The sequence below is a fragment of the Python bivittatus genome, unplaced genomic scaffold, assembly GCF_059951505.1.
Source record: "Python bivittatus isolate LINGU-HERP-01145 unplaced genomic scaffold, Pbiv_v1 ctg000480_np1212, whole genome shotgun sequence".
NCBI lineage: Eukaryota > Metazoa > Chordata > Lepidosauria > Squamata > Pythonidae > Python > Python bivittatus.
This window is the reverse complement of record NW_028277075.1, coordinates 69,638,814-69,710,902: the sequence shown is the minus strand read 5'-3', so window position 1 is coordinate 69,710,902 and position 72,089 is coordinate 69,638,814. Positions and strand designations below refer to the sequence as shown.

The 72,089-nt window shown below is 39.5% G+C and overlaps 2 protein-coding genes across 5 annotated transcripts; one reads left to right on the top strand and one right to left on the bottom strand.

Annotated features, from left to right (window-relative positions):
- Nucleotides 1-25,844: 25,844 nt before the first annotated feature.
- CD5 (CD5 molecule) lies at nucleotides 25,845-51,148 on the top strand. Its single transcript, XM_025174083.2, has 9 exons — nucleotides 25,845-25,957; nucleotides 37,057-37,095; nucleotides 38,056-38,352; nucleotides 39,854-39,922; nucleotides 41,018-41,305; nucleotides 42,569-42,694; nucleotides 44,170-44,223; nucleotides 46,106-46,216; nucleotides 49,434-51,148. Exons 1-9 carry the CDS (start codon nucleotides 25,876-25,878, stop codon nucleotides 49,520-49,522), a joined length of 1,155 nt encoding a protein of 384 aa, XP_025029851.1. The 5' UTR covers nucleotides 25,845-25,875; the 3' UTR covers nucleotides 49,523-51,148.
- A 763-nt stretch (nucleotides 51,149-51,911) lies between these two features.
- On the bottom strand, nucleotides 51,912-65,116 carry VPS37C (VPS37C subunit of ESCRT-I). 4 transcript variants are annotated; one of them, XM_007439683.4, is made up of 7 exons: nucleotides 65,017-65,116; nucleotides 64,166-64,241; nucleotides 62,770-62,854; nucleotides 60,135-60,249; nucleotides 59,876-60,047; nucleotides 59,337-59,419; nucleotides 51,912-57,911 (listed from the first exon to the last, which is right to left on the bottom strand). In XM_007439683.4, exons 4-7 carry the CDS (start codon nucleotides 60,225-60,227, stop codon nucleotides 57,162-57,164), a joined length of 1,098 nt encoding a protein of 365 aa, XP_007439745.1. In that variant the 5' UTR covers nucleotides 60,228-60,249; nucleotides 62,770-62,854; nucleotides 64,166-64,241; nucleotides 65,017-65,116; the 3' UTR covers nucleotides 51,912-57,161. The 4 variants fall into 4 exon arrangements, with proteins under 4 accessions (XP_007439745.1, XP_007439744.1, XP_007439746.1 ...); XM_007439682.4 differs by having other exon boundaries at nucleotides 64,953-65,090; XM_007439684.4 differs by lacking the exon at nucleotides 65,017-65,116 and adding an exon at nucleotides 64,758-64,867.
- Nucleotides 65,117-72,089: the final 6,973 nt, after the last annotated feature.

Sequence of the window (72,089 nt, the reverse complement as noted above, 5' to 3'; positions counted from 1 at the left end):
AGCGAAGGAGATACTATTTGAGTATCATCTGCTTGTGATCTTCCATATGAGGATCTTATGGCACAGTAGGAAGCAGGAAGCTACAGTAGGTCAGCCTTTGCCATATCCACTGATCCCACTTTGGATCATGAGAATTACTTTTTTAGATCAGACAAGAGCCTCTGCAGCCCATAAAATGACCTCTAACAGGAAAATGTGAAGTGAGTGTTACTCTTTCTCTTTGGACAATGGATAATTGGTGATATGCTGCCTCTGAATGTGAAGGATCAATAGCAAATTGAAGTTTACAGTCACTGGTCACAGAGTAGGGGCTCTTGTTTCAGTATCTTAAACCAAAACATTTTTTAAATTTATAACATTCCTCCCCAACCCCCACCTCCCGCAACCAGGGCATGGTCTAGCCTCAATTAAAATTAACTATACACTATAATTGCACAACTGCTATAAATTCTATATGCATATACAAATAGTCACCAGCATAATTGCTACACTTAGAAAATTATAAAATCCTAAACCAAAGTGAACCCTGCAAACAACATTTAATTTGTTACTATATTGTGTTGCCTAGAAACAAACTTGAATCCTGAGATTTGGCCCAATGTCAGAATTCCTGGGGAACGTTCTTCTTTGCCCATTGATAGAAAGAGAAGGAGAGGCAGCATGTGAAATTTCCAGAAGATGCTTTTATTTTGCAGTCCTCTATTTAAAACATGAAATCGATAAGGATTCCTGTCTTTCATATATAACCCTTCTATCTGTTCTCCTGATTACCACAAAACAGTTCATGAAAGGGGTAGAAGTTAGAGGAACTGCCTACATCTTTCAGCTGAAAGGTCAAAATGCTTTGAAGGCCCTCAGGAGTCCTTTGTCCCATAAACTGATGTCCTGCAGCTCATTGCCATCTAGTGGTCAAGGTTAAACAAATTTAGAGGTGGATGCTGATTTCACTGTAGTGTAACTTTGCTCTTTGGCTGGCTCCGCACACGGCTAAGGTTGATCTGTAGATGCTGTTGCTATTGCTAGACTTACTTCACTAGTTCCGAGCTGCAGTGGGCGGTAGGAGGAGAGATCACATGATTTGCTGCCAGAAGAATTGTGTTCACAATGGTGTTTGAGAAAATAACGCCGCGGCCAGTTCAGTTGGTTCAGCAGCTTTCTCTATCCCTGCATATCCGATCCTTGCCCGTAGACACCACCCATCTCAGTGCAAACTACTGCATGGACTGTTACATACATACATACATACAAACATGATTTTCAAAAAGGAAGATAAAAACGAATACAAACTAATATAAAGTAAGAAAAAGAAAGAAATCAAAGAGAAAGTTAAACGTGCAAGAAAGGGGGGGGGGAAGTAAAAGAAAAATAGAAAAGAAAAAAGATACAAAGAAGTAGCTTCCAGTCTTCTTTACAGCAGTTCTAAGTACAATTATAAATTTACCTCTTACTTTATGGTTACAGCATGGCTCTTTTCTTTCCATAATCTATCCTGTCTAATCATCAAAACCACAAATCATAAGTACATTTTTTTTCTATTTCATACAAAAAGTCCATAAGGGGTTTCCAGTCAGCAATAAATGTAGATACTGTCTTTTCTCTATCAAAGAAGTCAATTTAGCCATCTCAGCAGACTCCATCCTCTTCACCAGCCATTCCTCCATTGTGGGTACTGCCGAATCTTTCCATTTTTGTGCATACAATAATCTCGCTGCAGGTATCATGTACAAAAATAAAGTTCCATCACTTTTTTCCAACTGTTTGTCCATCAGTCCCAAAAGAAAAACCACTGGTCTCAATTGTATATTAATCTTTAAAATCCTCTGAATCAGTTTGGGTATTTGAAATAAAAAATTTCCAGCTTTTTTACATGTCCACCAGTCATGATAAAATGCCCCTTCTTGTTGTTCATATTTCCAACATAAATTTGAAGTGCCTTTATACATTCTAGACAATTTCTCTGGTGACATATACCAGCAATACATTATTTTATAAAAAAATTCTTTAAGATTATAACATACAGTAGTGTAAATTTCAATCCTTTTGACCACATATTTTCCCATTGTTCCATCTGTATATTATAACCAAACATTTTAGCCTACTTTATCATACATTCTTTCACTGGTTCTTCTTCTGTTTCAAATTTCAATAAAAGTTTATACATTTTAGCAATTACATGTTCATCATTTGCACACAGTTCCATTTCAACATTCATTCATATAATGTTCAAAACCATAAATTCTTTTGTCTACTTTAAATCTTTCTAATAATTGTAAATAAGAGACAACTATATCTCTTTGCCACCAGTTCTTCTCTTGATTTTATTTTACATTCCTCTTGACACAATTTTAGTATCTCGTGATAAGTTAGCCATTTGTGTTTGCCTATTTTTTCTCATCTATAAAATGCCTCTTGTGCCAAGAGCCACACAGTGTTTTCAGGCACAACCTAGGTTTCTATCTATTCCATATTCTCATTATGGCACACCTAACATAATATTTTTTTAAATCTACATAAGCCTTGACTTTGTTGTACCACAAATATCCATGCCACCCAAATCTCAGGTCCTTCTAAGTCCAAAGGTTTCTGTTTCTCAGCAACACCCACTCTTTCATCCAAACCAAACATCAAGTTGCAAATACAATTTCAAATCAGGTAGACCCAATCCTCCTCTTTTCTTTGCATCTTGTAATACCTTATATTTAACTTGTAGTTTTTTCCCTGCCACATAAATTTGGATATATCCTTCTGCCATTGTTTAAATGGTGCATCAGTTGTCAAAATGGGTATTGTCTGAAACAAAAATATCACTCTAAGCAAGACATTCATTTTTATCACAGAAATTCTCCCCAGCAATGACAGTTGTAATTTCTTAACAGGTTTTTTTTAACTTCAATCCATGTCTTAACATAATTATCTTGAAATAACATATAATTCATATTTGTCATAGTGATGCCCAGATATTTTACCTTCTCAATCTTATAATCCTCTGGGGGAAATGGGGTGGCATACAAATTTAATACATACATACATACATACATACATACATACATACATACATACATAAATAACCTGTTTTACTCATCAATCCTGTTTGATCTTCTATTTTCATACTTTTGTTAATATCTTCTTCTTCTGTTTATTAATCCTGAAATCTGCTAATGTACCAAATTCTTTTAATTTGCCCATTAATGTTTCAATTCCCTTTAAAGGATCTTCCAGAACCAACATCAAGTCATATGCAAAAACCCTTAACTTACAAGTTTCTTTTTTAATCTTTACTCCTATAATCCTCTCATCTTGTCTTATATCGCTATTCAGTATTTCAAGAACCAAAATAAACAAGAGGAGACAGTGGACATCCCTGTCTTGTTCCTTTTTGTATCTCACAAGGTTTTGTTAGAACTCCATTAACAATTATTTGTTCTTTCTGTGGAGGGTAAATTGATCTTACCCATTTTATAAAGTTCTCTCTAAAATTCATCTCTTCAAAAACCTTAAACAAGAAAGCCCAGTTCAAATTGTCAAAGGCCTTCTCCACATCTAAGAAGATCAATGCGGCTTGTTTTTCATTACGTTGCTGCAAATATTCCAAAATGTCCCACACATTTCTAACATTGTCCTTTAACTCTCTTTTAGGTAAAAACCCACATTGATCCTCATGAATAAATTCTTGCAAAATTATTTTCAGTCTATCAGCTAGAATCATTGTGAACAACTTGTAGTCATTATTCAATAATATCAGCCTATAGTTTCTAGTTAAAGTCAAATCTTGCCCCTCTTTAGATATTAATGTTATATTGGCCTCTTTCCAACTCTCTGGCCTCTTTCCTCCCTGTAAGATAGAGTTCATCACATTTTGTAAAGGCTGTGAAAGATCATCCTCCAAACATTCATAACAAGAACCTGATAATCCATCTGGTCCAGGCACTTTCCTGGTTTATTCTTTTTTATAGCTTCAGAAACTTTCCTTATTGTTATAGGTCCGTTCATAATCTGTCTCTGTTCCTCTGTAATCCCCGGTAGATTTTTTTTCTTTGGCCATTACTAATTTTGATACTCAGGAAGGAAATACAATATCCTACCCCCCACAGTGATTCTTGTGTCGTGGTGGATATTATATAGAAACAATATTTACCTCAAACCACAATGTTTAGCCTTTAGAAAACTATGGTTCTTTCCCACCCAATACATCCACTGTGACTGAAAATTCTAAAGGAGCTATGCTGAGAGTCAGAGGCTTTAATGAGATACAGTAGTGCCGGCAATCCGCGATGTCATTAGTAATTGGTGGCACATTTCCCAATCATCCCTCCTAAGACTGTTACATGATTGAATTGGATTGCAGCTTTAATGGATGAGAACATTTTTTGCTGTACTCTTCTGGTGCTGAAAATTGCATGTAAATACCCTCCTGCTCCCCTCTGCCACAACATACGAGCTGCCACACCAGTGTAGCTAGTCTCTTCCATCTGAGAAAAAAGCTCCCTTTTTATGCTTTGCAGAAACCGTTCCCTCCCTTTCTTCAATGCCAGGTAGCACAATGCTCTTTTGTCAGACTGTGGAGAGAGCAACTCCCATTCGGCCCAACAAGGTCCCCCTCCGTTCTGTTAGGTGGGACAGGACCTAGTGCCCTCTGCACGGATCTCAATTGGGCTATCTTGCCTAGGATTCTTCTCATGGCAGTTAAAGTGCTGCCCATCAATCCTGGCGCCAGCAGAAAACTCTGCCAGCAAGAAATGTGCTCCTCTCACTAGCAATCCCTATCCCATTCCAACACAGTGCTGGCAAGTGATGCTTTCCTTATTTACAGGATACAGGCTATGCTAAGCGCAGGAACTGGTCGATTCTTCCAGCTTTATTCCCTCCCAGAAACCAGAGGAGAATACCCATCAGTCACTTTCCCTAATATGGATTGGGGAGGAGGCAAGTTTTGACAGATAGCTGTCAATCATCAAATTTAGCCTTCTCTCAAACTTTGCTCTGGTTTTGTACAAGTGTCATGTATGGATGTAGTTAAAGGAAGCTCGAATATTAGCTGACATCAACTGATATTTGGGGGGCTTATTTTGGACATGGGCTTAGCCCTATTCCTGAAGAGCACTAAACCCATGCTCAAAAGCAATCCAAAGAACAGCTGACAGACACGGGGAGTTTTGCTCTGTGAAGCGGCAGAAAGGCAGCCTGTTCTGCGGAGTCCTCGGGGTTCTCTGCGCTTGGTTGTTTTCTCGCACACGTTTCGTTACCCGGCTAGGCGACATCTTCAGTGTTGGGACAGCTTCCTTCTTTAGCTCCTGCTTTATTGCGCCAGCTCCCAGCACCACTGCTGACCATCTGATTATATGTACAGTGGGAGAGCCTTGTTTGAAAGAAGCAGACTCTTGGCTTCCCAAACTAGAATGACCCCAGGGGACAGGCTCGGGGAGCCGAGGGCAGGGAGCCCATCCACGCCGGCCTAAAGTAGCCAATAGACGCTGTGCTGATCCTCTACCCTACGGTTCACCTCACTACGTCAGCAACAGAACAGTCAGTGAAATGTGCCTGATACCTTCATGGCAAAAATGATGTCCAGATAAGAGGGAAAGAACTACTTTAAAACCAGAATAGGTAAGAATGAATGCAAAAAAAGAGGTTGCCAAGGCATGTTTGTGCCATGGTTAGGTACAAGTGAGGAAAGGCTCTAAACCATGATATGATAGCTTCCTGAGTTACTGTGTGCTAGTACAATTCTGCACACACCATGGTGATGACCTACCTTATATGAGAAACTAAGGATGGTCTACTGCATAGGTTCTTTAGTCTTACATTTTTGAGGTCGTCTTTAACACAATGACCCTCTCAGAATTCACAACACGGAATATTACAATGATTACTGCCAAGCCCTGAGATAACAATTTCCAAGGTTATTTTTTATTTCTTTAAGGAAACTCAGTTGAAACTATGCATATCCAAACCATCCCACTCACTAGGTTATGAACCACTGCCAGACTGGTTTAAAAATCTGTGAACTAGCAGTGCTAATATTTGCCTGATCAAGATGTGAGAAGACACATGTTGTGCTTAGAGTAAAGATTGCTCTGTTAACAGTTCAGCAACCTGCATTATGAGGATACTTAATCAAAGGATAACAGTCTAAACCATGACAAACTGGAGTACCAACTAGCTTACTATCCAGATTTCCCCAAGCCTGCTGTACTTTTCTCAGCTCTAACTGTGGGTTGCACTTTGCTTCCTTGGCAGTGCTGTCCCCCATTTGACACTCAGGAAAAGATGGGTTCATTCCTCTTTCATTCTATCTTTAAATCACTGGCATCTATTGGACTGCAACCTATAAGGCATGCGTGTTTGTGTGAATGTGTGAGCATCCACACACATAGCACGAAAGGGCAGGAGCAGAAAGTGGTTGCAAAGAAAGCAGCATGAGTGCAAACCAGCCTTGGTAGAAAATTTCCCCTCTGCCACATCCTTCAGCTATTGATCAGCTCTGATAGGTGCTCATAACAGAAAGAGAGAGAGAGAGAGAGAGAGAAATGTTGCACCAAACCACAGAGTGAAGGCTGTGGCTTCAGGAAGGATTGAAATAGAAACAATGAACACCTGTGGCCTAGAAATGCAAAGAGCAGAAAAGGAGGATAGGAAGCACCCATTCAAAAACTCAGCATATAACCCACAATTGCCAGAAATAAGTTACATTATTCTCATTGCTGGTTTTGTTATATTCAAAAGGCTATTTTTATAGTGCACTTTCCCCCCCTTCTCTTTTACCCAGACACACACACCAAATATATCTATAACACTTGACTTAAATACTTCTGCCTCCCCTCCTATGTTTCTTCAGGGGATTACCTCATGACTTCTTCTAGATGTACAGATGCTTTCCATCAGGGTTGACTTCCCCAATTTAGCAGCCTCCAGAGATGTTGCACTATGGCTCTCATCATCCACAGCCAGCAAGCCTCTTGCTGGATGGGGACAAAGGAGCTGTAGGCCACAGCATCTGGAGGATGTTGGGTTGAGGAAAGCTGGTTCAGTGTATTCGTGATATCTTCCATTGCTAACCGTGGGAACTCTTTTGGAATACTTTGTTTTCCTGCACTGCCTGTTTCTCAGTCATGGATACCTTCCCTGATGAGAGGGCCTTTCATACTAGGCGCACTGGAGGTAAGCAACTGATGGTCCTTGGGTCATAACCAGCCTTGTCCGAATGACATAGAATCATAAAACCAGAAGGGACTATTTACAGTAAGTCCAATCCCTTGGGTGACTTTGGGCCAGTCTCTCTCTCTTTGCCCAACCCACCTAACAGGGTGGTTGTTGTGGGGAAAACAGAAGGCAGGGGCATTATGTATGCCACTTCAAGTTGTACAAAACAAAAGGCAGGATACAAATCTAAATATATATAAGTAAATAAGCAAGCTTGTCAGTCTAATTATGACATCTTTCTGTAAGCACTTAGTTCAGACCCCTTCTCTAACGCAGTCTGCTGAGTGGAGGGGCGGGGGCAGAAAGGCCCTTCAGCCTCTGAACCTAGCCCCTACTTGCTTTGACCCTGTCCACCACTTGGCATGCTTCCTTCCACCCACCCGTGATGCGTAAAGAGATACTCAGATGCTCCCCAAATGTTGGCTCTCTGTGCCAAATACAACTGTAAACCTAATTCCTTTGAATGGCAGATTGCCCCTACTGGATCTCAAACTGCTTCTGAAACTCCCCTGAATTTCTCAAGAGATTTGGCACCTGGCATAAAGGGAACAGATGTTCCAATTGACGTATGGAACAACTTGCATGGTTATTTGGATCCAGGCAAATATCACCAAGCTCTTTACATGTATCAACTTGTACTGAACCACAGTTTGTTCTGTTTGAGGATCAATTTTACAGTTGACGGTCTACTGAAGATTACCAGTCCCTTCTGATCTGTAAACTTCCCTTTTCATCAGTATCATCCAATGTTCTAAAAGAAAAAAGAAAGCTTGGTGCCCCCATCGAAGATATGTTTGAAAGAACACCTCATTAATCTTAAAGAATTTACTGAAAACTTCTTTCTCACCAAATTTTAAAATTATGGGTTTTGCTGTTCGTAAGCCAAACAATGGCAGTCCAAGATCCAGAGCTATGTTGCCACAGACCAGGGAAAATGTTAAGTAAAACTACTGTTTTTGCAATGGAAACAGTGGAAATACCACTGTCACTTGATTAAAATAGTCACATGTGGGGCTGTATGTTACACCGCATAGTTTGTGCACTGAGATATTTTGTTACGACAATTCAAGTACTAAACAAAAAGAGTTGAACCGCTGTCCAGTTAGCACAAACTTGGGGAACAGGTTCCGCTGAGCACAGCCTAGGCCACTATTTTTCAAACTTGGCAACATTAAGATGTGTGAACTTCAACTCCCAGAATTCCCCAGTCAGCACTACCACAGACACTTCCAGTCATTTGCATTTATAATTCATTTCCACCTTTTTAGTTTTGCTTTTTTTCCCCTGAAGCATCTGTGTGTGCTCACCACTCAGATGTTGAGCGTCTACAGTGAGACGACAGAAGAAAAAGGTAGTGGCCCCACACTGGGAATCTTTGGGCTATCCTTGTCTGGAGAGATCTACAGAGAGGTGCATGTCCTTCTGCCAACCTCCTCAGGGATCTCTGTCCTCAGACCCCCAGGAGCTACTTTTTAAGGATAAAAGAAAATAGTAATCAAGGCATGGGAAGTGGTGAGAGGAAACACACAGCATTCAAAGAACCAGAGATGGCCACACTGATGCTGGAGGACATAATTAATATTTGTTATTTCATTTATTTGCCTGATAGCATACCTTTCTGCTCAGACAAGGATGGAAAGCAGGTAACAAAATTTTACAAGGCTGTAATAAAATACTACACATAGTAATGCCAATAATACCATAATCATAGGCATCTTTACAAATGTTCTAATAGGCTATAGGTAGCACTGCCAGGCTTAATGGAGGGCTAGACAAGGTGACATCTGGACATGCTTCTCTTCCTCTTTTCTCCCTCTTTCAGCCTCTGCCTTCCATCTCTCTCTTCCTCTTCTCTTTTTGCTTACCGCTTTCTCCTGCCTCCCTCTATGCTCACATCCCCTTCCTGTGCAGTAGCATCTTTTCTTTATCCTCCTCCCAGTAATTAGACAGATTCAGGCACATTGCAAAGAAAACCTTCAGTCATGTCTGGCATCTTAATTTCCCCAGAGTCCCTCTAGGCTCACCAGGAGCTACCTAGAGGCACTCCAGGTAAACAAAGACCCCAGGAAAATTGCGGCAGGCTTGACCTCTTCTACATCAGGGTTTTTTTAAAGGCTTCAAACGAATACACATGGTGGCTAACCTCGAGGTGGCCTGTTGAAGGATAATCTGCACCCAGTGATCTGGCTGACTGTTAGTGGTACTGCAGATGCCATGCGTGCAAGGGGACTCCATTTTCCTTTGTTGCATCTCCAAATGGCTTAGAAAAAGCTCCTATGGGAAATCTTGGCAAGCCAGTGCTAAATGTTAGAAATGACCCCAAGTAGTTTCCTATGTTTGCCAGTGTAACAAATGTTAAAATCTCTTCAATAAAATAATTAATGAATAAAGAACCGATGTTGTCAAACAACATTCTCCTGTTTGAGCCCCACCTATTCTTGCAGTGACCTGCCTCCGAGTCCTTCTACGGTAATAGATGTGGCTTTATCTTGGATGACAATAAGGCAATCATTATATTCCTAACATGGGCCAGAAATATCTTTGGGACCTTTACAGGTAAGACTCTAACTCGCTGTTATATAACCTGACATCTCAGGTTCACGTGCACCCCCAGAGCCTTGGGTGGGAGCTCCAGAGTTTGTCCAAATGTTACTGCTGAACTGTCTTTCTGCAGGAGTACCAAAGTTGGATTTGGAAATGCAAATCAGCTTTCTGAACAACATGGTTTTTTGCATTAGCATTAGAATGTGTACATTTATTTGCTTATTTAAGCATTTATACCTAACCAGAATACAGGTGTCTTCAGTGGCCTTCACAAATGAAAAGCAACGTACAAATAAAAGCTCAACAATCATATCAAGTATAATAAAATAGGGAATTTAGCAAGCTTAAACACACACAGAACACAACAGAAAATCATAGAAATGGAAAGCATGTATTAAATAGCCAGGGAAATAAAAAGCTTGTTTAAAGGGCAAGAATTCTAAGCAGCAACAGAATACAGGTCAAACAGGAGACAAAGAAACTTGTTGGGGCAAGATGATACATATATTCAATTTATATATGTAGAATAGAAGACGTATCTCCATCAACCATTTTTTCCAACTGTATTATCCATTTATTATTATATTTCCTTGCAAGTTCTCTAATGTGCTCAAGCCAGTATATGTGTTTTTGATCTCTCAGTATATCTTTCCTTTTCTGCCCCCTCCCCCTTTGATCCTCAGTACAACCCTCTGAATTAGATAAGGTTGACAAATAGTGTCACATGGCTCTGCGTAGGATAAAATCAAGCTTCTAAGCAGTATATCTCACTGGCTCTGCACTTACGTTTTAGAATCATTCATCTTTGGTAAGTACAATGTTCTAAGTGTGTGAAGCAGCCCTAAGCAGTAAACAGTCACGAGCATTATTTAGTACTTATTTTTATTGAAAACATTGTAGGAGGAGAGCTGTGTTAGTCTATGGTGGCAAAAAAAATCCAAAGGCCTTTGGTACCACTGTTTTTGACAATGTTTTTGGAAAGGCATCAGCTTTTGTGAGCTGCAGCTCTCTTCAACAGATGAATAGAGTGACCAGACTGATGTGGGATTTAAATGTGTGTGTGTGTGTGTGGGGGGATAGCTGATTATACAGATATAGGTTTCATGTGAGCCAGATTACAAGTATCTTTTCAATCAGCAATTGTAAAGTGTTAGAAACCCAATTGCCCTACATCTTTTGTTGTCCATGAGTTCAGCATTCTCTCACTCAATGGTGGAGTAAAAAACCATTTTTCCCCCCAAAATAGTCACTGTGAAGTCTGCTATATAGTGTCCTGGATAGTTGAAATGCTCTGATACCACTTTGTCTTTTTTATGAGTCCTGATGTTAAATTTGTATCCATTCATTCTTTTTGCAAAGTTTGTCCCTTTTATCCTATGTAGAATCTGGAGGGGCATTGCTGGCAGATGATGGCAGATTTAATATTTTCATTGGAGAAGTCAAAGTGTGAGAGAGAGAAAGAGAAAGAGATGCATCATGATTCAAAAACACTTATTTGAGATTCCTAACTCAAACTGATTTTAAATTAGCTTATCAGAGGAGTTTCTGCAGTTAACAAATATTATTTATTTGTTTGCTGTGCACATGTTATTTTTAGCATAGCATCAAGCCGTTCCCTGTTTATTTTTAAGTAAGCAGGAGCTTTGAGAAACTCAGTAAAGGATCCAGGCCTTAGCTGGGTTCTTAGAATGCTTTCACTTCTGACATTTTCACATTATAAAGGAGAACAAACGAATGCACTTGGAGCATCTCTCTGATATTCTGCTGATCTGACTGGTGAACATCCATATAAACAGGATTGAAAGCGGAACGTGAATATTTAAGTTTCCAAAGTAATCTTTTCACAGAAATATTTGATCAAGTCGCTCAATAACCTGACTAAAAAAGTAGACAGAGACTTTATTTCAGTCATTGATCAGTAAAAATACATTCTATAAAACAAACAAAGCAAAATTATCCCCTAATATCAGTAACTGTTGGCCACCATTTGTGGTCAAAGCTTACGCATAATGTAGCAGAATGTTGCTACTTTTACAGAAACAAATTTATTTATGGTTATTTAATAATGCAAATAAAAATGTTCAGAGTGCCCTGGAAATTTAAATAAAAGGGGGGTAATCACGTGGTGGTGAATGTCCCTGTAGAACTGACAGACTAGAAAAGTATGTCTAAGGTTTGTGTCCTGAAACTCTGGCTGTTTTTGTGTGCGACTTACACATGACAGAATTTATTAACTCCCTACACCCTGACAGAATAAAGCACTGCTGGAATACAGGAAATTAGGTTATGTCTGTGTTGTCATTTCTCCTTACCTTTTTTTATATTATATGCCACCTTACTCAGTGGAAGTAAAGGTAGCATGCTGTACATCTAAAGTCTACCCCAAAGCTTTAGATAGAGCTTGATTAATCATCAGCTACTCAGATCTTGCCTCCCAGAAACACTGAAAATAGCAAATTTCACACTTTACTAGTAGTCGGTTTAGAAGACTGAAGAGTGAATATTGGCAAAAAGTTTCAATCACTCCCCCCTCCCAAAAAAGCTGGCTGTGTTACACTAACTGTTAACTTACTCCCCACGGTGAACTCACTGCTTTAAATACAGATGGTCACAAGTCTGAAAAAATTATTTTACCAGAAAATGAAGAACCATTATTGATCATAGCATGAGCTGCCAACTGATTATAGGCCCAGTTCACGTTCCTGGTTCTTCCCTAAAACTGCCTTCTCTGAGTCTACGGGTTGGTAGGAAATAGAGATGGGCCCTTTTCTCTCACTGCAGCTTTCTTCCTTTAGTTTTAGACTGTCTATTAGAACTTTTTTTGTTCTGCTTGCCTTCAAGTGTTTTTAAATGTTTCAGCTCTATTCTGTTTTCAAGCATTTGTCCTCATGTCCCCATTTTTTCTATTTGTGAGGTTTTAGAATTCTGTCCTATTCTGAAACTTTATATCGTAAATTACATTGGCCTTTCTTCTGATAAAGGCACTGCCAAACATGGTTTCAATCAACATAGGAAGCGAAATGACCCCCCCCACACACACACACACATCCACTTGATGGCTTTGCTGGATGCTTTTCATCCCACCAAGTCATGGCTTCCTCCTGCTGGAAAGACAGGGTCTCAGTTTGCAACAAATCATAGATTCATAGGGTTGGAAGGGACCTTGGAGGTCTAGTCCAATCCCCTGCCCAAGGCAGGAGTCCTCGTATCATCTTGGACAAATGACTGTCCAATCTTTTCTTGAAAATCTCCAGCAATGGAGCACCCACAACTCCGGGAGGCAAGCTGTTCCACTGCTTAAGAGTTCTGTCAGGAAATTCCTCCTTATTTCCAGGTTGGATCTCCCTCTGATGAGCTTCCACCCTTTGCTTCTTGTCCTACCCTCAGGTGCTATGAGAATAAATCGACACTCTCTTCCCTGTGGCAGCCCTTCAAGTATTGGAAGACTGTTATCATGTCTCCCCCCAGTCTTCTCTTTGTTAAGCTAACATAGCTAGTTCCTTTAGCCATTCTTCATAGGATTTAATCTCCAGACCCCTTATAACCTGGGTATTGCTACAAAAGAAAGCTTGCATTGTGCAATGGAAAGCTCCCACCAATACTGATCAAGAAAGGGCGTCTTTTTTTTCTTATGAAGCTGTGGGATACTTCTAGGAATACCCAAGCTCATCCCGGTGATTCACATTGGACTAAAGCATAATATAGTTAGGATCCAACTCATGGGAAGATCCTGACTCCAGCTTAGTCCTTGGCATCTCTAAAAATACCAAACCAATACAACTTACCAGAAGCACAAGATCTGGGATTTTGAAAATCTACTGCTAGCCAAAGTAGAAACAGAGGACTACATTTTTTCATGAATAAAGAGCAGAGATCAGGCTACTATAGCAGCTGAACTGCTGGTTCTGGATTAGAGTTTAGCAAATAGTTCAGCTATGATGTGCTCAGGATGAACCTGGGTGAGTTGCACAGTCTCCACTTTGTCTTTGACTTTGACAGGTTTGACTTAACTGTAATAATAGTGGGTAAATGTCACACCTTCCTCGGGAGCATTCCACCACAGAATCTGATCAGATCACAACTTTGAAATCAATATATTAAACTTGGCAGGGTGCAGAAGCCATCATTGCTTCAAAGAACTCTTCTAAAAGCAGTCAGGGAAACCTGGCTTTTGAGAAAAAAGAGCCTCAGAAGGACAGATAGAAGCAAGTGTCATGTATCCATGAGTGAGGCTATGATGAAATGTAATATTAGTGCAACTGGGAAGGGCTCTACATGTCCAAAAGGAAAAGGCTGGCGTAGCCTAATATGTTACTCAACCCTTGTCCAAATTATATGAGAACTCTCTATTAGAAATTTTTTGGCACTGGATTTTCCTAGAAGTCTAATAGGAAACTAAGAGCTAATGCTGACACTGAGACTAGGCTGAAGCTGCCATAACCTAAAGATGAAGCAGGCACGTAAGCAGAGAGGACAAAAGCCAGGAAACTTGTCTATGAGATCCCTTCGGGGAGGTAGATAAGAAAGAAGCAAGTCGTTAAGGAAACAAAGGACCTGAACCAGACAAAAGAAGTTGGGCCTGAGCACATGGAAACCCTCACTCCACTTGTAAATCAACCAAACAAGGACTTTTGGGGATAAAAGGGGTCCCAAAATCTGCCCACTCTGAGTCATCTGAGCTAAGTCATCTGAGTCATCTTTGGATCCAGACTTGGTGGCTTCCATCCCTCTAGCTAGTGTCTGGCAGCCTAGTTGGGAAGGACGTGGGTAAGTGTGGACAAGTGTGTGTGTGTGTGTATAAGAGCAAATGTACCTTGCAACCAGTAAAGTTTTGCTGTTACTTTAAATTCACTGGGTCTCCGTGTATTCCAAAGAACCTCTTGTGCCTCAGTGTTCGGTTGGAAGTGATTTGTGTGTATCCCTAATTATTTCCCGGCTGTTGACCAGGGCTGTGTGTCTGTCTTCTCCAGCCTCACCTATCTGGAAAACCCAGGTAGAAAGCAAGGGGGACTCACAAGATCCGCGTGCCTCAACAGGCTGTGAGTGTGTGAGTGAGTGCCCATAAGCCGAACCTGGGAGCAGCGTGTGTAACAACACTTACAGTAGCTTTTAAGTGTTTGAACATAGGAGTGAGCTATAGAATTAGACTAGATAAATAATGACATATTTTATATACAAAAAGGCCATTTGTTTCCTTCTAAGGAAGCTGATGACTTGGGAAGAGTTAGATCCCTTGAAATTGTTCACTGCTCAGAGGAGAGGCACAGAGAAGAAAGACCTCACACAAAGTTTCGCCTTTTTATGGCGTTAAAATAATGCCCCATTTTATCTCGTCGCTCCATTCATTCATGCTAAATACATGGAAAGCGATGCCTTGCCATAGATACAGGCTCAGTCTGCTGTTCACGCGGTCTGCCTTTCTTCAGCAAGCTACTTTAGGATATGTCTGTCACACTGATATGGAGACTGTAGTCCCTGCGGTTGCAAATCTCCAGACAGAAATATTGCTTTAGGTGAATTACCCTGGGCAATTTTTCACAAGAAAGCCAGTACCAGGAAGAACAGTTTTAAAATGGCTTCCTAGTGACAGATAGTGGTTTTCTGTGCACCAGCCACCCATTCTAAGTAAACCATTCACTAAACAGATTAACAAGAAAGTCCATATGGAAGGACTGCATTCATTCATCAGCAACAATTGGTGCAAATGTTTTCTGTAACTCTGACCTCAGCCACAGCATATCAAGAAGTAGATGAATTCAAGCCATTGCAGCTGAAAGAAAAGTTTCAGTGGAAAGTTTATAAGATGTTTCAGATTCAGTATAACACAGTCTGGTTCCCACAAAGTACATGCACAAACTGGTGTAATGCAGCAGCTGTAAAAGTGACTTGCAAAATCCCCTTTTCTGTTCTTGCTTCAGACTAATGCTGTACTGAAAATGATCTTGAAAAGTTGGATCAAGGCCAAAGTGCCTTTCATCCTGCATTCTGTGTCATACAGCGGCCAGCCAGAGGCATTCAGGTTCTTCTCAAACATGGATGGGGGGGCAGGGGGGTGGGGTGAGGAGAGCTTCTTCCATTGTCTTGTCCCTTGTTCCCCTTTCTAGCATTGCATATTTAACGTTGGGGGAAAAAAACTCCGACAATTTAGTAATAGAGATAGATGCTTCCTTCTCAATCTCTGAGAATGAGGACTATGAAAAAACTGCATTTGCTCTCCCAGATGTCCTCCCAGATGTGATTGATTATGTAGCTCTACAATAGCACTGTATCCTGGAGATCACAGCACCACAAGGCCATTTCAAGGTTAAACAACTGGTGACAACTGAACAGGAAACAGTAACAGAAAAGACGTGTGGATAAAGGCATAGGGAAGTAGGAGCTGGGGCTCCAGTTCATCCCACCACTCCGGAAAGGCCAGCATTAGACGCACAGCCTTTCTAAAATGTGGCATCGCACGACTACAACCGATTCAGCTGAAGGCTGTACTGAATTACAAGGACCAAGACTGGGGGCCTTTGGATGTGTGCCTTACGTGTGACTTATAGAATTGTACATCAAAATGGCTGCCTCTACCTACAGACACAGAACTGGCCACAACTGTCTGAGCTTCATGGGCAGAATGAATTATAAGGGTTTGTTCCAGCAGCTAATGTTTCCATAAGCTTGTCTGTATTTCACCTGAGTCTTATGGTCCACGTTCTGCCTCTTCCTAAGGAAGTACCCTCTTCGTTCTGGTTTCAATGTCTCTTGTAGGCTTCCCTCTTCACTGACGCCCACCTCTGATAATTAATGTTGTACTGAAGTTTTCTGGTGATTTTATTCATAACCCTTTAATTATATCTTATGCTTTATTCTGTACACTGCTCAACACTTATTTAGCCAGTAGGTAATTTAAAAAACAACAGATAACTAAATAAATAACACATAGCTGGAGAAAATCAGCTACCTAAGAGGATTGCCTCAAGCAAGTGCTTCTAGCTGAGCACATCTTGATCTTTTCACTTCTCGGTACAAGGAAAAAAATATCAACATTGTGTTATAAAAACTCATTAAGAAAAATATCGTAGGTAGCCTGATGCCTTAGAAAGAGATGGACAGTGCAGAAAATCAGGTACTGGAACCAGATGTAGTTTTCCAAAACTGTGGATGCAGCCCCAAAGGATTTCCAAAAAAGGCCCCTAAACTATCATTTTTAATGTGACAGAAGGAGGAAATTATGGAAGATATAGCTCTGTAAAGCATTCCAAAGAGAGAGACTTCATAGCAGGTGTTACCATGAATAAAACTCCTCTCGTCAAATCACTGAAGCAATGGCATTTTTTGCAAGGCTTGTGTAACGCAGCTGCTTTAGAAGCTGTTCCCCATTGTCTCCACGTGGGTGGAGCTCTTTCACATGTTTACACACTTGAATAATTATATTAACTGCCTCAAATTAAATTAACATTTAATCAAATTTAGCTTTTGTCCTGGTCCTGTCAAACATATGGTCCAAAGATCAAGTGCAGCTCTGGGGCCAAAAACAATTGCCTCTCCCTGGCCAACATGAATAAATTCAGATGGTTCTGAACACAATCATCCCTACTGTGTCTGCAACTAGGTGTCTGCAACTACAGTCAGTTTCCTTTTCTTACCTGTAGAAAATGCATTTCTATAATCAAAACCATCAGAGCCCTCTCCACGCCACACCTCTGACCCTGCTGACTTTGCTCCATCAAAACCTTGGGAGCCTTGTGCAGGGTGGATGTCATGAACCCCCCCCCCCCTTCCTCCACCAGAAGAACTAACAGGATCAATAAAGCACACCCAATAAAGCATACCCTAGCCGTGTCTACGCAATTTGGCAATGTGGGAAAAATTCGATGGGGTCAACAGTGTCAGTCATTATGTAGCCTGCCTCTAGGCTGATTACAGGCTATGAGGGAAAGGGTTTGAAATTAGCCCGGTTCCATCTGCCTTCTTCTGGCAACTAAGTGCATATCAGCATGAGAGATTTCTACGCTCCTATGAGGACCAATTTTAAGACCTCTCATTCTCCCACTGTGAAGCAGTGGCTATGAGTCTCATGTTAATGCTAAACTACAAGAACTTTAGTATGCATGCAATTTCTGCAGTGTTAGAAGTGAAAGAATCAGAACTTGTAAGAGAAAAAACAAACGGGTTGTGAATATTATTGCAAAAAAGCCCACCTTTAGGCTTTGGAACAATGTTATGATTATAGTGCATCATGCATTTCCTATGTTTTTCTCTCCATTTATCCAGGACAGTTTACGTACAGTACACGAGTGGGGAATATGAAGCAATTTTGAGAAGAGGTTTCCAGATCTGTCTATTCTGCAAACAGCAAAGGAATCTCTCCAGTACAAGAGCTATGTGTGTTGCAGGCACTGAGCATCAAATAATGAGTGTCAAAACAGGCTATGATCGATTATGAGCCTTTTTTTCTGTTACAGTACATGTACTGTGTTTCTATTTTTGATGTTTCAGGAGTTGCAGTTTAGCATCTGGACATTGCCAAATCTGTCCTGTCCTATCCAAATCAATAGGCAGATTTTATTTATTTATTTATTTATCAAATTTGTCACTGCCCATCTCATTAAAATGAGTCTGGGTGGTTTACAAAGTGGTTAAAATCAATTAAAATTACAGTATACAATAATCCTAAATAAATAGAAGATAAATAAATCCAAGGATAGATGTTAAAATTGGCAGTCACTCGGGGAGCGTCATCAAGGCACCAGCCACTCCCAGGACTGGGTAAGATTCTTGTCGCCCCACGCAAGATGGCAGAGCCAGGTCTTTAATCCTTTCTGGAAAGCCAGGAGGGTAGGGGCCTGCCGCACCTCTGGGGGGGGGGGGGAGAATATGATGAACTATACACAGACTTCTCCATCCTTGCCCTGCCCTCCTCAGTCTTTCTTCCATCCCAGTTGCCTTGTATTTATTCTCTTGAGCAAAGTGTGACAAAAGACAAAAGAGAGATAACTAAACAGTAGCTTATCTGTGTTTGGCATTTGTGTTCCTGATTACTTATTGGAAATGCAGAGACATTTGGGGATAGTCTCTGACTTTATTGTAGTTGAAGGTGTTTTTTTTTTTTTTTAAAGAGTGGTTCTTGCTACAGTGCTGGATCTGTTTTATTAATATCATTTAGAACATTTTAAATTCTGAACGTAATAATATTTTGATGCTGTGTAGATATCAGTGTTTATTACTTCACTTATTTTTAAATGTGGTAAACACATCCTGCTATGGCGAGAAGGTTTTCTCAATCAGCAGTTGGGAGCTGAGCCTTTCCCTGAAATCTTGATGTCCTACCATGGGACTTTTCCCACTGCTCTCAACCCATCCTTGAGTCAACAAAAATTTGGCATAGCATGAAATGTGCTGCCTCCCTAATCTGCCATTATTGCCTTTATTCCAAGCCACCTTCAGGGACCTGATTTCCTTCTGAGATAATGGGTGACAGATTTTACCCACCTTGAGGCTGTCCTTGGATAGAGTGAGAATAAGGGAGAAAATACCATTTTAACATCAGTTCAGCTGATGATAATTTTAGCTTGTCTTGCTCATGGGATGGGGAAGTCATTACTAGGGTACCGTGGTGCTGTGATTAGATGCATGTAGGGAACCTCGGCAAACATCTGGAGAATACCTAAAAGGGTATTAAAGGATTGTGAACTTAATCTTCAGTCCCATTCCATGTAAACTTTGGAATGAGGGGTTGTGTATGGTTTCTGCCAATTCAAATTGTTCCTCAGTTGTGCTGCTATGAAAATGATTTACGATCAACTGTTGCCCTGGCGACCCCACTGGATTTCATTAAAAGCACTGCTGCTGGTGCTAAATTTAGAATCAGCCAAAGAAATGAAAGGAAGGTCTTATTTGAGAATGTCAAGGGACCAAATAAATGCAATGTTAAAAAAAAAAAAATCTTATACATGCTGTGTGTCAGAAAGATTTTTTTTCTAATAGTGTGCAAATACAAGTAAAGCAGAAAAAATGCTTCATCTTTAGAATGGACCAGAAAGGGTTGCATTGAAGGGGATTATAAAATGAATGCAGATCCAAGTGAGATATGCCCATATAGCTCAGAACCACACAGAAGCGAACGTATCATATTTGCAAGTCTGTATACAATTTGCACAGAGAGGGTTTTTTAAAAAAAAAATCCTGAGTAAACAAAGTTAGAGATCCAGTTTGGTGCAGTGGTTAAGACACGGGGCTAGAAACTAGAAGACAAAGTTCTGGTCCTGCCTTAGGCACAAAGCCAGCTGGGTGACCTTGGGCCAGTCCCTCTCTGTCAGCCCAAGGAAGGAGGCAAGGGCAACCCACTTCTAAAATCTTGCCTCCCAAAAATGCAGGGACATGTCCAGGCAATTGCCAGGAGTCACCACTGATTTGAAGGCACAATATACTGTATATAAACAAATTTACAGTTATTTTAGCAGGGAAGATCTAGAAGACTTAGTACATTAACAGGTTCCACAATACATAGTAATGACCTTGGTGTATGTATGAGTTATATGTGTACGTGTGAGTTTTGAGGTGTATGTGTGGGGGGGAGGGATCTTGTGATATTTGGAGTTGTTTCCTTGAAACTGCTGTCCGGAATACCTGATTAGCACTGTGATAAACAAGTCAGAGGAAAAGCTGTTGTATGCCCACAACCTAATTTGGTTTGATGAAGCCACCTCCAGCTTTTCCAAAAAGGAAACATGAATTCAGTTTGCCAGTTGCAAATCCAAATACAATTTCCGTCTTTGCAATCTGTTTGAGATGCAATTGCCCATCTGCTCAAGCACTGGCAAGCAGAGGTAGTTTTGAGCCCCTGCATATCAGCACACCCCTGGCTGACAGACGCCCAGGAAACTCTCCCTTTAGGTCTCTCTCTTTGTCTGAGGGATCATTAGCTCATGACCTTGTGGTCTATGCTGTATGTAACACATGTAAAGCCCATAACAAATGGCCTTTTCTGTCATGGGAAATAATGAAATAATCAATAACTCAGACTGGAGTGTGGCTGGCTGGGGAATTCTGGGAGTTGAAGTGCACCCATCTTAAAGTTGCCAAGGCTGAGAAACACTGTTCTAGCTTATAAGTGGGTCAGAGGTTCTCACCACCCAGAAAGTGGGGGGTGGGGGAAATTAAGCAATTATTACCTCACAGAAATCAGCGTAGAGGAGTGATGGACAATAAAAGAACAAAACACAAAAACAATTTCGGTATTCCGAAATTCTACAAGTCAGGTTTTTCCTAGAAGGCCGGCAGGCCTTAAATTCAAGCCACTGCTATTCTGGATACATGCATAACATAATCCATCCTACTGAGACAAGGCTGACTGGAGTGTACCCCAGCTGGGTGAGTGATTTAGTGCTTTAAACTGGAAAAAGATGGAACAGTCAAGTGTTTTCTTCTCTGCATCCAATTGCTGAAATTTGCTAATCTTTACCATCAAATAAGTGGATTAGATAAAATATAGATGTGGGGGAGGCTGACGTTTTGTCTAACTACGGATATGTACAATTGCATTTTAAAGTTAAAAACAATCAGATGAATATCCATAACTACATCCATTATTACCAACCTAATTCCTCGCTATAAATGCTTTTTGAAGAATAACAAGAAAGAAAGGACACACAAGCAGTGGGAGCTCCACAAATGAGGCCCTGATGAGATTTGTTTGGCACCTCCACTTGCTCCTTCAGTGGCCAAATGGGGGGCTTTGCCTAGATAGCCTCATCCTGACACATAGGCAAGCCTTCCTGTAATTGATGTTACTTTAGGGGAGACACAGGAAATTTGGAAATATGTCTAAAACAAAATTGGAACGATATTTTTGTAAAAGTTGGGCAAACAGGTAAGCCTGTTCAAAACCTAAAAAATATAACATTGTAAATAGGTGTCTGATATGAATACCAGTGAATTAGTGCACGGGCATATATTATCAACACTACCACCAATCTTTTAGGCTTTTAGGTACCACAAGAATTTCAGCAGTTTAAAACAATAAATGCCTTGTGGCCTATTGAAGAGAAAATATCTGAGAATGCTGCTGCTATATTGTTATCCCTTTTTAATTAGTCATTAAATCTTGCTTTTAAGCAGAGGGACAATTAAGTCAGGAAGCGATACTAGATCTTGACAGCACAAACGATTTGTGGTATCTAGTACATGGCGAATTAGTTGCTTCTAAGATATCCTTCCTAAACCAAAAAATGTTGCAACAATCCAGTGCCCTGCCTTATTTGGACCCATGTCCTTTCTGCATCCATGCAACTGATGTGCAATCTATTTAAATGTGAACATTTGGGATAACAGCTGCAAATCGGTTAATCGGCATTGACTCTATTGCTGGTTTTGGCAGCCATTTGTTTTGAAAGCGGCATTTTGAGAGCTATTCATTTATTTATTCTGCAGAGAGGTGAAGGTCTAGAGATAACCAAAGTCAAAGGTGTTTACACTGATAACAATATCAAGAAGACATAGAGCTTACAAACAAAACAAGACCTAAACCAAAGAGCAGATGAGCAAGCTTTCTAAACGTCCCCAAAAGACTAGGAGGATATGCAAACATTACTTCCGAATTGCACCTTTTCAGGCTGCAGGTTCCTAGCCTTTCTACCTTAGGAAGTGAATTCTGAGCAGGATGAGGGAGGGAGGGAGAGAGGAGTATCAATTGGCGGGGGGGGGGGGGGAAGCATGACTTTACAGGCTATTATCAGTCTCCTGGGACAATAAAAGAGGCATCTCACATCTAAGATGGCATCAAATCTGTATGCAAGCTTCAGTGTTAACTAAAAAAAGAAGGGGCCTGGAGTGTTTACTCTGATCTTCAAGCATCTCCTTGATCTCTCACTGAGGCTCGCTGTCTTTGTGAGAGTCTCTGAAGGGAGATGAGCTTTGATTGCATTAAAGCAGCCTGAACTTGAAAGAACAGCCCGGCAGCACGGCCCTGATGACCTTTCAGGAGCTGAGTGGCAGGGCTTAGTGTCTTACGATCAAGATGAAGCTAAGCCAGCTGGCGTGCCCCAGTTTAGCAATGGCCTCTGTGCCTCAGTAGTAGCTCTGCCCTGATTACAGTGTTGATTTTCCCGCTTGCCTCTGCAACTGTACCCTCCTGAGGAGCGAGACTGCCGGGCGATAAGGCTGAAGTCAGTTCTGCACAGTTGGACTGGAAGGGTAGCTGCCCCTACAGTGTTGCCTGCGAATTTCCTGTCATTCTGAGCAAAAACCTTCCTTGCCTCAAACAGCGACCACAGACTGAGATAATCAGAAGTAAATATAGAAGGAACCAAACATATACACACCCAACACATAGGCAGGCACAGGAAGTATGAGTCTATTTATTGAAACAAAGGCAGTTATTTTTGTCAGGCAGGCATGGCCACCTTTGAGGCAACAACTGCGTCAATGCTGTTCTTTTGCCTGCTTCCTCAGCAGATATTATGGGCCAGATCCTGACTTAATGTAATTGAGCGTGAGCTTTAATGGCTTTAGAACATTAGCACCTCTCAGGAGGGATGTGCGCCATTAACCTGGGTGCAGCCTTGTTATTGTTGCAGATGCCAAGGAAGTTAGTGTGCCCTCCTTTCCCCCCCTTTGTCCTCCTTCCCAATTCTCCATGTCCTCCTTTGCCTGTTCAGATATCTGGTAACCCTCAGTCAGTTTTTCTTAAAGTGTGGTCTCAGGACCCTCAAGGATCCCCCAAGACCATCTCAGAGGTCCACAAAATCAAAATTATTTGCCAGATATTGATGATATTTGCAAAAATTTAAAACAATGTCACTCTTCTCGTTATCATTTTTTATTTGTTAAAAAATATAGTTTTTTAATGAAAATATTTTATTTATGTTAATAGCTATTGCGTTTAATATTGTTATTTTTACATGATTCAATAAATAAATATTCTACAAATGGGTTAATTTTAATTTTTAATATGGTACATATTGATAAATAAAACCCATACAAACAAAAACTCTATTGGGATCCTCCATAATTTTTAAAAGTGGGAAGGGGTCCTGAGAGCCAAAAGTTTAAGAAACAATACTCTAGTAGGCTGAGCTCATGTAGATGGGTTTAACTTCTTCCTGACACTTCATTTAGAAGGGAAAACAGGCAGAACTCTTCTCTATTTCTCATCAGATCCCAAATATCTCAGATCAATATGTACTATTCATAACTTTTAATAAACTCATTTTGGAGACACCCAGCAATATTACCTCTGCCTATCTATCTATCTATCTATCTATCTATCTATCTATCTATCTATCTATCTCTATCTATCTATCTATCTATCTATCTATCTATCTATCTATCTATCTATCTATCTATCTATCTTCTCTGCCATGGCCCCACCCTATGGAATCCCCTCCCTCCAGAGGTGAGGCAGGCCCCTACTCTCATGACTTTCCGGAAAGCAGTCAAGACCTGGCTCTGCCAACCGGCACGGGGCAAGAAAAGGGGCAACCAACCCTGGCTAGCACCTTGAAGATGCTCCTATATGTTAATATCTTTTCGATCACCAGCATCTTGGGAGAAATTATTATTTATGTATGTATTTGGTTTTATTGGATTTTTATACTATTTTTATTCTATTTTAACTAATATTTGTTTGCTGTTTTTATTGTAAACCGCCCAGAGTCACTTCCTCATGAGATGGGCGGTGTCTAAATTTGAAATATAAATAAATGAATAAAATAAATCTATCATCTCAGATATGTTTTCTGGTATTTGGAAAGACCACATGTACCAGTGTATATAAGAAGCCCGTACAACATCTGAATGGCACTTTTCAAACCACAGGTTAAGATATTGCATAGACTAATTTGTGCCAAAATATACTCAGCCCATAAATTGGGTAAACATATCCTAGAATAATTTCTTTAGGCATAAACCCTTAGATATACTCTATGGGTTATTTCCAATTACTTTGACCAGCAGAAGGCACCACGTGATAGACAGGATATATAAAAAATAATTCGAAAAATGTTTAAAAAACAAATTCCCCCCACTCCCCACTCAAGGGGGTTAAGTGTGGAAGTTCCCAAAAAATTGTACACGAGGCCATGACATAATGTATCATCTGTATCTCTCTGCTTTAATGGAGGGGGGACTGAATATACCTTTCTAGTAGAGTTTCTGTGGGTTACTTCTCTTGGTTCTGTGTGCAGGAGCAAAACGATGGTGATCTGTGGGGCCACCCCATTATTATCTGTAGACAAGGGCTTGATCATGAAGGATTGGTCAGAACACAAAATAAGCGGAGAATTTGCAGGACAGGATCAACACAAAACGGTGGACAGAATTAGGGCTATTGACAGACATTATGAAGTTTTTTTTAGTGCTTTTGAATCCCACACACAGATGCCCCTAGCGTATAGAGATCTTCTGCAGTGGGCTTTGCTCTGGGTCCCCACATGAACCACTTATTATCCCTAACTCGATGAGCTTTGTCCAGCTCCTAGAAATATATATATTGTATGAGTTAGCCAACTGAAATCTTTTTTAGTTGCCATGGCAACCAGAAATATTGAGCAGCCTGTCTTTGGTTAACTGTTCATTAGTCACAAGTAAAACTGTTCCAACATAATCGTACTGCTTGGACAGTGAAGGTTGTTCTTGTATGATTGGTGATGTGCCTGAGTGTCCTTCTTCTTGTTACCTTCATTTTTAAATCTTAGTCTTCCTCAACAGTTTCCTCAAACAGGTTTAGCCTCCAGGTCTTCCCAAATTAGGCAAATAGTCACATCTGTGCAATGATGGGTATGATCCCTTCTGTCCAAACTCTGGCTTCCTTAAAGCTAGCAACAATTCATCTCTTTTTCCTAATCTGGCCATTCTGTCTCAGAGATACCCGCAGGGTGCCAAACAGACAAGAAGAGGAGTTGTTGCTTTTGTGGTCTGGTAGTGTGAATCCCTTGCTGAAAGAAGCTGGGGCACAATTCTAAAGCATGAAGTCTTTAAAAAGTCAACTAGTGAAGCACACTCCAAGCCACTGTTGAGACATGACGCAAAAAAACCACATCAGGAGGGAGAGGGAGAGGAAAAGCACTCTATCTTCCTCCCTGCCCCCTCCCTTCGCCCAGAGCAGGTAGCAGAAAGCCACGGCAAGGACAGAAAAGGGGTGCTTGTATGCATCGGATGTGGTGGAACAGACTAATGAGATCCACACACCTTCTAGACTTTATCCCACTGATGTTGGTGGAGATGTGGGGTGAGTAGTTCTACCAGACTATGCTATCTGCACATGTTCAAATCTCAGCAGAGAGTATAAATCACTTAGAGGCTTCAATAAGCTTGAGCTACAGCCCTTTACCCAATCTATCTAGACAAAGACAAGACTGACACTCCCGTTGTTGGCTGATTTTTTTTTGAGCTAGGGGCATGTAAAGGACTTTCAGCACTTGGGAAAAGACCTAAAGGAACATTGAGTATTAGTATGCAGCTCTCTTCCATCTGGAAGGTTTTCAAACCAGTCTTCTTGCTTCATCTGGCAACAAACTTGGGTTGGCTGTGTGTAGCCCAAGAATTCCAGTACCATTTCTGGCCAAGGCCTTCCCTCTCATGCGCTCTCCCTCAATCATTGAAATCTGCTCGGTTATCTACTCCTTCCTTCACTGCAGTGGGGTTGGGAGCAGCTGGATCTGGGGTTTTCACTGCAGGATTCCTATTTCCGATGTCCTTTCTCTGTGGCAAAGTACCTAGTAAATTCCCTAGTACTTTATTTAAAATATTCCATTTTTAAGAAGATTATGGTTAATTTTTTCATGTGTATAAGAGTTTTAAGTTACTGGAAAGTTGCTGCTAATATCCATATTTTTAACAAACTTTGTGGGCTGACTTGTTAATATCCTTCATTATTTTGCTACTAGTTTTAAACTATGTTTTTATTGCTAATATTTTATAAACTGCTGATAACTTTATATAGACAGCTATTGCAAGAACTTTCTTGGATAAGCATGTGGCATGTGCATTTAAGAGAAAGCTCTCTTCAGGGCACAGTGAATGAATATAATGGCTCTGAGATTGCTCTGCTTTTGGGGGGCCAGTAATGGGCTAGTAATGTCAGAGTCTAAGCTTGAGCACGTATTCTCTTTCCAAAAACTTAATCCAGTAAATCAAAATTTAGTATTTAATTGTTTTAGCATTTTGGCTTCTGCATTTGGACAGAGCAATACATAATTCCATGTCTGACAGATTGGAAAAATACGATGAAATGTCTATCACTCAACTTTCTAGGTGAAAGTAACCTAGGTTCCAATAGAAAAGCACAAATCAACCTAGTCTAGTCTAGGAAGAAAGATTGATGTGAAAATGCAAGTTTATGCAGGATGTAATCTATGTGGGCGCTGCAGATGTACCCACCATATAACTGCAACCATTAAACTGAGCTATAATTAAATATGTATATAATCAGGGTAAGGGCTTGTTGCTGAATACTTGCTAGTTACTTGTACCAAGTGCTGATTCATTTTGAACTATATAAACCTGTCTTCCTGTTAATATATCCTTCATACCTGGTCATTAATCAAAAACCTCCTTATCTGTTTACACCCTCATTATAATTTAATTAACCAGAGATCTTGAATTTTGTCTATTGAAAATTGGCAGAACTAGCAGAAAATCTGTATTTCAGCATAAGGCTGCACCAGTCACTACCCAAAGAATATAATTATTGTAAATAGAAAAGAAGTATTACCTGCATACTGAAGACGGAAAGGTGATCTTAGGCTACAACTGGAAAATCAGAATAAGGAAATCAAGTCAGTTCCTCTTGAATTAATTGGGGGGGGGGATGCAAAGTAGGACTTCTTTTTCAGTTCTAATCTAGGCAAGTGGGTTCCACTAAATGTCCTGCGAAAAGTGAATCTATATGTATACATTTGTAATGGTTTATGGTAATGCCATATCTTTCCTTTCCTTTCCTTTCCTTTCCTTTCCTTTCCTTTCCTTTCCTTTCCTTTCCTTTCCTTTCCTTTCCTTTCCTTTCCTTTCCTTTCCTTTCTCATCATGTCAATGCAGGCACAGTTCCACAACAGTTTTATATATAGAATGTAACTATAACTTGAAAATATTATCTGATATACTGATGTTATCCAAAGTCAAGACATGAATTGGATGAGAAAACTACTGTTTCTCATAGTAATGTGTTTTTAAGGTAATACAAATTTATCTTTTAATTCTTGTTAGACAAAACATCTGATAAATAATTGGGAATAGAACTGTAGCTCATGTTAGAGATCACATAAATTACAGACAGGATACCAGAAGTTCATGTTAAAAATCAGAGTTTTGTTTTCAGTTCACATCACAGCCTACTTTGTCCTAGTTCTGCACAAAAATAAGCATGTTCCCACAATGTACTGTTATATTGGTGTCCTGTAATATATCTCTACAGATAAACTAATGTGTTTGGGGACACTATATGTTGATCGTTGCATCTTTGCTTTGTCATGAGACAAGGTATTTCCTCTCTGTTTACCAGATATAAAGCTTCTTGTTATTGTATTAAAAATGGATGATTACATTAAAAATGTGAAGCTTTTTGCATGCTGAACATTCTGCTTAAATTATTATTTAAAATAAGTAGGATCTAAGGATTACCTCTTGAGCTCCCTGTTCTTTCCTAAATAGGTTTTCAAAAAAAAAAAAAAATCATCATAGAAAAATTTCCATTTCCAGTGCAGCTGCTAGTTGTTGCTGTTCTTTTGTAAATAGAGAATGTTTGCCCCACTGCACTAAATAGCCAATAGCTTCTAAATATATATATGGCGTATATATTTTCTTAGATAATTACATATTATTTTCTTAGAGAATATACAACTAAAATGTATATATTCACCACAGCATATATCGTTCCTCTTGGAAAGACAGCTGTACGTAAATAGAAGCTCAGATAGAGAGCGTGGTTCTATTATAACTATTATAACTAGGGAATAGATATCTACATTTATAGAGGTTCCTCTTATTCCCACCCATATGATATCTCTGAAGACTTTTTAAAAATGCCATAGAAATTATAGCCCATGGAGAAAGTTTTCAAAATGGAGAATGATTTGTTTCTTTGCCACGCTTGACTTTGGCGATACTTATGCAGCATCATTATTTATATTCCTTTTTTAAAATGTCTTAACTGTTTTCTGCACAATATTTGAGGCAATCAAAACCCGATAAAGCTGTAATTTAGAAAAATAAAATGGACACTCAAATGAATCTTTCTGTGTGCATGCACATACATTATGTGGCTTGAATCTTTCCAGATTTTTTAAAATCCAATTTGGATTGTGAGAAAATATACATTTGGCAATTGTAGGAGAATCATCTTGGCCAAAGACTCTGCTATCAAAACTGTAACTTTGGATAGAATTACTTCTTACATGGTTATGAGTGTAAAAAAGCTCAGCAAATGCTATGTCATTAAGGACAGAGAAAACACTAAATTTTTTCTGTGCTAGTCAGCACTTTCAATACCTCTCCTTGCCTCCCCTTTTTTCCATAAAATGTTAAGAGCCTGCTTGCCTACATTTGGAAGGAACCTCATGGAAGAAAAGCATTTGTGTATAATCTGCAGAGGAGAAGTAGCAGATAGAAGAAGAATTAGTCACACAACTATTCAGCACACATTGGTGGAAGCGAGATTTTCTTTTTTCTCTCTAAGTTGTGACAGCAGTTTATCTTTTTTTTTTTTTTTTAAGAAATTACATTAAACGTCCTTTAGGGTTAATACTTCAGTTTTCCAACACAACCTACTTGAAAAAAGCAAAGGGATTTCTCCAATCATTTTTAACAATGGCAGTTGAAGGAGGTGCTAGAGCAGTGTTTCTCAACCTTAGCAAAATTAAGATGTGTGGACTTCAATTCCCAGAATTCCCCAGCCAGCATGCTGGCTGGGGAATTCTGGGAGTTGAAATCCAAACATCTTAGCATTGTCAAGGCTGAGAAACATGCTCTAGAGACTGCAAAACACAAGCATCCTTAATGCTGTGGTCTCATCCGTGCCAACTGTAGGTGGAAGGCAATTTTGTGTAGGGTCCTCAGTACTTATAAACAACAGCATGTTGAACAAATGGGAACAGTAATGATCAAGCAGATGCAGACAGAATGGCGAAGGATGGGAAGAGGGGCAAACAGGTAGGGGTGTCCACACAGAGGCCCCTAAAGTCAGAATGGCAGCTGCAACTGCAACTGCACAATTGAAGCCCTGCTCCATTTTTTACAAGTGATGTGCCGTATGAAAAAAAAAAAGGACAGAGCTTTGATCGGGTGTTCACAACTGCCCTGTGGACTTTTGGACCCCCCTCTGTTGATGCCCCTGCAGACAGGCCTAGCTGTATAGTCTGGGCTGTAATGTCAGCATGCCTGGCGGACATTACTCATTGCGGCATTTTTTCCTTTTAACTTAACGTAGATATACTTGATAGATGGAACAGGTGGCCGGGTGGGCAGGTACCTGTTATTCTTTTCACTTTAAAGATGTAGCGCCCTTTTTAAAACAACAGCAACAGCTGAGTGATGCTTTTTCCCAAGAAATATGTTCAGCATCCGCTCAGAGCTGGCAAACATTGATTTGTTTATCTGTTTCCCCATTATACCAGAAATGCAGAAACAGCTGTAAAGCACAGAATGGTGGAAAAAGGGAGAAGTCATACAAATGGCCAGCTAAAGCCCCCACTGGTCCAGTAAGCCCAGGATCTGAATTTACTTAGCTCCACCACTAATGGACCATAGATTTCTTACTGTAGATAACCTCATGAGATCATCAGGTCAGAACGATGGCTCTGGGGACAGTGTAACTTAACCTTTCAACCTCCTGCAGAATTTTCCCATTTTCTCATAAATAGAATTTTCCCATTTTATTTATGGTTTGCTTCTGCAAAGTCTAAAACTATTTGGGAGAGGAATTGAATCTGGACAAGTAGGGATAGCAAAAGGATTAAACCCCACCTTCCATGGCACTTTCATTTTAATCTAAATATCTGGAGTCTGCTGGTGCAATTAAGATTTTTAAAATTGTGCAAGAGCCATTCACAAGGTAGCTACGGCTAAAGCTAGGGCTGTTCCGTGAAGAATGACCCAGGGCTAATGAACTCTCCGTTTTTGATAAAAATTTGATCATTCTGAAAATCTGTGCACCTTTCTGTTATGCATGCATCAGATTTCCAGGGCCACAACAGCCATGCACTAAAAGCTTTTAGCATTCTTCTAAAAAATAATGCTTGTTATTTTTTATTTCACCTCAGGAATAATATGGGGACTAATCATATTATTCAGTGTGTTGGGTTCAAGCTTTATGGGCCCAGTATTCTATCCCATTCCAATTCTTCTCTGTATATATTTTCTTCATCTTCATGTATGTATTTTTAACATACTTTTTAAAAACATATTTAAATGCCTCCTTATTTCCTGGGGGAAAAAAACCTAAGCAGTTTATAAATATTAAAATTACAGAATCATGTGAAGTTTAAAATGACAGATTAAAACACCAGTTATAGTCAGAGTTTAAACTGCCTAGTAGAATTAAAAGCTCATTGCATTGTGCCTGAAAGAACAAGCTGGAAACAGGCAAATCTCTCAAGGAAGGTATTCAAAAACATGCATTGTGTGTTGTATTTAAATCAATATAAGTTGACTGTGAGGCTCCTTTGCCGCTGCTAATGATGACCATAGAAGAATTGCACTGACGGGATGTTCAGCCTAGTGGAGCATTTGCAGGCCAATGACCTCATGAGGGGAGTTATATATGGTGCCAGAATGTTGGCTGAGGATTATGGGAGTTGAAGTTCAACTCACTGATGGGCATCAGGTTGGGGAAGATCGTTCAGAATATCACTGGGCATCTGACCATCTGTGCAATAGTTTGATTGAGTGAGGTTTGGGGCTCACTGGGGTTCTGTAGTTTCAGATGTATGGAAACACAAAGTTATGCCAACACACAGATACTTATTGGGAGGCGGGGTCGATCCTGACTCCTTAAAAGATTTCTCTGTGCAATAGATGCCCTTGAAACCATGTTTGTTTCACTGACATTTTACATTTTTCTGTTTATTTGTAAAACATTTGGGGTGTAATACTTGCTCAGATCGATACATACTTGGTGATTCATATATTTGTTTTGTACTATTCTGGCATTTCTAAGTTGCAGAAAAAGCAAGACAAGTAAGTAGAGTTGTAATTAAATATGGTTCTTTTTTAACGTTGTATGGTTATTGTTCTTTGTTCATTGGATTTTTATTTGTTTGCTTTTTGTTATATACTGCCCAGAGTCACTTTGTTTGGGTGGGGTGGTCCTATAAATCCAATAAATAAATAAATAAATAATTTGGGGCCTAATAGGGAGAGAAGACTTGATGCAAATCAAGACCATCTCACTGAAATCTAATCTGAGTTCTTCACAAGAGCATTCATTATGATTTTCTTATGCCTTTGTCTCTATGCCCTGCAAAAGTCCCTTTAATCATATTGTTCTTCCAAAAAAGGTAAGCATTTGAAATTGGGTCAAGTGAAATAGACCAATAGCATGATTTACATCTTCAAGTAATCTCCACATATTACACTATGAATCTACAGGAATACCACAAGCTTGATTTTTATTTGCGCGTTACTTATTAATTCTAGTAGAGGCATTATTGTTCTCATGTAATAGTTCCAGAGTATTTTATATATGTTGTTTAAAATTATTCTTGCTAAAATCAAGTGTACTATAAAGCTGTTGTTGATCAGAATGCTTTTTTGCATCACAGAAGTCCCTTCTTTACTGTTTCTTCCACATTTATAAAGAACAGACACTCAGAATTTGCTTGAAAATCATTGTTGGAAAAATTCCTCCAGCTGCCCAAATACTCATTTGTTTTACAAATACATCTTCACCTCATTCTGCTCTGTAACTAAGCATTGTTTGTGCTCAGAGATAACTGCAGAAACAGGGGTTTCATATGAAGCTGCTCTCTTTGTTACTTGTCAAGAGTTCAACATTTTAGACAGTGATACCAGCCTTACTAACAATGGAGCAAGACAGCCCAATATGATCCTTGTGGTCAACATAAAAATTAACAGGTTCTGGAACCAAATCCTTCGAATGACCCACTTGCTCAATTCATACATTATGTCAGCCCTTCATGGCAGGTAAGGTCAAGAAACAGAAGCAGCAGGGATTTCAGGAATGTTCTTCATTGGTGAAGGGTAGACAGTGAGCATCTTGAAAGTGATTTCAAATTATTCCTTCTCGCGCTTTCCACTTTCTCAGGAGTGAGTTGCTGTTTCTCCACCCTGAATGGTTCTTTGCTCTCTTATCCCTTCCCAAGGCCAGATCTACATTTTTTCTCACATTGCCATGTAGGAGCCAAAGGATTTTGCAACATACACCCCTAGGATCTTGTGCTGTAGATCCTCACATTCCCTGAGAAGTTGCTCTTTGGAACAGGTACATCTTTCAAAGCAATGCGCAAGGACCAGCCCTATCATTTCACAGAGTGCAGCCCTCATCTCAGGTAGTGGGTGCTGGAAGGCAGTAACAAAGTTTGGAAGGAGAGTGCAGTACACCCTTTGCCCCCTAAGCTCACTTGCTGCCTTCAGGTGCAGGAGGACTCACTCCATTGTTTTTTTTAAAAAAATTAACTCTCCAACAAGAATCTCTGATCTTTGTTTCAGGCAGCAAAACATTTCAGGCTAGCTTTAGCAAAGTGTAGAAGTATGCAATTTTGGGCACATCTGTGGATCTCTCCGATGTGCACAGAACTAATTTCAGCATACATGGCTTTTCAGATCTCATCAGTATATGGCTCAACCTCTCACCTTTCTAGCCACAGCATGAAGATGCTGCATGAACTCTTTTTAAAGTAAATGTCTTCTTGCTGTTCCCTTTGTCTCATCCCAACCTACAGCTGAGGCAGCTTAAAGTCATATTTAGCTCCTCCAGATTGAAAGTAGTGTTTCTGCTCTTCTCCCAGTACAGTTTTTGCCATAGACATGATCTGTGATGCACAGCCAGAGGCTGGGATCCTATTGGCCACTTCAGGCTGCTGCAAGCTTGCCCTGCCCTCTCCTGTTGTTAGTACTGCTCTCCATGGCCACTTTGTCTTGGGCTACAAGCCTTCCTCCATGACAGTGATCTGGTGCCAAGCCCTTTGAGGCTGGCTGTCAGCCCTGCAGTGTTGTCCAGATCAAGAAACAGATTCTACAAGAAGACTAGATAGTTTTGGATAGTTTCTTTGAGGTCATCTCCATGGCTCCCTGCCCTGCAAACTCAGGGAACAAGAACTACTTGGATTTTGGGAGTGATCTTTATTGCTAGTAGGCAAGTGGAGCAGAACTTTGAAGGAACAGCCTGATATACTAGGAGAGCTCCTTCCTTTTTCACCCTGCACACTCTGCCATGCCTGTGACCTGTCTGCTAGGCCACTGTTGGACACAGGACACATTTAGTGCACTTTCAAAAGTGCACTGGACTCATATTCAGAATATGTGCAATGGCCATGAAGGCAACTTGAAAGATGGGTAAACACTTGGTTCCAACTAACCACTGCCCTTAAATTGTACTGCATTAAAAATTAAGGACAGGACCATTTGCCAGCCTGTTTACTCAGGCAGGATAGAACTCAATTGCTGGGACAGTACAATTCATGCTAGCATATTTTTATGCCAATTCAAGGATTACAGGAAACCACATTAGCCTAATTATGATGAAGCAAAGCAATGAGTAATGAGCTTTGAGAATGGGCTGTTTCAATCACCATGTTATAAAAGACCCTCAGAAAGATGGCATCATAGTTTTCCAGAAGTGACATCTATCCTGTAATTTTAATATATGGGGTAAGGCCTGGATGGATTTGGCCTGGATAGACACACTCAGTAGAACTTAGAACTTAGCAAGTGATGATCTAGGGAAGAAATGGCAGACTGAAGACAGCTCCACAAAAAACAGAGCCAATGGCCACAGCAGAATGAAGAGCCAACAAATAGACCGGCTCTTTGATAATTCCTCTCCGGACAAGGAGAGGACTTGAGATGTCCCACAAGTGCTCCAGACAGCTGCTCCTCATGAGGAGACCTCAAGACAGTGGTCTCTATATGCAAGCGTTTGAATAAGGTATAAAACTGAGATATATAGTAAAGAATTGTATTTGATTGTAAATGTTTTAAGAGATTAGACTAAAATTCATACATGGTTGGATATAGTAACATATAGATTTTAAACTAGAGATATTTTTGTTGAAACATGTAGTGAAGAATTAAGTATGTTTTGATAGTGGTTAGAACTGTAACTTTTAAGAATTGGAAGAATGAAAAAGTACCTATGCAGGAGGAAGTTATTGAAAATTATGGAATGTGCAGAGATGAGTTAAATTGATATTTGAAATTAGAGTAAGAAGATAAGCAATTTTATATGACATGGGATTTGTCTTATTAATGATTGGATGAGAAAATATAGTAATGTAATGGATTAGGAAATTTTATAATAGAAATTTGATATTAATTATTATATATATATACACATATAATCAATGGATAAAAATGTATTACTAATCCTATTGAAAGCTAAAATTTCTTGTAATAAATGATTCTGTAGACTAGCTATGAATGATTAATAATTGATAATTGATAAGTATACAAGTATATTTTGAATAGATGATATGAGAATTTAAGATTATGAAAGGGGCACCAACGAGTTGGTAACTGGTTGACACACGGTATAAAATGGAAGATGTTTTTTTTTATGCCTTTATATGTTTTTGTTTGTTTATGTATGTTTTGTGTTTGTTGTAAAGAATAAAAAATTTTATTAAAAAAAAAAAGACAGTGGTCTCTGGTGGGCTTAGAGTTCTGGGAGATGAGGGAATAGCCATCTTGCTCAAACCACAGTCAGCGCCTTTGAAAAGACACTAAGTTCGCATACTTCCTTTTTTAATCACTTTTGGAAATAGCTTGTTAACTGCTTTTCAGATATTAGGAACCTTTGGATCGACAAGTTTTTACAGTACTGGGTGAGTTTCCTTCAATCCTTAGCAAAAGAAGTTTTAAATACAAGTTTAAGGACTTAAAAGAATATTTTTTTGGAATAAACAGCAAAAGGGTGATTAAAACTTTGATTTTAGAAAGTTACAAATGGACTAAGGGTCCAGATAAATTTGAAATAAGATTTTGGAATTAATTCTAAAGAATCCTTCTTGTGGGAAAACGCTTCTTAGATAGACTGTGTTTAAAAGATGTTATGGAAGAGTAACAAGTTTTATCTGACAATATTGAGACTGATTTGAAAGTGGATTTAAAAATGACAGGCTACAAGAATGACATGGAAAAAGATGTTACATTGGAAATACAAAAGAAACCATCTGACGTCTTAATAATTAAAAAGGATATACAAATAACAAACCAAGAGAGTGAGTTGGATAGTTTTCCTATATTGGATTTACAAAAGAGGCTTGTTAAAACTTTGAAGAATTCTGTGAGAAGGGACAAAGAAAAAAATGAAAAGAAATCAAGTTCTATTACATTATTTGAAGGGACTAAAAATCAAGATTGTTATAAGTAAAAAGAAGGAATATAAAGTTGGTTTATTAGATGAAGGTTAAAATAAATATGTTGTTATCTCTGTTAACCCTTAATGGACTTTTGTTGACATCAGGATTGAAATGACAAGGCTTTATGGATTTGTTTATAGAAAAGAGATGGGATATGAGAAGAAGAGAACATTTGTTGTATTTTAAGTGAAGATAAGTTACTAAAATTGTTTATACTTGTTGTGATGAAGGGGGAAGTCACTTCTTTATATATTTCTTTTTTGTTCTTTTTTATATTCTTATTTTTTATTTCTTTTCTATTTTTCTTTCTATTTTTTCTATTTTTTCTTTCTTTTCCACACCTTCTATTTTTCTTTTTATTCTTTTTTTTAGTTTGCATTCATTTTTATTGTAACTGTAATCTTTAATAAGATTACTATATATAAAAAAAGAACTTAGCCAGTGACACAGTGTTGTTATTACTGGGAATTTCTTTTTTTAATTTTATTTTAGCACAATACTTATGACAAGGTTAGAATTAAATCTGGAAGTAATAATAACCAGAAAAGCCACTTTGTGTGAACATTGGTCATAATTTCAGAGGCAAAGTTTTCTCATTGTATTTCATATGCTTCTTTGCTGTGTTTTACGATTGTATACTACTTTGAATGTACGGAGATAAGCCAAATGCAAATGCTTGTATGCATACATACTACCTTCATACCTACATACAGTACATACTGGCTAGCTACTCTTCTCTTCAGCTTATTTCAGTTCTACTCTTTTATTTTTTATTACTTTTTTTTTCTTTTTGCAGTGGTCACTTGTCACAGTGGACAGAGTATGAGCCCTGAAGGTTAGTAATCTACTTAATCTCTAGGTTCAGTTTTAGAGTCAGGGCAGACTCTATGCCTCTAACTCTTCCCTCTGAGCTAATGGACGCAATCACTGTAGGCAGCAGATGCTGGAAGGAGGGAAAGTGTAGAGAGTAAGGAAAGATCCTGGAGACAGATCTTGCATCTCTCCATCAAGGTCACCTTCTTTACTTTCTACAGAAACAGTGGTGGTTGACTGGAAGTTTTTTGTCACCCTCCAGCCATCTCTTTCTCCTGGACGAAAATACTCTTCATGTCACAAGGCCTGTCTTATGTCTCTTTGTTAAGTCCCTTAAGCTACCCAAGGCTAGAAATTTAAGTAAGATTCATTTATCAATCTAGTAACTTCTATGTGTAGAATGAGGAGGGGGCACCATCTCATTTTTCACCTCAGGCACCAAAACGCCAACCCTGATTAAGGAGCAATTCTGAACCCAGTGGGATTTATCCTATGTAAATATACATGAGCTTCGCTTGGATCTAATTGTCATGAAAGTATGGGAAGTATGTTGATTGGTAAGCTTGTGGCAAGTCTCAATTCAGATTTCATTTTGTGTGAAAGGAAGAAAAGGCAAGCAGATACATCCTTTTCAAGACAAATTATGTTTGCCTTTTCTGTTTTACTGTCTATTTTTACTGATGGTTGTGAAGCCCACCTCATCATAAATAGGTACTTTTTCTTTTCCTGTTTTCATAATAAGGAAAGGCGTGAGATGTATAATGTTAGAGACTGTGAAATCCCACTTACACTGTCTAACCATGGTTAACCATGGTTTAGTAAATAAACCACAATTGAATGACTCCACGCAACTCACTGAGCCTAGAGCAAACAAATCATTTCATACACATGTGGCCCCAGCCTTTGTCAGCAGCACTGAGAGAAAGGAGAGAATAGTGCAATGTATCTGCCAGGGCCTCAATAATTCCTTTTTTCTATTCAGAATTGGATTTGAGGCTTACTGGTGCAGGCCGCAGATGTTCTGGGTGGCTGGAGGTGCTTCATGCGGCCAAATGGAAGAGAATTGACAGCAGAAATTTTACGCAGCAGAATGCAGAACTTGCCTGTAGACAACTTGGTTGCCATTTCCCCTTCGGGATTTTGCAACCATATGCTGAAAACTCAGAGAAGCACGAGACTTGCCTGATGACCTGCCGAGGGAATGAGACCTCTCTCAAGCGCTGCATAGCCTGTGATTCCCATGATTTCTTCTCTCTGGATGTGTTCCTAGTTTGTCAAGGTATGTGCAACCCCCTTCCTATTTGCCTGCTCTCTTTGAACAAAGCCTGGATGATACGGGACAGCCTCTGAGAAATTGATGGTGCAAGTTCTTAGCATGGTTTCGTTTAACTGGAAACCAGTCACAGAGGACTGAACACGGATCTTGCCCACTGTCTTACTGCTCCCGTCCAGGCATCCAGTGCAAGGAACATGAACAGTCGCTCTGCTTAGCTTCAGAAAGGTTACTGCATTGTGTGCCTTGGCCCAGAGACTGTGAGCACTGCAACCCTGTCACTGCTTCCTTTCCCCAATCCTTCAAAAGCAACTGGAAGAGGATCTGAGATTTTTTTCCAGCTTCCCAAAGTCAGAGCACTGAGGGTACAAAGCAAAAAATCACAACCTCATAATATGTTGCCTCAGGTCTTGCAGCCATAAAAATCCTCTTGGTCCCACTCAACGCAGAAGGGATAGAAAGAAAGGTGTGGGTAATTTCCAGTTAGTTAGCACCCAGCAGATTCCTATATCCAGATCAGAGTAAGCACAGACACCACTCAGTTCAGTTACCACATAATATAGTTTGATATTTACTTATTAAAATTCAGCATCCATCAAAAACAGTTAACTGGCAATACACAACAAAAGGAAGACAAAAGCAGGGAACCTGAAATATAAACGAGTAAGAGATAAAAGGGCAAAGGACTTAATATCAACAATTTACATTATCAACATATATTTATCTATATATCAAAAAGGTCCAGAGCTTTCTAGAGCCACTGGAGACAATACAGTGGGTAATTAGCATAGACAGTCCCAAAGACAATATTTGGTTATTCCAGCTGTGACCTTTTTTATATACACAGCAAAAGAATAGAGACGGCAAATAAGACACCAGGTGATCCCTCTTCTATTTTGCACCATGAAAGAAAGAAATTGATGGGCAGGGGTGATGCATCCAGACTGCACCTGGCTCATCCCTTGTAGGATCGTGTCAATTTCATCCTTGCTTACGTACCTGGACTGTTGAAGGGGAGAAGCAAAACTGTCAAGCAGACTTTCCTGTTAGAGGTGCCTCTTGCCCCCCAGTTGAGTCTAAAATAAGTTGACTCAGCTACTGAAAAGAGATGAAGGCATGGGATCCAGAGGTGCAGAGCTAATCAAGGTGTGGCCCAAAAATCTCATGCAGACATACCTTATGTAGGTACCTTTGAATGTTTACTAAAGAAACATAGAATAAAAATACATAATGAACTGTTTTTTAAAAAAAAGAGAAAAGAAAGGATAGATATAGGTTAATACATCTCAATATATTTTTAAAAAGTGAAGTCCAGCTAAAGCATAATGAAAGGGACAAGATGAATAACTGAACCAACATCCAACTTGCTGGCAAGTTGTGAAGCCAAGGTCATAGCTGAGTACTGCAGAACTGGTGGTAACCAAGTTGAGATGCTACTATAGCTATTTTATCTCTTGGGTTGAAATAATTCCTTCTAAAATACCGTGGGTTATCTTTATCATTTCAGCTCCTGTTCAAACCACGCCTGTATTCCAGACTACAACAGCACCGCTGGTGACCTCTTCAAAGCCCTTTGGTAGGAAAACCCAAATCTTTGATCACAGCTGTTATTGCTTCTGCTGCAACTGATCAAGGCTATAGATTAACTAAGCAACTTAACCAAATGTGATAACAATATAGGCTTTGACGCAGAATAGCCCTTCAGTTCACAGAAATATGCTAATCAGGGTAGTGGTTACAGGTCACAGAAGTGGAGAGATCAAGGTGATTTTTACTTCTAGGAAGGACCCTGCTGGATCAGACATCAGGTCAATCTAATCCAATATCCTATTCCAGAGAGTGGCTCTGGAGATGATGGCAATGATGATTTAAATTTATATGCCACCTGACTTCCAACAACTTGGGGTGATTATTTTTAGATAATTCACAAGAAGAACATGAAAGCAGCAGACCTTCCCCAGTTTTCCCCATCCCTAAAATTTTTATTCAGAATATGGAGACTTCAGTTAAGGCATCTTGATTGTCCCCACCAATTGTCTGCCAAATTCTCTTAAGGCTATGAACCAAAACTGGCGGCCACACCACTGCCCCATGACAATGTTGGCTAATGCTGATAGAGTTAATATTCAAAACAGCTGGAGAATACTAGCTGCCTACACCTGATGTATCATATCTAAAGTACTGATAAGGGAGGCCATAGCTTTCATTGGAAAAGTTAAAATGTGAACACAAAACCTTGAGCTCATCAATATATGATAGTCCTTCGGGTTCAAAGAAGACTCGCTATTGTGCAATTCATCTGTAGATATGGAGGTGGCTCTGCAGTCCCAGTCTGGAAGCACAAAGTCTAGCACAATGGGGGCACTGCAAGTCCATTGTTGCAGTAACTGTGGGTGTTATTCTGTGAAGCCGCTTATGGTTTTCTATCAGTTTTCGGTGGCACCTGTCTTCAAAGCCAGTGGAGGCTTCATAGCACAGGGCTCGCCAGTGGGCTCTGTCAGCAGCCACAGCTTCTAGTTCCCTTGGCTGGATGTCACAATGGCTTAAGCACTACAAAGACGCTGTGAAAGAAACCCTTTGCCACTGAGTTCATCACTCATAGTGTTAATCGCACTATAGCTACACTACTCGATCACTGCCTTGTGCTACCTTTCCTATCGTTCTTTCACAGATCATCCAAGGATAAAGCTCGAAGAAGGAACCTCCTTGTGCTCAACTTTTGAGCCAGATGTTGAAGGCTACAAGAAAATGCTTTGCCTGAGTTTACAAAGATGGTGGAATAGGCTGGTACCCAGGGTCTGCCAGGGGGCAAACTGTGAAAATGCAGGACACAAGGATCAGAACAGGGAAAAGTCTCTGCACCACTGGGAGAAGCTGCAGTGTGAGAAAAGGAATCTTAATGTGGATTGCTCAGGAAGCATTCAGGAGTGCTTGAACCTAACCCTGGTTAGATGCTCAGGTGAGCAGAACTTACTAGGAGAGCGCATCCAATCTCTGTGCTGCTTTTCATTTGTGCTCATCATTTAAATTACACAAAATTGGTCTTTAATTACACCTCAATCTTTCACTGCAATTATGCAAAGGCCATTTTGTACAAAGTGGTTGACTCAAGTAACAGAATTCTGGAACTGTACCACTTCAGCTGGTGGAGGAATGGTTATATTTTCTAATTTCCCTCCCCATTTTTAAAAACAAGTTCCCTATACTATTATTCCAAGAGAGGAATTTTATTCCTGAAATGCTAGCTCTAATACATCCTAAAAATATGGGTCCAGAATTCTACAAGCTCAGTATAGCCCTGATGCAGATTAGCAATTGGTTTCCTGAACTCTCTGAAAGGGAGATCTGAATTATAGCGATAAGAAAACTACTAACTGTTAAATTACTATTTTGAATGTTGATGTTCAGAGGTAACCTAATGGATGACAATGATATGAGGTAGATAGTATCTAAATTATATTTGCAGTGGAATAATTCCAATAGCCAGGCTGAATGTTGGAAGGAAAAAAATTGCAGTAATGCAAAAGGGGTGGGAGGGGGAATGGGTATAATTTTGGTGCTGAAATATTGAATGAGAGGGCCTAAAAGCAGTAGCATTTCTCTGAAAATGAGCTTGTTCCTACTGAAAATATAGAGCTGTTTCAGACCTAGCTACAGTCCCAGCAGCCATGTGGAATGTGTTGATCACCCGCTGCATCGTAACAGGGGCTTGCAATTACAAGCAGTGTAATCCAGTGTATCCCTTTCACAGTTGCATCATATTCTTGGGCAGGGAAGTGTTCTGAGGCAGCAAATGTAACTTCCGAAGGGGCAATACATTGCTGCTTTGTGCTTAAAGGAGTGGCCTATAGCCCTTTTGGAAGAGACTTGGTACCATCTTGGCTCCCCCTGCGTTACAATTTTTGGGATCCTGTCACAGCAGAACTGCCAGTATGCCAGCATTAGGAATTTGAAGGACAGTGGAGGGCTTCTAACTCAGTTCTTGGCCATTCTGAAAGGATTGCAAAAATCACTGATTGGCAGATGATTCTCTCCAAGCTTTAGAGTCACAAACGTATACATGTGATTATCTGCATAGCATTTGATAACCAAATAGAACTGCAAATAATCCAAAGAACCTGATCAGTCTTAGGTACATTTTCAATTTACTGTAAGTGAGTTGGGAAGTGGAAAACTTTGTTGACAGGAAAAGTCCATAATCTATAGGATTTTCCATCTCCAGATCGAGATTTGAAGTCCCACAAATCCAATTCAGAGACAGTCTTGGGAATTCTACTTGGTCTTGTTCTTACTGCTGCTCTTCTGAGTATCTGTGTTCTTCCTACCTACAAAAAAATTATGAAAAAATGTAAGTAAGAATTTATTTCTGGGATAAAGAGACTGTCATATTCTATTTTTAGCCTCAGCTTTTTTTTTTTTGTATTCTTACAACAATATAAAAGAATACATGGGAGTCCAAGAAAAAGTATGGTGGCCTAACTAACTAACATGGAAGCACAGAGAGGCTGGTGGCTCAGGCTCAAGAGACTGGCTTGGGAGATCCATTGATTGCACCAGGAATTTTCTGGTTCTCACATTTCATTCTAAGACTACTGTATGCTATATTGCACTCTCTACACAAAAGTATGCACGTGTACCCCTTTCTTTTTTGGTTGGCCTGATGTGGATTGGCACCATTTTGCATGGCACACTTTTGCCCATAGGCTTCTTGTTCATTAAAATCTCACCTTCTGCCATGTCGACATGGGTTAAACATAAACTCCATCAATACCAAGGGTGTTTGATTTTTTAAATCCTTGCATCAGACTCCATCCAAGTCTAGATGGACTCTCAATAGAAGAGAGTATCTGTAGCTCAGGGTTGAAATGTGGAGTCCTTGGTGCTCTCTGAGCTTGGCTGTTTGCTTGCAGGCATTTCATTACCCGACTAGGTAACATCATCAGTGCTTTTTTAAAAAAAATAATTTTACACATTAGCATCCTTTGTATATAACATGCATTTAAAATGATTTTATAAAATCCTTTCTATTCATCACAGTTTCAGGAATGTAGGTAATGACAATGAATGGAAACATTCTTAATGTTTTTTCATTAGCATTGTAAGCATACAGCTCTACTTAAAAAAATAATAAACAGGATCTTTCTGATTGTAGCCATTAATCCCCTTCATAAAATACCAGTGTCTCCTTAATATATTGCATTATAACCTTTCACTTAAGAGTATTTTACTATTATTTTAAATATGTCTAGGTTGGAAGTGATTCGTGTTGTTTAAAACATAATTTTAAAGGTCATCCAAAAGAGGTTAAAGCAGTTCCTGCAGCAAAGAGTACAGTGAATTTGTGCTGAGCTGTGATAGTCAGCTGCTTAATAAGTCATTACTGAGGTCAAAAGCAAGTCTGTCTAAAAAGACAGAAAAAGCTAAATCAGGGTAACTCTACTAGCAGTGAGTCTGTTACTTTGCTACCCTTCTTTAAAAAAAAAAAAAAACAGACTTCCTGCAGTAATAGAAATGTTAGATAACCAGGGCTGGAAAGCACGTAGTGTGATTATGTTATGTGACCACTTCCTGTCCTCCTCAACGCGAGTGAAGAAGCCATGCAGACTTGCCAATAATTTCCTCATCCACAGAACATTGCCTTCCGCTGAGTCAAAGGCACTAAGATGAATCTGTTTCAGTAGGTAGCCAAGGCCGCTTCATGCACAATGCATGTGGGTCAATGCACACTCAAAGCCTAATAATGGTTATACTCATGCAACTTGGGGGAGAGTATTTATCCCACAGCTGGTTACAGCATCAACCCCTCCTTCCATCTCTCTGCAGGTTCCAAGAAGAGGCAGCAACAATGGATTGGCCCAAGTGGGGTGAACCAAAATGGTAAGGAACCAACATGCAGAGCAGGGAACAAGAATCTGTAGTCTACTGCTCAAATTTCCCATGCAAGTCAAAGGGAGTATGCATTTGATGTGTACAAGGACACTGAATATACATTTTGGCTAATGCAGGTTTTATGTTCTCATTATAAATGGATGAAAGTGCTCAGGTTGGTGGCATTAACTATAGCCTCCTAGAAAGAGTGTCCCATTTGATCTCAGAAAGGCAGGAGGCATACCTTTTGGTCAACGAACTCTTGGAATGGTTTATAAATATAACCGCTGTTTACTTTGGCTTGGTGGGACTTTTAATTAACCTTGTGAGCATGACAGAAGAGGAAATAATCTCCCTCCATCCCAAAGAGAGTTTCACACATGGGAAAGCAGGTGGGCAGCATTACAGTAGCTCCACGTGAAGCATTATACGTAAAGCACAATCCTGTTGGATGATGGGGCAATCTCAACCCCTCCCACTCGTACAATCTTTATCTTCCATAGGCTGAATTAAATCAAGACATAAGAGATCAGATCTTTACGTTTCAGACTCACAAGACATTGACTCATACCTGTGAGATACAGGCTCTCTGAAAGAGACTGTCATCCCTGTAATTTTACCCTGTGTTGGAAGAGTGATAATTCTCTACTAAAGACATTATTAAATAGCACTCCATTATTTATGGCTGGGCCATATATTTTAGAACTGAAACTGACATTCCAAACAGATCGGCTGAGTCCTGCTTAAAATTCTGCTCCCAAGGCACTCGCTTCGAGTTCCTCGCAAGAGGAAGAAAAGCAGCCATTCCTTTTTAACGTCTTACCATCTTTGCAGAGGATGCAACATTGTTGAACTCGAAACATATGGCAGAGGGAAACTGCAAAAGAATTCCGGGCAAGACTAATGTCATTTGTTTCCTGGCAAACATGAGGATTCTAATATAAATGCCACAAGTGCCTCTTCTGATTATGGACAGAGATCCAGTGTCATAATTACAATTTCACTGAAACACAAGAGTAGAATAAGAAATGTGTGGGTCGGTGGGGGCCTTTTACTGTTCAGTTGTTGTCAGAGGGCCCATCACAAAAATGTGCTTTGGCTCCCTCTATAGACGGGAAGTAGGTTGGCAGCTCAATGAGAGACTGCAGTGCAGACCTTTGGCTTTTGCTGATATCTAGCAGAGCCCACCCTTTGAAGGGCCAGACTAGACATGGTGTTAACTGTGTGACTGTAATCATCGTCTTTAGCTTTGAAATACTGAGTAGCAGCAATGAATGGACTTGATCAGGATGTGTGGGCACCTATATGAAACCTCTTTCCCCCAGCCCCACGACGACGTGGGCTTCAAAGATACCCTCTTCTCCCCACAGCCCTGAGGCAGCTTTTGATCCTGGGAGGGAAACGTAAATGACTTCTGTTTTAAAAAGAAAAAGGTGTGGGTATGCAGTCCTGCACTGAAAGATGTGTGCAAAGAATTGGAAGGGCAACATCTCCTGTTGAGGATGGTTTCAAAGGCTGATCCAGAAAAACATCTGCTTTGTTGAACTAGAACTGTTTAAGAATACTGTGGTTGGCATTAACACATTGGATGTACATTAGCAATGGACATCATTCCTTTCAATAAATAGTTACAAATGGGGCAGCCCCCGGATACACCTTGTTTTTAAAAAGTGTCATAAAGAGCATGGCTCCATCAGGGCTTCTCCCTGCAAATAGTATTCTTAATTTCAACTGGAGACAAAGCCAGGAAACCTGTATCTTCACATGAATGAAGAATCAGAACTAAGGAACCAAATGTGTCATTAGGTGACAGGTGGGGGATTCAATATATAGAAAGTAAGCTTTTATTTAGTTTCATTCCATCGCAATTCCACACTATGCTTTTATTTAGTTTCATTCCATCGCAAGAGCTCTACTGCCTTCCAGACACGTCCCGAAAGCCAGGTTGTTCAGGAAGAGGAGAATAAAGCCTCCAAGAAAACTTTCCTCTCACCTTATGCAGGTAACATTTCCTTGGCTAAACGTAGAAGCGTGTGTCACATTTTAAAATAGGTACTGTTAGTCTAAAGACGTTGAGCCAAAGCACTTAGTCCCCCAACAGATCAGAGGGACACTTTTGATATTAAATCTAACAAATATGAAGATAACTTCACCACAATCTGATTCCCTCCTTTCCCCCATGTATTGGAGTCCAATAGTTTTCAGCTGGGTTGGCCAAAACATTGTCTAAACCAATGCTTGGCTGGCTGGGGAATTCTGGGAGTTGAAGTCCACTCATCTTAAAGTGGCCAAGTTTGGACAACACTGGTCTAAGCAGACACAGCATCATGGCCCATGATAATATATTACCAGGCTAAGAATATATATTATTTAAAACTTTCTCTCTGCTGTGGGCAGTTGATTCATAAACTACATTCAGGTACAACATTAAATCATGGCACCACAACACATATTTCTCAGACACACAGTCACTTTTTCTGTGTCTTTAGCAATTTCTTAATAGAGGGCCAGTTTCTCAATAATCTTTTTTGTGATGGATCCAGATGAAGTAAATGAAGCAATTCTCATTATGCCAGTACAAATCTCTTGTCTGTGATTATTCTTTGTGAACAAATTATGAATGGTAGTTTTCCATTTTTGCACATAATCAAAAACTGTGCTTTGCTGATGGCCAGCATCATATTTGAAATCTTACTCTGATAGTTACAAGCCATCACAGTGACAGAGATAAGAGAAGGCAAACATTTTATATAACACAGAAAGCCATTATAACTGGAATTTTGGTTACTACTTGTGATGCTATAAAAGAACTCGTATATATATACACATACACACACACACATATAGTATGAATATATATATACATATAGTGTATACACACACACACACACACACATAGTCCTCGTTTAGCAGCCACAATTGGGACTGGCAACTTGGTCATTAACTGAAGCGGTCACTAAGTGCCACCATTGTGCTTATGATCTTACTTCAGCTTTCCTTTGCTTTACGGACCTACAAAAGTCATAAATGTGAGGATTGGTCACAAAGTTACTTTTTCATCACCATTATACCTGCAAACAGTCGTTGTATGAGGCAATTGCTAAACAAGAACTACCTGTACAGTGGGGCAAAAAAGTATTTAGTCAGCCACCAATTGTGCAAGTTCTCCCACTTAAAAAGATGAGAGAGGCCTGTAATTTTCATCATAGGTATACCTCAACGATGAGAGACAAAATGAGAAAAAAAATCCAGAAAATCACATTGCCTGATTTTTAAAGAATTTATTTGCAAATCATGGTGGAAAATAAGTACTTGGTCACCTACAAACAAGCAAGATGTCTGGCTCTCACAGACCTGTAACTACTTCTTTAAGAGGCTCCTCTGTCCTCCACTCGTTACCTGTAGTAATGGCACCTGTTTGACCTTGTTATCAGTATAAAAGACACCTGTCCACAACCTCAAACAGTCACACTCCAAACTCCACTATGGCCAAGACCAAAGAGCTGTCGAAGGACACCAGAAACAAAATTGTAGACCTGCACAGGCTGGGAAGACTGAATCTGCAATAGGCAAGCAGCTTGGTGTGAAGAAATCAACTGTGGGAGCAATAATTAGAAAATGGAAGACATACAAGACCACTGATAATCTCCCTTGATCTGGGGCTCCATGTAAGATCTCACCCTGTGGGGTCAAAATGATCACAAGAACGGTGAGCAAAAATCCCTGAACCACATGGGGGGACCTAGTGAATGACCTGCAGAGAGCTAGGACCAAAGTAACAGAGGCTACCATCAGTAACACACTATGCCGCCAGGGACTCAAATCCTGCAGTGTCCCCCTGCTTAAGCCAGTACATGTCTGGGCCCGTCTGAAGTTTGCTAGAGAGCATTTGGATGATCCAGAAGAGGATTGGGAGAATGTCGTATGGTCAGATGAAACCAAAGTAGAATGTTTTGGTCTAAACTCAACTTGTTGTGTTTGGAGGAGAGAGAATGCTGAGTTGCATCCAAAGAACACCATACCTACTGTGAAGCATGGGGGTGGAAACATCATGCTTTGGGGCTGTTTTTCTGCAAAGGGACCAGGATGACTGATCTGTGTAAAGGAAAGAATGAATGGGGCCATGTATCGTGAGATTTTGAGTGAATACCTCCTTCCATCAGCAAGGGCATTGAAGATGAAACGTGGCTGGGTCTTTCAGCATGACAATGATCCCAAACACACCGCCCGGGCAACGAAGGAGTGGCTTCGTAAGAAGCATTTCAAGGTCCTGGAGTGGCCTAGCCAGTCTCCAGATCTCAACCCCATGGAAAACCTTTGGAGGGAGTTGAAAGTCCGTGTTGCCCAGCAACAGCCCTAAAACATCACTGCTCTAGAGGAGATCTGCATGGAGGAATGGGCCAAAATACCAGCAACAGTGTGTGAAAACCTTGTGAAGACTTACAGAAAACGTTTGACCTCTGTCATTGCCAACAAAGGATATATAACAAAGTATTGAGATGAACTTTTGATATCGACCAAATACTTATTTTCCACCATGATTTGCAAATAAATTCTTTAAAAATCAGACAATGTGATTTTCTGGATTTTTTTCCCCCATTTTCTCTCTCACAGTTGAGGTATACCTATGATGAAAATTACAGGCCTCTCTTAACTTTTTAAGTAGGAGAACTTGCACAATTGGTGGCTGACTAAATACTTTTTTGCCCTACTGTATGTAGTTGGTATTCAGTTAAGCCTATGGGATAATGTTAATAAGCCAGTACCTGGCTAATATTTGGATAGGTTGCCACCTGGGAAGTCCAGGGCTATAAGCCAAATTGGGAAAACTGTTCAGGAAGAAGGCAGTGGCAAGCCACTTTGGTATCATGCTAAGAAAATGATATAGATGCGAGTCACCAGGTATCAGGTTGGACTTGAAGACAACTTTACATGGCAAAGATAAACCATCTTTGTGTTGAAAGCAGTGGTTTGTGCTGAAGCAGAAACCTCAGACTGCATCTCTTTGCATGACTTGGCATATGCTCCACCTAGTGTCTGTGTCCATTATATCTTTTTTCCTAGTTTATTTTTTGTTATATTTTGCACAGCTCTAAGGGAAATCATTTGGCTGCAAAGATTTCAGTCATATGGGAAGGGGTAACCTATTGGCACCAATTGCTATTTCATGCTGATGTGATTCCATGTTAAAAGTTTTTTTTTCCTCGTCTATGTTCCAGCTCTGGAAGGGGCAACCAACAGATCTCCCAGCCCTTTTGATAACTCCTCTGACAGTGATTATGATTTAAGTTCTACGCAGCAGCTGTAAACTCTGCGAAGTATGGATGATGCTCCTTCCCATTCGCCTGCAATATAGTGGTTAAGGTGGCATTGGAGTGACCTAGGTTCCAGTCCATCCTCAGCTCACTGGATGACTTCAGGCCAGCCACTCTCTCCCAAGATTAACCTACCTCACAGGGTTGTTGTGGGGAAAAACTGGAGGAGAATGTAATATGTACAGTTTGAGCTTCTGAACAAAAGGCCCAATATAAATCTAATAAATTAATAAATGAATATCCTTTGAATAGTAAATTCCAGGAACTTTATCACTGCAATAAATTTAAAGCATTTTTTTTTAAAGGAAGGCAATTGGCATTTGTAATACAGATCTTGGATAGATGATGTGTTTTCCCTCAGCTTATGAACTGGCTCTTTATCAACAAAATGGAAAGATGGATCAATAGTTTTCCATATGGTCAATATTTAATATTTTGCTTAAAAACAAAGCTGACTTTTTCCCTTTTCCCTTTGCTTTTCTTTTTCTTCTGTACTAAAATTTTAAAAATTGTAATTTCTTAGACATATGTGGAAGACAAAAACCGTCGTTTTAAAGCAAATCATCTTTTAAATTATATTAATTGTAGTACACTTCAGTATGAATTCATAGAGTTTATGTTCTCCTTTGCAGGTATAAAAAAGTTCAGTAAAAGAAAAAACAGGTTTTAGGGGAGGAGGGATTTTATTGTCCAACATGAAATGCTTCATCTCTGGAACATGTACATTTTCTCTGTCTCCACAGTGATGTGATAGCAAAACCAGTCCACCAACGTCTCCATACACTGAGCATTAGGATGTCTTTCCCAGCCAGTTATGTTGAATTTCAACTCCCATAAGCCTCAGCCCATGAAAGATACACTGATGGAGATCGAGATCTCTCCATTTCTGTCACTGAAAACCAATTTGGATTACAGACCACTGTAGGATTAGCATCCTACCTGGCCACCCAAAAAAAGGCTATGCAATCTCTGGCAAGTGAAATAAGGAAGATTTCTGTGTCAATTAAAATTTCAAGTGGGTACAGTATATACGAAGCAGCCCTATGTACAGAAACATGGACACACAGTGTACCACTTTACTGAGATATTGAATTAGAAAGAGTAAGTCAGAATAGCTAGTATTATTTAACAAATCAAAGTTCCCTTTTTAGGATGTATGCCAAAATAACTACTTGTAAGATTATAAATCTATGTATTATAAATATGCTGCAATTAAATAAATATTGAAGCTAGTTGGTGAGTGCTTTAATAATTGTTAGATCTACTGAATTGTCTTCAAGCAATACTGTAATTTAATTTGAAGTTTTTTACTATTGTTTATAACTTTGGAAAAAATAGAAGTGGAGGGGAGAACTATGCAGTCAACATTCACATACTGTAGCACAGACAACATCCATTCTTTATTCGATTATTGATAAATTGGTCCATTGTTCCAATCTTCACATCTGGTTCACAGCTGATCTCTCATATGGATCAATGCTGTGTTATCCACCTGTTTACATAGCTATACATTTCAGAGATAAGTTAAATATGTAACTATCACCCTTGTTCACTGTCTTTGGAGAAAGTGGGGAAGCTCCTCTAACCAGATATTATTTTTTGGAGGGTCAAATGATTATATCAGACATTTTCAACCAAATAGTTCTACAGTTGGAAGGGCAAGTTTTTTTTAAGGATGTAGAAGCTCTCTCTTTGTTTGGCCAGTAGTTCATAAATGGCCTACAAGTCTTTGCTTTGGTGAGCTACAGCTCACCTAATCAGCTGAAATAACAAGACGGACAAATACAGATATGCAAATTTTCATCTGATGGACTGCAGTTTACAAAAGCTTATACCTTTTAATAAAATGTGTTAATTGGAAAAGTGCTACCAGATTCCTGGTTGTTTTTTTTTTTACACCATAGATTAACATGGATCTCCTCCTATAAAAGTCTTTGGAAGCCCATACCATATTAAAACCTATTAAATAACTATGGAGTTTCAGCCTAATTTGGAAAGTTCAAATAGCGTACCCGTCTTGGCCCAGAGCACTTAAAAATATATATTTTGAACTTTTCAAGTGCCTGAAAATATGCTTGTCTATTACTGTTACGTTCCTGTAATTCTTTTTAAAAAGGGCCGGTATACTGTACTTGTTAGGAAATGATTCTTGTGCTGGAGAGATTGGTATTCATATCCTCACTTGGTTTCAAAAATGATAGGTCAGCCACCACTTTTCAAGTGGATTTATCTGAGCAATGAAGAGAGAGGGAGAGGGAGGGCCAAATATGTTGTTCTGACTTTGAAAACAGCATTTGGACATAAGATTGTAACCACAAACCTTTAAAAAAAACTTTTTCTTTAACCAGTACATCAACTGGAATCTTGAAGCCTGTTCTCTAGCAGTTGATTGTTCAATTGATTTGTGTTGAATTAGAAGCAATCAAGTATGCAATTAATCAGAAAATGGAACAGCTAAGCTTATCTGAGCTTGTATGCAACTACAAACAATTTTCACAATAATATTATCTATACTGATCTAAAATGGATTATTTCAAATACAACTGATTAATGTTAGCATCCCGCACTTTTGAACAAATGTCTCTTCTTGCTCACATTCCGTGGAGTGATACAAATTAAAGAACATATCAAACTCATCAAAATTTCTGTTTTTATGCCTCCTCCCCCCCCCCAATTTTATGGATAGGGGAGGAACCAGCTTTAACTTAATCCTAGCAATTCTGAGTGGCTGTGGATTGTAGGGCCACCTGGATCCAGGGATTTTCCATCTCTAACCTTGGATGGGTTAGCACTTCCCCATTCAAGAGCAGTGCCTTCTCTGTCACGGCGCCTGCCCTGTGGAATGGTCCTCCCTGAAATCTGTGTGGCTCTACTCCATTGGCATGCCAGAGGCCTTTTAAGGCTCGGCTGTTCTCCCAGGCCTTGGATTAGAGTGGATGGAAGTCCTGTGTGGCACGCATTTTGTAGATTAGTTTTGTTAAATAAACAAGATGGAAGATCTGGCTACTTATCTTGTACTGTGTTGTTTTATTTTCTCATTCTGTTCTGCTATACTGTATTGTGAGCTCCCCAGAGTGGTTTGGGAAGTCAGGTGGTGCCTAAATCGATTAAATAATAATAAATAATTATTATTACCTTTAGTAGGAAAATATATTTTTATTTCTGCCCAAAGCTCACTTAATGTGGCTAACAATAACAAAAATACTTCAATTCCCACAAAACAATTATAATAAAGATTCATGTAACTCAAAATAAAAATCCCTGGTTAAATCGGAAGGTTCGGACTGAGCATAACGTCCAAGGGAGTGCGTTCCAAACGAAGGTTGGGAGGGACACGAGCTAATCTAAGGGGCCATCTAGGAGGGCCTCTTCTGCTGAGTTTACTACCTGGATAGATTCATGCTAAGATAATTATCCTTTAGATATCTGACTTCTAAGCTAGAAGTTAAATCCATTACTTTAAATTGTGTCTAAAAAACAATGGGCAAATAGACCAGTCTTCCAACAGGAACATTACACATCAGGTATCACGCACCAATTAGCTGCCTTGCTGCTGCATTTTACAGCCACAGAGCCTTCCAGGCACTTTTCAAAGGTAGACCCATGTAGAGTGCATTGCAGTAATCTAAACCATGTATAACTAAGATATGATATGGTATTTCCTTAAGGAATAATGGCTCTCTGTTGAAAAATTACTTAAGACTTCTCTGGAAGTGTAATGAAATTACTTCTGCAATCCTAGCTCCTTTAGAAAAATAGAGAAACACAACAAAATCTAGGGGAAAAAACCCTACGAAAAATAGAGAGAGACATTAGAGGCAGACCACATAGGCTGTCATTTTTAAATTCTACAAATTGGAACTTGGACCTTGCTGTATTTACCACCACCCCTGCAAAAAGAGGAAAAATTATACAAATGCATATAGTGTAAATGACAAATTGACATAGTATCATGTTTATCATGCATTCCATAAAGATCCCAAAGAAAGACTCAGTATTTCATCATAATTAAAAATGCCCTTCAAAAGTGATGTAGGGCTCACATCTTTTATGTTTATTGCAGATTTACTAGGGCACAAATTCTAGCCTTCAAATTACTGAGTGACAAGATATACTACTCCCAGACTTTAAGAATTTCAGCATGATATTGCAAAATCTTCTGTGGTGGTTTGATCAACCAATTGTTTGGTTAAGAACACCCACCTTTTATTAAGGAAGAGAACATTAAACTTGGAATCATATGTCAGGGTGTGCAGTGTACACTCCGTGCAGTGGTGCTCCGTGACACAAAATAAACAGTCCACAGTCCAATGTAGAAAACTTGCACACAGATGTTTAGTGTACAATATATACAGAATGTACACCACCAACCTGCAAATCCCTAATTACTTCCCAGAACTCCACCAGCCACAACTCCTATCACCAGCCACACTATAACCCATGGTGCACTTTATTATATACAGTGGTTTGTGCTGTCATGCTGCCACACCCTACAGGTGTGCGCTCTGGGTAGGTTGCGCGGATTACAAACACAGTCAAGCTGCGCTCTGTCAAGTGCATATTCTCACTGAGAAATTATTTACTCTAGGGTAATAACCTGACATCATACCCATTAAGTTGGCATGGGATGAAGTGACAGAATCTTCATGCATTCCCAGACAAGTCAAAACTTCAAGTTCCTTGAGGGTCACAAATTATGATAAAGAGCTGGAACATTGAGAAGGGTGTGTGATGTCCTTGATTGCTTAATGTGTTTATAGATAAATGCATAAGTAATGGTGACATTGAGAGGTAAACTAGTTAATGAGTCATTTTTTTTATGTAGTCCATGTTATGTTGTTGATTAAACATCTGAATGATTTACAGTCAATTAGTTACACTATGTGATGCTACAAGGGGCATGGTTCTGAAAAATAATGTATCAAAGATTAAGGTGATTGTGTTTGACAGAGAAAATGGAGTGAATGACTGCAAGCTATATAAATGGAGAAAAACTAGAGCAAGCAAATATATTTGTGAACTTTGGTGGAATGCTTACTAAATATGGGAAAATGGAGACACTTTAGGACAAATGCTGATGAATAGTGGCCCCCAAGTGTTATATTGTGAGGAATGAATGATTACATATAAGTTTGCTTCTGCCCACTTTGCTGTACAGAAGTGAGAGGTGGGTATGTTAGGAGAAATATAAAAACTTGGATGCAGCTGGAATGGAGTACCGTACTTAATAACTATATGCAGTAAAGGAAGACATATGGTCAACAGTGAAGGGTGTTAAATGAATGTGGACTGAATCCAAACGGGAATAATATGAAAGTAATTTGGTTGAGCAATTTGATTATTTATGGAGAGAATCAGAATCAAATCTCAAAATAAATACATGATGAAAAAATGAAAGGCTGGAGAGTAAGGGGAAGACTGAAAGTCAATGATTGATTAGAACTGATGGTCTGAATAAAGAGAGGCGTGAGAAGGTTAAAAAGCAAAAGGCTACATATGAAGTGATGAATGGGAACAGTGGAAGCAAAGATCATTTGCAAGGATACAAAGACAGGGGGAAGTCTAGTGAGTGGTGTTCATGTAAATTATAGCTATTTCCTTTTCTATCTCCTGTCTTTAATTTCTTCACCTATTTCTTACTCCTTTCTGCACATTACATAAAGTTGCTTAGCCACAAAGAGAATATAATGTGATGCATATATAGGTATGAATGTTAGGTCAAAGTTGAGAAAAGCAGGAGTTAAATATTTAAATTATTATTGGCTGGGCAGTAATTTAATTATACTGGAACAGAAGGATATAAAGAGAATGGGATGACAGTAACAGAATAATAAAGGAGGAGGAAATGAATCATGGAAATTAAAATGTAGAGAATAGAGGTGCCTCAATGTTAAAAATAACTGAGATGGGTTAAATTTATTAGTCCATGGGGAAGATAGAGTCACAAAAATATATCTTTAAGTAAATTAGAGTTAAAGATAAAGGTCAGATAGTACAAAAGAGTTATGAATATGTGAGATGAATAATGAAGAGCCTTACTGATACAATATAAGTCAAAGAGAACATGTTGCAAAATTTCAAGTATAAATTAGCTATAGCCTCATTTCCAAAAGTCATAAACATGTGATTCTATGCAGTTCATCACATTTTATTACCATAATCAGTTACATATATGGAATTGCTTCCATCAAATCTGAAAGCCATTCAACTTAGTCAAATCTATTATTTTTAAAAAATAAATTACAGACAAGCAAGAGGATAAAGTGCTTAGCAAAACTATTTTGTTTTCCATTGCATCTCCTGTATTCTATCAACTGATAGCCAGTGTTTCTCTTTGTCAGCCAAAGGAAGTGGAACAATGAACAAAAAGATGGGAAATGCCTCTGTTTCCTACATTCTCTGTTAAATTAAGAGATTATTAAAGAAAAGGATCTGGATATGTTGGAAGCTACAAATCCAAATTCCTGAGAAGGTCATCACACTCAATGATGAAAGCAGGACATTATTTCATTCATTATTCCCCAGTATAAAAATGCATAGTGATTTGGCTTTCTCTAAGTCAATAATGCTAACCAACTGCCAAGCAATGTCAAGAAGACAAGTTCCTTATGGCAAACAAAACACAGAGTAATTGTTCAAAGGGTACAGTATGGACTGAAGAAGTCATGGTAAGGCTTGTTCCAGGGTATGAAATCAAAAAGGTGCAAGTTAGTTAACTGTTATGGAAGAAAGAGGAGAATCTAGGCAATGGCAGCTTTTCAAAAAACCTAATCGCAGCGTGGAATAGGGGAGCAGCTTGGGACTTTGTGGGAAGCTAACTCTCCCCATAAGTTGCAAAATGGGCGGACAATGAGAATGAGGGAGCAAAATGGTTCTGGCCTCATCCATTTCTGGTGCTGGCCTCATCCAGTGCTGTTAGTGCACAGTCCTATGAAGAAACATGCTCCCTTAGATTGACAAGGGTTCTCCAACGGTTCTATATGGGAATATCCAGCAATTGATCAGCAATCTGCTGGAGCTAGGAGCAGGTGAAGACTATGTCTTTCTTTGTGGAGTTAACAAACATATCATTACTGTCAAGGAAGTACTTTCTTATGCCAAGAGAAACTAGAGACTTCTTCTTTAGAAAGCATTCAGAAAAGATTGACCAATTTCTCCATCAAAGATTCTGTGTTAAGAATATAGGTATACAGTATAGAACTTTTAATATATTCTAACATACTAAATTAGAAAACTACACACACACACACACAGACCAAGGACCAGATCCAGGTTGTTGTCAATTAAGTTTGCCTGAAAGAGCTTAGCAAGCACGGTGCCATGATACATTAAGTAAGAGCTCTGGGTCTATGTGTATTTTATACTATGGCTTGAACCAAATGCTTGGCCAGTACTGCTTCCATTAGAGGCTGCCTACTTACAAACTTACTTACTTACAAACAGAACCATCAAACAGCGGCCTTCCTTTGCAGCTCTTAACAATATTATTCCATCATTTATTCCATCAATGTAATGCTCACGTAAATATGTCTCTCAGTATTATCCTCCCCAATTTTCACCTCAGGGCTCATTAGCTAGCAAGAAATCATTTCTTCAGCTACCATGTAAAAGAATACTGTCTGGAAAGCTGGTCTAGTATCCAGTCCAAGTATGGCCCCGAGGAGGAAGAGGTGGTGGTGGTAGATACCCAAAGGAGGGATTTGGACCTGTGGGATATGGAGGCTGGGAGGGAACAGGGAAGCTAATTGCTGCAGGCTGAGTGGGATAAGGGCATGGTGGCCCTCCTCCTGATGGAAAATAGGGAGGCTGCATAGGCTGAGGGAATCCTGGTGCTACAGATGGAGCCCTGAGAGGCAGCTGTGGATATCCTTGTCCAGAAGAGGGTGTTCTGGATGGAGACCAAGAGTACCTGGATGGTGAAGACAGGTCACCTGTCTGAGGCTGGGGCACTGAATTACTTGAAGGAACAGGTGGGTATCCAGGTGGTTTATATGGAAATGGGGGCTGGACACTTGGTTGAGAGGACGCAGCATGTCCCACTGTAACTGGTGTTCCTGCAAATGGACCTGGCAGGAGACCCCCATGAGCTGAAGGACCTGCTGGAATACAAGGTGCTATACTATAAGGTAAAGGAAAGGGTGGTTCCCCAACTGAACTTTTCTGTGGCTGCTGACTTATAGGTCCAGAAGATATGTGGGAAGGAGACTGGTGGTTAATTTCATTGCCATCTGCTGGCTCTGGCAAGGATTGAGATTTTTGCAGCACTTCTTGAAGTTTCTCCACTTTTACTCGCCGTAGATGAGACAATTTCCTCATGGTGGAAAACTGCTCCAGAAATGTCTCCAAAGGCACCTCCCCCTCCAGGAACTTTTCAGCCATCATCTGGAATGAAAAAAATAATAATTAAAGCAATGCTTCCATCTGCAATAGAGACAACATATAGGTAGTCCTCAGTTAACGACCACTCATTCAGCAATTGTTCAAAGTTACAGTGGTGCTGAACAAGTGATACTTATGACCAGTTCTTGAAGTTCCCCGCAGTCACATGATTGTGATCTGAGCACTTGGCAACCAGCTCACGCTTACAAGGTTGCAGCACCCTGCAGTCACGTGATCGCCATTTGTGACCCTCCCTGCCAGCTCCCCACAAGCAAAGTCAATGGGAAAGCCGGCAGGAAAGGTCACAAGTTGCTCAGGTAAGTTTTCCATGCCTGCCAACAACCACCCAAGCCTTGCTGCACTTATGCCAGGCCACACCCTTGCACACCCTCCCCCACCCCGCAGCAACCACTTATCTATCTGCTGGCCTGCTTGTGAGCCACCTGGGACTTACAACTTCCTGCTGGCTTCCCCACTGACTTTGTTTGCAGGAAGCCAGCAGAAAGTTGCAAGGAGTTCCTCACTTAATGACCTGCAAACCTCACTTAACAACAGCTATGGGATTGCCATCACTAAATGATACGGTCACATGATGTCACGCTTTATGGCAGCATCGCTTAGCGATGGAAATTCTGGTCCCAACTACCATTGTAACCCGAGGACTACCTATATTCTAATTCCTGACAATGAGGCTTCCTTATTCAAGTCAGAGGCTATTCAATTTCCCTGCAAGTGGTAAGATAACACAAGGAAAAACAAATGCTTATTCTTGTCCACAATCAGACACAAATGGAGAAAGGAAAAGGAAGATGCATGAGACCAGAACATAAGTTACAGGCATGAAGGATTTGAGATAAATGATGCAAATTCTGGTAAAATGCCTTTCATTCCTACATAATGCAGAGAACCTGTTTCTTGCTATATTTTATTTTGTACTCTGTTCATGCTTAAGTGACTAGCCTCAATTAGCCTTTCCAGCAAAGTTTGCTTAGGTGAGACAATCTTCAAAATAGCTGAGATGATACTAACAGACTTTTAAACACTTCCTTTTGATGCCTCACTGAGCACACTTGAGAAATGGTCAGCTGCTATGTGTACAGTGAAGGATCAAAAGCTAATGGAAAAATACTGATTATTTATTGCAAGTAAAATATCTGGGAGAAACAGGGAGGAAGAGGAGGAGGAGGAAATAAACTCCATGTTTACGATTGCTAGCCCAGTGGGATTTTCAGACATAACAGATACAAATTTTAGGGGTAAATTTAGGATGTTTTAGGGCCATATAAATATCACAGGTATTTGCTTGTGCTCTCTAACAAGGACAAAATGTGGGAAAGCTCAGCTGGAGCTGACTTTTAAAGTTCAATTTCTACCATTAAAACCTGTTAAAATAAATTATTCTGTCTTGAGTTTAAATCACGGACTAACCTCAGACTCTTCTTCAATTTTCTGCCCTTCCACCTTCAGAAGATTTAACAGGGTATCAGGCTGTGTTGCCGTTGAGAATTGCTCTGAGACAAAAAAATGGAACACCTAAAAATTACACAAAAATGCACTTCTCTTCTTCACTTCAATGCAAGCAGCAGCACCTGGTTCTGCACATATACATGAAAGCTACCAGCTTCTGAAACAAGGATCATGTTGCTTTAAGAGCTATTGTCATGGAATCTGAAGCCATAACCAAGGGGGAAGAAGGGAAAGTGACCAATTAAAAACAAAAAATCTGTTACAAGTGCAGAGTTTTTGATGGACAAGATGGTCACTGACACCATAATGTTGTGCAGGCTTGACCATTGGGTGGCACCAACAAATGTGTCCAGATGAGGAGGTGCCAACTGTACCCTATAGCCACTCCAGGTCCCAAGACCAAGAAGAAGGAAATGTAAGAAGTTATCTTGGCTAGAAAAAGCCCATTGGCTAACTATTCCACCTCTATCCCTACCACCCACAGCCATCTGAAAATTTACCCAGCTTTGACTTCTGCTTCTGGCATCGCTCCATCAGTTTTTGCAGATCTCGATATCGGTCAGAGAGGTTTGCACGTCCTGCTTCCAGAGGGTCCTGGAACTTCAGGTTTTGCTCTGCCAGGCTACGATTTGTAGCCAGAGCCATCTCCCTTTGCAACTGTATGTTCTGGACCTGAGAAATGAAATGTTAGGCAAATATAGCTCCTTCTAAAAAGAATGGTTTCTCTCTTCCATAACTTTCATGTATATGAACGATTACCTCATTAGACTCCAATGCCAACCGTTCAATCTCTTCCAAATTTTCCTGTAGTTCTTTCAATTCATCTACAGTCTTGTCTCTGAATGTCTCCATCTTTGGGGGAGCTCATCAATTCCTTTGGGATTAAGAGAAAAAGAAGGTGATTAGTAATTTCATAACATCCTCCAAGCATATTTGGTTGCAGGGCAATTTGGACATTGTCACTGTCAGTTTCTGTAAGCCATATTCACAGGCAAAAATTATATCACAGGACAGCACAATAATTGCTCACTCATCCTTTCTCCACTTATGTATATTAGTGTGAAGTGTAATTTTACATATAAGTGCCAGACCAATAACAGAAGACTCTGCCTGTTAAGGCCATACACTGTGCATTTATATGTAGCTGAATATATCATACAAAGTATTGTGGGAAAAATGCCCACCTTAAAAGAGGGACAAAGCAACCAGAGATAGATGGAACAAAGTATACTTTATTGGCATGCACAAATTACTGTGATCCTTGGGCTCTTTGCCAAAGGACTGCAGAAGAGCCCCAAACAAAGCAAGGCTACAGATTATATACTTTTGATATGTTACATAGGAATAATAAAGACAATTTTGTAAATCATAGCATGACCTTTGCAGCCAGAGTATAGCAACTGACAACATCATGGGGTGACCTTATTATGATCTGACCCAAAGCCTCTAAATTCTGCATTCTTACAAAGGCTCCAAGCCCACCTCCTTCTACTGATACTAGCACCTTCTAACATAAACAATACTTTTTATATTGTCTCCATTCACGCCAGGGAAAGGCAACAATCTAGTTTCAGTTATCCATCTCCTTCCCCTCCAGGGTCATCAGTTCCAGCCTCCTGCTTTTAATCAGGACTACTGCAGGCCTGGTTTCATTCATAACTTAGCCACTTTTAATTAATGATTTAAATCTCCACAAAAGGCAAGACGGGCCCAATTAAATATTATCTCACCACTCCACCTGTGCCTAAAGCACATGGGAATACTGTTCAGCATTCTATGTGTGATTAAAGATGGTCAAAAAAGAAAACATAAATCTTCCAAAAACTAAGTAACAGGAAGAAATGAAAAGACAAAGGTGAACTAAAATACTCTAAATAACTTCTGCTTCAAATTATGTTTCAGGGAGAATACCCAATAAGTGACCAGCAATGGTTTATGTAGCTTTATGGACTGAATGGTGGCTAGACAGGGAAGGTAATGCCTGAAAAACAGGAAGGGGATTTTGCAAAACAGTCTCCATTTGAATGTTGCCATCCTAAACAAGTAGGATCAGTTTAAGAATTTGCAACACTCTTGTGCAGCAGGGAGTTTTCGGATATGGCTCAGTCTAACACTGCAACCTTAGCAACCAAAGCTAAAGGGAAAAAAGCAGAAATAAGAATACAAATTGTTCAGAAATATACTATGCTGACCAGTACTTTAGCAAAAGGATTAGGATAAATATCTGCATATATAACATTCCTTCATTTTCAAAGTAATTAAAAAAAACCTCTTTAATTCATCTTCTCTTGTTCAGAATCCTGTTTAATCACTTGCTTTTATTTTTAGAACAAAGGAAATTCAGAGTATTTTTTTCATTGTATTTCCCTAGTCATTACACAATGGCAAATGTACAATGTACTACTGGCATGAAAGAACTCTTTTCTGTTCAAAATAACTAAATAAATCTTTATCTCTCTTTTGAAAATTATAGCTCCAAAATGCATCCTAATGGGAAAGATGAAGCCTTTGAATCATTATTATTACTCACGGACATTATAACAAAGCACATGGTAAGTCAAGACAGACAACCACTCTTGGTTTTTCTACAGAAATTAGAAATCAGAACACACTTTTCAGGCTTCTTGTTACTTTCTACTATTTTTCCCACTGATTTATGTAAGTATCGGCCCTTTAGTGCTACCACAACATCTTTCCAAACCTTGTTGTGGTTTAATACTCACACAAGCAGCTTCTCTGTACAATAAAAATTACAACCAATGCAGTTTCCCATTGTGATTGATCCTGGATACAATAGTCTTTTGTGACCCACTACGAGACAATTTGACGTCTTCCATACGTAAACAGATTTTGCAAACAAAGCTTATTGTTATTATTCTGTCTCCACAGCTTTTTTTAAACAGCTTTCCTCATGGTCACATATGATATCATGGAGATCCATGACTGAACACCATAGAGCTAGGGCACCAGGGAGAGAATACCTCAGAGGATGGGGATAAAATGAAAGGAGGGAGCTATGTAAGCTGCCTTAAGCTCTTTGAGGAAAGCTGGAATACCGCTCTAACAAATAAATAAGTAAATAAATAATATTCCTAAACATGTAACTTTTCTCTTCAGGAAATATATACATTATTTTGGTAGTCAAAATCATTGCTACGAAGGATGAATTTCATAAGAAAATGGCATGAGGGAAGGGTTAAACCACAGAAAGACAGAGATCCAATTATTTCTACAATAGATTTTTAAAAAGCAAAGAAATTCAATCATGGATCACCAGCTATCACATATAGTTTCTTTTTTTTTTAACTGCACTATCTCAGGCTCTTGGAAACCAGACAGAATTCATGGGTAGCAGGACATATAAAAGAAACAATTGTGAAAAATTATATATAACCTGTTACTATCTGCTACTGATTGTTCTATCTTTGGTTCAACCAAAATGTCTCACAGACTTGTCTCCGAAGAGTCAGCATCAGTATCTGCAAAAAAACAACAAAAAAAGTCAAGCTTGTGTTTGCCTTCATGGTTCCCAAAGTGAATACACAGTCCCCAGTTTAAGAACGAGTTCTATTCCCAAGGTCTGTCCTTAAGATGCATTTGTATGTAAGCCAGAACAGTATTATTGTATAATATTGTATAAGTAGCATTGTGTCATGAACTCAAACCATTGTATATTTAACTCAAATCATTGTGTTTTAACTCGAATTTTACTACAGTAGGCTCCGTTCTTAACTATGCGTCATCTGTAACCCAGGCGTTCTTAACCCGGGAACCACCTGTACTAAATATCCTTCTGGCTAAGGAGAAATTATAATTACAAGTAATATTTGGGTTGTACTACCTGTAGTGAACACTGCTTCATACTCTAAGTTTATTATGTGTAACAACTAGGATGCTTTACATATAACCTGAAAATGAAAGTGTACTTCTGACAACTTGTTTGCACACAGTATAATTAATATTTTGAGAAAAATGTGCAGGTCAGAAAGCCTTCAGTTCCTTCTTGAATAAACATTTAGGCAACTTCCCCAGTTCTTCCTATACAACATTTAATTATTAATCACATTGCTATCCCACTGCAATCAAAAGACTCTTGGGGGCTTACACAGAATATAAATCGGATAAAATATCCCTGGTACAAAATTCCATAAAAACAATAAAAATGAACACCCACCAAACATAAAAATACAAACAATGAAAATAGAATTTGAAGATAGCATGATTAAATCAGGAAATAGCTCTCTTATTTATAATGATAAAACCACAGCATCATCTACTTTTATTTACCAATACCCTTGGCCCCAGGGAGAAGTTGTCTAATTGGAAAAGAGGAGCATGTGAAATCATTTCATGTGCAAACTATATTTCAGGGGTGTCTCTATTCATGCTTGCACAGATCCTTCCACATTTCCTAATTGACACTTATGCTTATATCCTCGCATGCCTCAGTTCAATCAAGCTAACAATACTTGTTTTGTTCAAGTCTTTGCAGACCACCTACACAAGATAGAAAGCCATCTTTATAATAAATAATTCTATGAGAGTGGCAAAATTAATCCATAACAGTTTTTGCTAAACAGATGCAAGCCAATATTAGCTACCGATATGTCTATCATCCTAAAGATCCTAATACCTATAAAACTGGAAATAACGTTCATGGTACACTTGAGAATAGCAAAAGGAGATAAATCAGTTATCAATCACCAGTGGAAAAAATGACATCTGTCTGCAAAAATTTAATTTCCATGGAAGTTGCTCTCTGTACCCTAAAAGATACATGAAGCATATACCTCAGAATGATGCCAGTAACAAATGCGAAGAGGCCACCTGGTGTCCAACGGGGCTACAGGACAGATGAATTTGGTGCTGGGTGAGATAAATGACAATAAAGCTTATCCCAAGCTGAACATTTATAGTACAGTATCACAGTCACCTTTTCTCTTAACCTCAATTTCAGTGACAAACAAATTACAGTACAATAAAACAAAAACTTAACTGGCACACATCTTCCAAGTGTATTAATATACTCAAATGAGGTTTTTTTTTTCACGTGAATTAAACATTTACCCTGGAACCTGTTTCAGTACTAGGACGTAATACACCCTTTCCCCAACCTTGTGCCTTCCCAATACGCTGTATCACAACAATCTACTACAATTCCCATAATTCCCAGTAAACCCGATCAAACGTGGGACTTGCACCTGGAGATCCCCAGACTGAGGAAGTTTGTTTTAAACCCGAGACCCCCAAGAAGGGTCTCCCTAACTCGGTGTGAGGCTCCCAGCGCAGAGTGGAGCATTGCAGAGCAGAGCAAATGCCAGCAGCCTCCCCAGAGCGCGAGGTTAGCAAGGCAAGCATTGTTTGTCCCCGCCGCCCCATCACCAGCTGATCCGCGCGGGACTGCCACGCGCAGGGCCATCCGGGAGAAAGGGAAGGCGTCGCGCGGACACACAGCGACCCTCCACCCGCTGACTCCGCCGCTCCAAAGAGGAGGACGGGCCGAAGGGCTTCCTGTTTTCTCGCGAGACAGGGCGAGAAAGGGTTAAGCGATTAAGCTCCCTAACAATAATGATTTACCTGCGAAAAGCCCAGGCGGGGGTGAAGGAGGAGGAGGAAAAGAGCAGAGAATAGAAGAACGTACCCCCGGCAAGTGAAGTGTTTCCGGGAAAAAGTCGGAAATTGCGTCTGCTCAATGGTTCGCTCAGATTACTATTCATGAATATGGGGGGGATTGATTCAAGTGTCCTTCTCACCCGGAAAGGAGATGGTTTATTCCTCTGGCAGAGCCAATGAACCGGCGCGCTTTCAATTCTGAAGCCATCGTGTCGGCCGCGTCACATCACGTGGCAAGGAGGCGTGTTTTAGTACGCGAGAGGTCGAATGAGAGGAGTTGGCGATTGGTTTTTGTCTTAAAGAGAGAAACCTGTTAAATGCAATTTAAAAATCTGTATTGCATCCAATGTGTGTTTTGTAAAAGACAGTCCTCCTGCCTTTTGCATTTCACGGCGCTCTGATCTCACTGTTTATTATTTCACCTGGTGTAAGATTTCACCTGCTGAAAGGTATCTGCATTGCAAAAATCCGGACAATCATTGGATGGAAGCAAAGAATTACTCTTCTTTATCTCTTTGCCGCCATCTAGTATATGACATCCATAACCAACACACTGTTCCATTTCAGAGGAACCAGCGTTATGCAAAATGCAGAAAAGAAGTAAGAACTAATTCATACAAATGAAAGGCAGAAGATACGAAAAGGAAATGGCTAAAACTAGTTTACACCAATGTCATATGTAGTACTTCCCCATACCTTTCCATGGTTACAAATCATGTTTGCTTTTTCCAGTCCATACACTTCACATATTGCCTTTTGTTCTGTAAACTTCTCACCTCTTGAGAGTCTCACCAACTCAACCATGACTCCCTTGGTTTTTCCATTCTTTCCAACCAATCACTTGTCCTCCACATATTTGTTTTGCAGTTTGATCCTTTTGCAGTTTGATCCTCATTCATTATGTGACTGAACCACCTCAACTACTTTCATATTCGCTTCTGTTGGTACTTTCTTTGCTGATCAGTGGAATCTGCAGAACGGGACAGAATCTATGAGATGCATTTCATCTCACATGCACATTCAAAAGGGGTTGGGCTTGCATTGCAACATTCCATCTACCATCTTGCCAATTTTAATCCTGCCCCAGATCACTCATGTTCATATTCAGTCTAGTACTTTCATAACAGCACCCTTTTCTTCTTGACCCTATCTTTTGTTTAACCACACATCTTAAATATGCCATCCCCACTGCATCAACTGTATTCAACATTTCTCCTGACACACCCAACTCTCACTTCCATCTAACACATAATGAAGTGGACAGAAGCTCACTTTATTGCACTTTGCTTTATTCCACCAACATACTGTTGGAAGAAAAAGTTATCTTACCAAGTCCATTTCTGAGCCGGGAGTAAAGACACTGACGAATTGCATGAAGTTAGGAGATTTATTCTTCACCCAAGTGCAGAAGCAATGACAGCAGGCAGTTAGGTGGGCGGCCGCGCTGGGCCCCCTCCCCACAGTACCTTATATACCTTCTGTTACATTCAAACCCACGTTAAGATGTCATGACTTTCTGATCCAATCAAAGCCAGTTACCTTGATCCATACTCCTCCCCTTACCCAGGACCCCTTTCTCTGATGCCAAATAAGGTTCTTCCTTCCTGTATGTAAACTAATTTCTATTGCCTTGAGTGTTAACAGCCATATGTAAACATACATCCCTAAGAAACAAGGTCAGGACCGCTTATCTTTCTTTGTGAGGGGTCATCTGAACAAGAAGAGACTATCAGGTCAAGACAGTTTATCTGCTTACATGAGTTGCTGCCTTTCCAGTCAGGAAGAGGCAAACCATGTCAGCAATTAACACATCCTTGAGATTTTGAAAAGTGTTAAAGGTCTCATCCTCAAGAATGCAACCTTTTGATAATCTAAAGTACAGTTAACCATACATACAGGAAAGGGAATACTGGCATTTTGCTAGGCCTGCTTTTATTTCATATTATACAATATATAAAGATAAATGTTTAAACATCTAAATGTCTTAATATATACAAATGTCTACATGCCCCAACCTTCTAACAATACATTTCTCACAAGAGACCATGTGCTACCTTTCTACCATCATGTGCACAACTTTAAAATTCCTCTGACCATTTTTCCATCTTTACTAGATTTTTTATCAAGGTACACAAATTCCTCTACTTATGTATTTATTTTATTTATTAACTTATTTTGTTATTAATGTCTAACTTTTTGATTCATTAATTTTCATACAATCTGCCTAGTTAGGTTCTCAACTAACTGTACCACATCATCTCCATACAAAAGTACACATATATTCATGTCCCTTAGTGGCATACCTGTAATGTCACTACAAGCATACATTTATCCATAAATGCACTAACCAACCAAGGGAATATCGCACATTCATGACTTATTCCTAGCTCAATGTTGAACCATTCACTAAACATTCCATTTATTCTCCCACTTGCTTTACTTCTATCATACACTGGGTTTACTGCATTCAGCAACCAATTTTCAGTTCCATGCTGACCTAAAGCATTCCATAATTCATAGAGGCAATCTTCACATAACAGTGAACAAGTCTACACAGCTGTTCCTCAAGCAACCATATCCATATTTTAACATTTCTCCAGTTATACCACAGTATTTGCAGCCATATGATTTTTCAATATTCTCACAGCATTTATGATTTCCTTTTCAACCATTTTCTTAGATATTCACATTTATGAGTTCAGTTCCATTCTTTGACATATCACCATCATTCCCATACAAATCTCCAAAATGTTATTTCCACCATTCTCTTAGCGTAATGGAATATCAGGAGAATGTGGAGCTATTACAAAAAAGATACCTCAGTTCTGAGAAAGTAGAAAGGGTGAGACTCTGCCTTGATTGGGTTAGGCATAAGTTGAAGTAGAGAGGGCTTTGGCAGGCTTTCAGGATTCTGTTGCAATACCCTAACCACATTAAAGTCCTTTCCAAGACTGCTAGTGACTCTTCTTTCCTGACCTTGTCTACTTTGAAGGGCTGACACACTCTTAACTTTCACCCCAAATAATTCCACCACTTTTATTTTTAATCCCATTATTTGGTGTAGTGGTGAAGGTCTGACTTAGAAAGCAGGAGACGGTGAGTTCTAGGCTCCCTTAGGCATGAAAGCCAGCTGGGTGGCTTTGGGTCAGTCGTGTTCTCTCTCAGCCCAACCCACCTCACAGGGTTGTTGTTGTGGGGAAAATAGGAGGCGGGGTATTATGTTAATGAGTTGTATGTAAAAAAGGCAGGATAAATCATCATCATCATCATCATCATCGTCATCATCATCTGATGGAGGCTTCTTGTTGTCAAAGTAATGGCAATGAATCATGCCCTTCATCCATGCAGCGATGTGGAATGTTGCAAGTACACCAGACAGTTGAAGAAGAAAAAAGGGGCACTGGAAGAATATCTGAAGGACAGTGAAGAAGATGCACTGTAGCTAATACACCATGAAGGCTTACTGAATACCAAAGAGACCAAACTGGCCTACAAGAAAGACCAAATGAAGAACAGAAAAGAGGCATGGCAAGGCAAAGCATTACATGGCCAGTACACACAAAAAAAAAAACGAGCAGGCAGAGCAGATAACAAGAAGACCTGGCAATGGCTAAGAGCAGGAAAGCTGAAGAAAGAGACAGAGGGGCTAATTCTGGCTGCACAAGACCAAGCCTTAAGAACAAATGCATACAAAGCCCGAATTAGGAAGACAGCAACAGACAGCAAATGCCGCCTCTGCAAAGAAACTGAAGAAGGAGTGGACCACCTAGTTAGATGCTGCAAGAAGACTGCACAGACTGACTACAAACAACAGCATGACAAAATAGCAACAATGGTGCATTGGAAAATCTGCAAGAAATACCATTTGTGCACAGGCAAGAACTGGTGGGACCACAAAACAGACAAAATAATAGAAAATGAAGAAGTAGAATCCCAGTGTTCTGGGATTTTAGAATTCAAACAGACAAGCACCTGCCACACAACACCACAGACTGAACAATTGTTGATAAGAAAGACAAAAAAGTCTGGATAGTGGACATTGCAATACCTGGAGACAGCAGGACAGATGGGAAAGAATTGGAGAAAATACAAAGACCTGCAAATAGAAATAGAACAACTGTGGCAAAAGAAAGCCAAGATAGTACCAATAGTAATAGGTGCCTTGGGTGCAATCCCAAAACATCTGGAGCACCACTTGAAGACCCTCGGCACTGACAAAATGACCATCAGTCAATTGCAAAAGGCAGCTTTACTTGGAACAGCTACATCCTGCAACGATCCTTTTAACACCATCAAACAACATCTGCCTATCCCAGGTCCTTGGAAAGGACTCAATAGGTGGATAAAAATGCCAAATCCAGTCTAAACATCTGGCTGACTGTGCGATCAACAATAATAATCTGAGGGAGACTCCTTGTTAAGCCCTTTTCACCACATCCAAAACATTTCTATTACCATCAAAATTGGACTGCATTTTTCTCTGCTTCTTTTTATCTTTTTTCTTGCTATCTTTGTTTACATTCTTTGCAACTATCTTTTTATCACTTAAGATATTATACAATATCATTTTTGCAGCATTATATGCACTTTTTTCCCATCCACATGTCTTCTTTCCAGCAAGCATCCTTTTTCATATTTCCCATTAATGTAGCTCCACATACTTCTATGCACTCTGTAACAAAATTCTTTTCACTCAGTTCCAACAGCTTCTACATCATCTTTCTTCATGTCTATTTTCCATTAATTCTGTTGGGAGGCTAATCTAACTTCTAACATTATTTTTCATATAAGAATTTTACTTTCTCTTCCTGCAGTTGTTCTAGTTTCTTTCATTCTAATTTATTTCACTTCTTCCCTTTTCTTCCATATATTTTTTTTTCTGTAGATCCATTTTTGATATTACCAAAAAATGGTCTGTCCCAAATTCAAAACCACTCATCACCCTTGTATTCTTCACTAATTCTTTCAGCCTTTCATCATAAACAGACACATCAGTCAGGCTCTTATATTTATGTTCATTCTTTTGCCATGTGTACGTATGAATAAACTTAAAGCACATATTCAAAATAAACAGACCAAGCATATACTCACCATTCTCATTGATTCTTGAATCTCTGAATGGCTAGTGACTTTTTCTATTCTCTCTGATCTCCTTCCCACCCACTCATCCGTGTCATCTTACAGAATAATTTTTCCTTCTGGATTGCATTTGTTTGAGAATGTTGCATGTTTTTTTTTCTTCTTAAAACTCATGCCTGATTCTTTCATTATCATCATTCACTGGAGCATTACATACGACTAGCATCAACCCAGGGATTCTTATTTTCATATGCATCCACAACCTAGGCGACATCAATTCAAACTATCTGACATACATTTGAGCCCTTTCATTCTGACATACACTTTAAACTTACACCTTACTAAACTTCCCTCTGTGTTTTCATCAATCCATACCTCAAGAATAGTACGCATTGAACACAGGAACAATTTAGTTTCTAAACATTCATGAAAGAACCAAATAATGTGGCTGAAATCTGACCTGCAGATTAAATGGCTGCACTTTCTGAAGCCTTTAAAACAAAATCCAGAAATTGTTTGGGAACCATCGTCTATCCCCTAGCGTAAAATGAAAGAAAGCATTCAGCTGCTGTCCTGTGGGTGACTAGGCTCCCATTCTGGTTTTGTTTCAATGTTATTGTTTGAAGGGTGGCAGTGACTGTGGGGGAGTGTTTTAATTTTACATTGCTGTTTTAACTCTGACTTTAACAGAAGAGCAGAGGAAGATACATTTTTGAAAATGCAGATATTTGAAGGCACCAGAATCTCCCTCACCTAATCTGATGTGGCATTCTTGGTATGAGGGTTGTATAGAATCTTCTTGTAAAGGTTTATAATCTGTGACTTTGTAGACTTGGGGATTCTTCGGCATTACTTTGGCCAGGATCCCAGTGATCCCTGCAGGTTTGTGCATACCAATAAACTAGACTTTGTTCCAATATCTCCAGGTGCTTTAGCTCTTTATTTAGAGGGCATTTTTCCCACAACAGTCTTCAGGACAGGTTTTTATAACGTGGCACTGATCTAGTAAGATTAAAAAATTAAAGTGTTCAAGTTCATCCAGTCCTCCAAATTTTCAAAACCATCCAAGATTTTCCATCTTCTAAGGGGGCCTAAATGCTTATAAACATTGCAGATTGGCAGAGGCACAAAAAGGGGAAAGTTAGAAACCAAATAACTGTTTTCTGGCAATGAAACCAAATAGCTGTTTTTTCCTTTTTATTATTATTTTTTTCTTTTTGCTGTCATCATTGCTTGTTTTGTTTCATCTTTTTTTCTTTAATGTGTACAAACAATAATAAGTAACAATATAGTGGAGAGCTTAGTATTAAATATTATGCTTAAGACAGAAACCTTTATCATATAACAAATACTTTGATATATTTTGCAGTTTTTTATTCATGCCATGTTTACCTATGAATGCAAAATGTTAACATTTTTATGCTTATCAACATTGACATTGTAGAAATAGTAGTTAATATTGATATAAACTTCTTTATCTTTGAAGGTTTAAGTTATCTAAACATTTGTGTTAATCTCTAGTCAGCACTCAAATAATATAATGCACTACTTATGTTTTACAATAACACAATAACACAAACTATAGAAGAAGAAAAGAAAGATTTTCTAAGGGTATGGAAAAAATGTCTTATTTCCCTCAAGCAGGGGAAATGGTTTAATAAAGGAATGTTTTCTAGTGCTGATTCTTCTTGAATATGCCGAGTCACGAGCCCTTATTTTTTAACCAAGCTGTCTACATGTGTGCTTACATAGCAGGGGGACCTCAGGAATCATCCTCCTGTCCCAGTAACTGCAGCATGAAAATTGACCTTTTGACCTTTTAAGGGACACATGCTACATAATACAGCCTTTGCCTCATCCCCAGCCCACCACACAGCCAGCTAACATTTGTCTTTAGCTTTATTTGTTTTAGGATTTTTTTCCTCTTCTGTCCATACAAGACTTACTCTACAAACATTCTACAATACCTCGTTAACAATATAGGTGATGATGTGACAAGGTATAGCATCTACCTGGTTTCTA

Excerpts from the sequence above, each read along its gene's own strand:
- CD5 (XM_025174083.2), top strand. The coding sequence starts at position 25,876 with ATGCATCGGATGTGGTGGAACAGACTAATGAGATCCACACACCTTCTA. Across the intron at positions 37,096-38,055 it reads ACAGAGTATGAGCCCTGAAG|AATTGGATTTGAGGCTTACT; the intron begins GTTAGTAATCTA and ends TTTTCTATTCAG. Across the intron at positions 41,306-42,568 it reads AACCCTGGTTAGATGCTCAG|ATCGAGATTTGAAGTCCCAC; the intron begins GTGAGCAGAACT and ends TTCCATCTCCAG.
- VPS37C (XM_007439683.4), bottom strand. The coding sequence starts at position 60,227 with ATGGAGACATTCAGAGACAAGACTGTAGATGAATTGAAAGAACTACAG. Across the intron at positions 60,048-60,134 it reads TGGCATTGGAGTCTAATGAG|GTCCAGAACATACAGTTGCA; the intron begins GTAATCGTTCAT and ends TTCATTTCTCAG. Across the intron at positions 57,912-59,336 it reads AAATTGAAGAAGAGTCTGAG|ATGATGGCTGAAAAGTTCCT; the intron begins GTTAGTCCGTGA and ends TTTTCATTCCAG.